We start from the raw sequence: 72,089 nt of genomic DNA, 5'->3' as shown, positions 1-72,089 counted from the left end.
ATACTATCCATATTTCACCAACCACATTTAAGACAGAGTTACCAAATTCATTGAATGCATCAGATTTTCAAAAAACATTGGGAATATAGATTGCAATGAAGACATTACAACATCCTTCACATTAAAAACATTACAATATCCAATACATTCAACCCTTAACATACATCCAAAACACAAACCCTAAAAGTATCAAAAGACCCGTAATGATCTTGTTCTTCAGCCGATTCCTTTCCCGCATCTTGGCTAACTCAGCATCAACTTGGTTTCTGTGTCTTAAAAGCCCAGGAATAATTGCCACTGCACGACTGCACATTGGTGGGTCCACCCACCCTATGAATCTTCCACAGTTGGGATTCTACAGAGAAAGAAGAAAGAATCATACTTTTGAAGCCCTAGACTATTAAAACCGGTAATAGTATACATTACCATGGTTGGACAAGAGTAGAATCGGCGACCAGGGTTGAGATCAGTCCATGATGTAGCTATGATTGCATCTTGGCCACAATTGCAGAGAACCATGAGGATGATAGAATCGAGGCTGCTGAGGAAGATGAATAATGGAGAAGACGATGGAATCGATGCTGTTGGTGGTTAGGTTTGTGGGAAAAAGGGTGTTATTTAATAGGCAGAGAAAACAAACAAGTAAACTGACCAAAATACCCCTCACGTGATATGCACATGGGGTCACTTAACAGAGAAAAGTAACTTAAGTTAGACCCAGGGACTATCTGGGAACAAAAATTGAAAACTTGGGGACTATTCAGGTAGTTTTAGAAAGTTAGGGACTATATGTGAAAAAAGGTGAAACCACAGGGACTATCCGGGCATTTTTTTCCTTATACAATAATTGCGGCCGCTATCACCCTAATTCCCAAATCGTTCAATCGAAAACCTAAGTCAACTTCCATCAATTTATCATGCATATGTAATTTTTGCTAACCCATTACCATAGGGATTTTAATGCTTGAATAGAGACAAACAGAAAACGTGCAAAAGATTTACGGGTTGCAAAGTAATTGACAAAGAACGAACGGTGGCCGGAGAGTCCTAGATTCCGAAGATTGCAGGTTGATTCTAGTGAAGGCAAAGAGAAAATTGAGGTTGGTTATTGAGTGGTAAGGGTTCACAATGTTGCTTCTAACTGTGACTGACAAACTTTAATTGGAATGTTTCGGTTTTTAGAGTAAGTGTTCGTTTTTTTTTTAAATTGGATTAATTCGATGATATATGGGTTGAATGATACGCGGACAATTTATGGAATGATTGAACAAATGATAATCGAGATCAAACGGGGTCAAAACGAGTGAAGATCTCAATGATTTTGGAGTTACCGAAAAATTCAGAGATTGTCGGATTTGGACGATTGGAGAAAACAGAGAAGGTCTGGGCGGGTTTTTTTTGTTTTAAACAATTAACAAAACTTGAAAATTTAGTTCCTGAGTTTATGTATGAATTCTAAAAAATATCAAACTTTTCATACTTACAAAACAACATTTGAGAATTAGAATAATGGCCTCTGTGATCAAATATAATTAATTACAAAAATAGACCCTCTAGTTATTAAAGGGCTTTTTAATCATTTTAATGAGAATTAACAAAAAAAAATTAACATGGTTTTGTAAGACCAATACTATATAAACATATATGTTTAATGAAGAAAATTTCATTATATTAAATATAATGTAAATACATGTTCCTTTGTAATTTCGAGCTTCATAAAACTTCGTAAGTGTTAGGATATTTCAACATGTTATCGTTGTTTAGTTTCGTAAACGGTTAAACAAAATGCGGAAGCTTGATCTTTGATTGTGTTCGATCGGTTCTTCGATAAGCTTGATCTCCATCCGTGACTTCAAAATCATTACCTAGATTTCATGAATCATCAAATACGTTAGTTATAAGCAGTTTATAACATAATAAATTGAACCCGAAGGCCCAAAATAACAAAATCAACATTTGCCAAATAGCTCGCCGTAAGCTATGGTTGAGTGGCCATAGTTTACGGCCAAAGTAATCACACGAAATAGTCAATGCCTGTCATAGCCTACGGCTGGCATACCAATAGGGTGAGATGAATGTCTGGGCTGTGACAATTCATCTAGGTTATGTAACTGAGATGACCAGGTAACTCGTCTGGGTTATGCCTCAAAAATTAACTGATAACCCAGATGATCAGGTAACTCGTCTAGGTTATACCTAAAAATAACTGATAACCCAGATGACCAGGTAACTCGTCTGGGTTATGCCTCAAAAATTAACTAATAACCCAGACATAAATTTAACAAGTGTGGGTTACAGAACTTGACCATTTTTGCCCTTTTTAGTAAAAGCTTGGTAACTTCTCCGATATTTATCCGTTTAGCTTGAAACTTGTTTCTAATTACATTTGCTTACATTATTAACCCAAAATCCTCAACCCAAATTCATAACTTTTATGAATTATGCAACCGTTACCTGGTTTATGTGCATTTTCATTTTGACCCATTACGGATTTAAACACTTAAGCTTAAATTATCCACATCTCTTCATATCTCCTATTCCCACTTTATAACCTTCATTCATCTATCATCACAACTTCAATTGTGATAGGTTATGATAGGAGAATCATTATACTACTATTCTACCATCGAATTTGACACTTTTACGAAAATGGCCCACTATGTAACATTAAGTCAAAATAGTTTAAGCCTTCCACTTTATAATACCGGAAAGATTAACTAAGTTATAAAACTCATATTTAAGCTACCCTTAAGGGTCGTTTGCACGGTTTATCATCCGGGGGCATTTTGGTCTATTTTAGTCCTTTTAGCCACGAAGGACATTAAAAAGCTTGTTTTGACCAAGTGGGCACTTTTAATCCATATTCTAGTTGAAATTCATTATGTTCCTAAGAACATAATATCTCCAATTTAAATTACTAGATATACCTCACTTTAGGTAATAAAAAACGTGACCAGATTACCATTTTACCCATTATTGCTTACACCATAAGGTAACTTTCCAAAACTCATTGTTTATTCGTCAACACGTGATCAAATTACCGTTCTACCCTTTTTACCATCAATTATGGTTTCTTACCATTTTTACTTGTTTCGACCCGTATTGGTTCGCGTCAGAACGTCATATTTCAAAGACTCATTTCAAATACTAGATCACTTTGTTATTAACCAATACATAAGTAGATGTTCTACTTAAAAGATGTAAGCTTTACTTACCTTGCATCCGATTATGTTTTTCCCACGTATTTGATCTGTTTGACCTGCTTCTTCCCAAGCTTCCACCTAGCTTTTCAAGCGCCAAACTACCATTTATCATTCGCAAGATGGTTAGATTAGTCATAATTTATCACAACTATCCCACCTTACGGACTTTACATCAAAATTACCATATAATCCTATTATAGGTAAGTTTGACTTTTAAAAGTCAACTGCCTAATAACATATGCAAATGCACAATTAAGTTCAACAAACTCAATTAGGCATTTCATCAAATACTTGGAAGGCATCATTTTTAGGCCACCATTTTAACTAAATTCTCAACAAAGTTCACTCATTTCTTTCACTTTAACAAGTTTATGTAATAATTAACATCAAGTTAACTTAGCTTTCAATTATCAGTACTAGTGCATCCATTTATCATGCTAGACCTGAGGGTTTTCATCTCTATGTAAAAACCCACTTCATCATATTACTAGACATTCATACGAACATCTAATATAATCAAGTTCTCCGTACAAACTAATAGACATGATGATTTCAAGCACCTATCAACATCAACAATACATAAATTTCATCATTTCATATAAACCCATTTCATGTCATGTATGAACACTTAACAAATCCTCTAAATTTTTCATGTATTTCACTCATACAAGCAAACATGGTGGTTATAAACATTACTACACTATTAGTTTCATCATATCATCTAAACCCATCTTAAGATTACTACATTCAAGTTCTTTTTCATGGAACCTCTTTCAACGTGTAAAATTGTAACATACCTTGTGATAATCAAGCATAGATGATCAATAATCAAGGTCCATGCACAAGGTTTAGCCTCAATTCATCCTCCAATTTGCTAGAATTGGTGTTTGAAGGTTTTAGGGCTCTTCTCCCCATTCTCTTCTCTAAACCATGACGCATACACACACTCTTGTGTGTGTTTTTTGTATTTTCATTTTTTAATACCTTATCTTTGTACTTAACCCCGTTTAATCCATAAGGTTCGGTTTTATTATCTTTAAGACACCATCCCCTCTTTTATCAACATAATATGTGTAGTCAACTAGGTTAAACATCCCTAGTTAGATTACCAAATTTAGGGGAGATTTACAATCCGCCTTACTTTATATCTCGATAACCCGGGCCATTTTATAAACTTGTACTTACTAAAAATATTTTTTCACTTTTTATTTAACACTAGATTTATTTAATTAAATCCTAATTTTTATCGGGTATATATATTTTTACCACATCGGTATTTTACCCGCTCTCCAATATTAATGTAGTTTAATTACCAAACCTGTTTTTAGGGTGTTACAGGTTTGGCCTTAGTACTCAACATTGTGACAAATTAAAACGATAATACCTGATTTTGCAACAAAAACTTTTAGTTCCCGACATTGAAATTTAGTAGAAACCACAAAAATCAATGATGTAATTTTTCTCTTGGAAATGTAATAGTAACTTTCAAGATCTCATATTCATCTTGTTTCATAAAGAAATAATTATAGGGGTCATCACGAAAAAATAACTTACAACGGTAGCTGGAATACGAAAGATCAAAATTAACTCATGTAGTTAATAGGCGATTTCATATGTAATGTGATATTTCACTTCAGTCAATTTCTTTGCAAGTTATTTGATACGATCTGGATGAACTGTTCCACGTTGCACGTTGATTTTTCAGTTTTCCCATGCGTTCATCTAGAATGATAAGTAGTTTATCAATTACTCCATGTTCTTCCCACGTAGCAGTAGTATTTCCATGTTCTAGTTATTTACGGTTTTTAACTTTGTTATTTTAAATGTAGGATAATTTTTTTTTAAAGTTGGTGAAAACATTTTTGAAATAATTAAAGAAGGAAAAGTTGGTATGAAATATGGGGAAATGACAAGTGTACACGCTATGCTATTTATCTTCGCCAATTTTTAACCGATTTTTCACACATGAATCCATTATAAATAAGAGGTAAGATCTTACCTATTGATCCACCGCTACTCGATCTTTCTTTCTAAGTTAATCATGTCTTCTTCACTAATTGCCTCCACATTAATAACTTTCTTTCCTTCTCCCACGCACCCAATGAGCCATCAAGACTCGAACCAACCAACCCTGTGGGTTGAGAGTCTCATGCAACGCTGTATCATATGATCACAAACACAAGCAAACCTCACTTCCTTGCTAGAGGCAACAACTGAACCCATAACAACTCTTAATATCACATGAAAATGCAAGAAACAAGTGACTTCAGCTTTTAGATCAGATGGCCCTTTTGCAATGTCGAGAGAATGATGTCTACCTAACCTTGGGAAAATGGTTCAAGACTTCAAGTTTCCAACCGAAAACATAGTGCAGATGAGATGGCCAGCAGATAAAGAGATACAAGAGCAAGTGGATAAATACATAAGAGCCATGCAAGAAGTGAGAAAACTTGATGATGATCACCCGCACAACTTTAAGTGCCAAGCTAAAATCCATTGTGCTTATTGCCACGGAGGTTAACTCAATCCGTGAAACCGGGTGAAGAAAGCGAAATTCAGATCCACATGTCGTGGCTTTTTTCCCTTCCTATCGTTTGTACCTTTATTTCTACGAAAGAATACTAGAAAAGTTGATTAATGACCCGACTTTTGCCTTACCGTTTTGGAAATAGGACGAACCCGTAGGAATGAGGATTCCAGAAATCTTTATCCCTAAAGATATTAATGGCAAGCCAAACCCCATACAGTGTGACGTGCACCGGGAAGCCAGTCATCTCTCAGCAGTAGTGAATCTGAACTATCATGGCGAAGAAGAAGGATTTTCGTAAGAGAAACAGATAGCCTGCAATCTTTATACAGTGTACCGAGAGTTGGTTAAGACCGAAAACGAACCACTAAGCTTCTTTGGGGGCAAATACGTAGCTGGAAGTGACCCTGTTCCGAGCGGAGACAAGAAGTCAATTGGATGCGGATCTGTGGAACGTGGTAGTCACACTGTGGTACATAGATAGGTAGGCAACAATACCTAAACAAATGATGAAGACATGGGTATTTTCTACTCTGCGGGCTATAACCCTTTGTTTTATTGTCACCATGCAAATGTTGACCGTGTGTGGAAAGTATAGAACGATTTAAGGCTAGAAAATGTGGAACCATATTAGCCAGAGTGGTTAAATGCATCATATGTGTTCTATGATGAGAATGAGAACCTTGTACATGTTTACAATAGAGACTCAGGCAACTTGAAGAACCTTAGATACAATTACATCGAAGACTTCAAGGAAGTGTCCCCATGGAAGCGCTAGGGTCGACCTGCCAAACGTATCCCAAGCAACCAAGTTAGGATAACCAAGCCATTAAGACGGTGGAGGAAACAACATTCCTGTTGAGTCTAGAAATGATCCGGAAGGTTCGTGTGAAAAGGCCAGCTGTGCAAACAACTAAAGAAGAAAAGGAGAATATGCCCAACGAAATTTTGTGGATAGATGGAATTAAGTTCGACTACCAAGTTTGTGAAGTTCGATGTGTTTGTTAATGACAACCTAAAAGAAGGTGTTGTAGCCATGCCTTGTAGTCCTGAATACGCGGGTGGCTTTGCACATATTCCACAAGGCGATGTGAACAAAATGTCCATGTCAAGTGCAACTACGTTTGGGCTTAAGGAGTTGTTGCAAGACACAGATATGACCGACAAAGAGTATGCAACAGTGACATTCGTGCCAAGGAAAGGTTGTGAAGATCTCACCATCGGCCAAATCACTATTATCAACCCAGAACCCTAAACCCTAGTAGCATTTGTGAGGTTTTGTGTGGTTTTTTTTATCTATTTAGTCATGTGCTTGAATGTGTGGTCCTTGTTTTACCAAGTCAGTTGGATGGTTCCTACTTACCAGCTTAAGTTTTGTATTTGAATAAGTCATGTTTGTTTACGTTTATATATATATATATATATATATATATATATATATATATATATATATATATATATATAGGGGAAGGTTCATTGGGGAACACTAAAAAAGTGGGGAACTGGCTCAATGAACTCCGATTGGACTCATTCCAGCGGCGTTGGAACCGGCTCGTCGAACTCTAACTAAGATCTCTTAACCCTAAACCCTAAATCATAACTCCTAAACTCTAAACCCTAAAGCTAAAAAACATGGCTAAACCATAAAATCTAAACTATAAACCCTAAAAGCTAAACCCTAAAGGCTAAACCTAAAGCTAAACCCTATAGCTAAACCCTAAAGCTAAACGCTAAACCCCAAAGCTAAACCCTAAAGGTAAACCCTAAGGCTAAACCCTAGGGTTTAGGGGTTATGATTTAGGGTTTAGGGTTAAGAGATCCTAGTTAGGGTTCGACGAGGCGGTTCCAACGCCGCTGGAATGAGTCCAATCGAAGTTGTTTGAGCCGGTTCCCCACTGTTCCCCACTTTTTTAGTGTTCCCCAATGAACCACACACTATATATATATATATATATGTGTGTGTGTGTGTGTGTGTGTGTAGTTGCTTATCTGATGAATACATGCAAACTTTCCAACTTACAAACACTTTTCAACTATTGTTGCTTGGAATCAGTATAGTGGTATCAGAGTGTGGTTACGATCAAGAGAGAGACATTGTAATTATGACATACATCATGGCTGCCAATGCAACTTTCGATTCAAGTTCCTTATTATTAACAGTTCCTCTTACAGTCTTCAAAGTAGAAGGATACGAATTCTAGTATGTACGAATTGGGACCTTGTTGATGTCCCAAGATCTATGGGATACCACAAACACGGGATATAATTCAATGGATCAAGATCGGCAAAGATTACAAGAGAATAAGAAGAGGGATGATATAGCGTTAGCATCAATCCAACAAGCAGTGCATGATAATGTTTTTTTCAAAAGATTTTGTTAGAGTATTAGCAAGACAGACATGGCCTGCTGCAAACAGAGTTACAAGGTGATTCGAAGGTCAAAATGGCTAAACCGTAGACACTCATGCAAGAGTTTTAGACATTACAAATGAATGAAAATGAATCTGTCTTAGAGTTTCTATCCAAAGTCATTATTATCAAACAGAAAGATTATACAACGAGGTGTTTAGTGACCAAATCGTAGTTAAAAGGGTACTACATAACTAGATGGGATCATGTGGCAACAGATATTGAGGAGTCAAAAGACCTCACTACTTTATCATCTGGTCAACACATGGGGTCATTTCATGTACATGAGGGTCAGTGAATTGAAGCTTGGAGACAATGACCAATGGACAAGCTTTTCAAGCAAATGATAATGAACTTATAATGTGACAATCCGAGATCTCAAGGTTCTTTCTCTACACATCACTTGTTTCACAATCCTGCTTTCACAATTCGTTTTACGTTGTAACATGTGCACGTTTGATAAGTGATTAAATTATTGTTATTTTTGGTTGTTTAATGATTAGACATAGTACGTTCATGTTTCATAACTTCCTAACTAAGGTCCTTCGCCAACCCTATTGCTTGACGAAGTTAGTTCTTCGTCATCAACATTTCTTGACGAAGTATGGTCCTTCGTCATTAACATTTCTTGATGAAGTAAGTTCTTCGTCATCAATCACTATTGACGAAGTATGGTTCTTCGTCGAGAGTATTCTTCGCCAAGATGGGCTTTCGGACGAAATGAAACCTAGTTGGGGCCCGACCCTATTCCATTATATATACACACCTTTGTGCGTGAAAACCCGAGGATTTCACCAAACCCTATATTTCACTCCTCCCTCTGTCGGCGGCAACAATCCTTTTAGGTTCAAGGCCTTAGGTTGATCCTTCCAACACTTTTGGGCACACATCGACTTGCGGTTAGTAACATTAACATGATTTGAATAAACTTTCTTGTAATTCTTGTGCACGTGTACTTGATTTGGTTTTATTGTTATGAATGAGTACAAAGTATGGTTTAATGACTAGAAATAAGTAGTTTGATATTTGTATGAATTCTAAAGTGATGTGTGTAATCTATGAATTATCCAAACTATGAATTGGCGATGTCGGCTTGCACGTATACTAGGTTTTGACAACGTCTACATGATAAATCTGTTATGTTATGTGAACATAAGTCTTGTGTGACAACTAGAACAATGATTCCGTGTTGGTGTGAAATAGGATTGAAGGTTTCATGTGTTAAATAACTATGGGAGTTTGGATAGTAACTCGTGTTGGCATATGTTTATAAACTGGATGAATGAGTAGTAAATTAGGGTTCATGATCATAAATAAAAAAGTGTTGTTTGATCTGAATTGGAAACTGTCAACCTGTTAGATACTGTTACTACTTGATTTAAGGGATTTATAACTGTCTGTTAAGTGCAGCGATGAAGTACTCCCCACGAGGAACCCGGGTCGACGAAGATTAGACCTTCGCCAAGGTGATCCTTCGTCGCAACACTCCCAGACGAAGAATGATCCCTCGCTGGAGGATTCATCGTGGAGATGCTACATGTGTATAAACAAACAGAGCAGTTTATGATGTACATGCTGATGGATGTTTGTGCTTATAAGATCTAATTGTTGCATAGAATGAGAAATCTGATTGGAATGGTGTGAGTTGAAACTCCTATGTTATATGTTGATTATGTGCCATTCACATGGGATGTGGACTTGTGTGAGAATAAAGTACTTGCTACATGTTATACACTGATCTTTGTGATGAATACAATCTGTGTGAAATACGTGACTTGGTTGATTATGAAACTGATATTATTGGTAACCACTGTAGGATTTGGTTGACCAAATTGGAACGGGTAATGTAACGTAACATACCGAGCAGTCTAAGGTGAGTTCACTTCTCTTGAGCAAGCGTCCCGGTGGGTGGGACAGTCAAATGGGTATTCCTGAGAGGAATAATTCTTTTGGGTAAAAACTGGAATGTTGGATAATACACTCATTTCCTATCACCTTAAATCTCATCTCCTACCGAATTGTTACCTGAGAGGTAACGGGGTATTAGTTGATAGCGCTATTAGGCTTGGCAAGCTCATACCGTACCTGAGAGGACGGGCGTGAACTAATGACCTTAATCATGACCAATGCTTAGATAGGGGCATTGGGGACGGGAAAAACAATTTGTAGCCATCTTGTACGGTACTCGAGTTATTATCAACATTACTTTCAGAATTGTTATTAAACTGGAATAAACACTTGGTAACCAAACGTTTTCATAAAACTGAGAACCCACCAGCGTTGCCTGATACACTTGTTTGCATGCTCGCAGGTTATAGGTGTGTGGAACGTGGAACTTGCTGTCTGGGAAGCTGGAGTGGTCATGGATCGAGACACATGGAAACACGAGACGAGTCTAATAACTATAATACGTTTGGTTTACGAAATACATAACTAATGATTTATGCTTCCGCTGAAAACGTGGAGTTATACTTTATGTAATGTAACACTTTATCTTAATGAATGAAAGTTTTTTTTATTTAAAATCTTGTATGCGTTCAGTGTGATTGGTGGCTAGAACCTGGTACGTCACACGCCTCGGGGGGTTTACCGCTTGGGGTAGTTTTGGGGGTGTGACATATAATAAGTGCTCATGGAAGGGGACGAGGCTCAGTTTGAGGTCGTGGCAGAGGTTGCGTAGAAAGGATGGTTGGAGAGGTAAAAATCCCATCCAACATCTTAACTACAATTGGTTTGGTCATCTCAAAGCCAACTGTTGGTATCATGCTCAACCTCAAGCTGCCATGAGCAACACAGTTGTCGAAAGTGATAATCGTCGATTGTTTATGGCGATCTCTGGTGAAAATATTCAAACCAAAATACTTAGAACCCCAATCAAGTTTGGTTTCTTAACAATGAGTGCAACAACCATATGACAATATCCAAATCCCTATTTAAGAATTGGAGGAAAGCTAGAAAGTTCAAGTTAAAATGGGTACTAGTAAGTAAATTGGATTAATTGCATATTTACCCTTAAAAAACTCTCAATTGCATATTTACCCAAGCCTAAACAAATATTGTATATTTCCCCTTGATTAAGTAATAGAATGGCAAATTTACCCATTATGATTTGTTACATTAAAATTAAATTAGATAAAGACTGTTTTACCCTTAGTTTTACTAAACCATGAAAAATTTAAACAGATATCAAAATCATCTGGATTTCTCCTCACTTTCACCGAATATACTTGTAGGAAACATTCGCGTAATTTAAATAAAATAAACAAATTTCATTTACTGATTACAATACAAAAATGAAGAAAGCAAAATTACAATACGATTACAACTGAAATAAAAACAAAATACAAGAATGGGGTTGAAGAAGAATGGCTGAGGCACGTGTCTACACGCTTCCCTTAAAACAAATTCCGAGTCTCCCAAGAGTACTCGTTTTGTTTCCCAGGGTACAACAGCCGGAGCAGCGTACTGCCGGAGAAAGCCTACAACCCGAAGGTTACCTTGAAAGCTGCAAGTAAAGGATCAGAAATTCTAGAGAGAAAGTTGTGATTGCTGTTATCTTGCTAGTGTATCTCTGCAATGAGTATGGAGCTGTATTTATACAGCTCCTAGGTTGAAACAGTCAAAAACGAATTAAAGAGAGGTTTAAATTGCATTAAACGTCTTCAATGCAATTTAATACGTCATTTAATTCTCCGTCAAAGCCTATGAACTCGTCAGTTACGAAGCTGGACTGAAACAGCACTGTCATTCAATGCTGAAAGCTTCTACGAGCGCGTGCGCGCGCGCCCAGGTCTGCACGCCATGCGCGATGCGTCCTCTTGGCTCACTGCCATGCGTGCATGCGCCACACTGGCTCAAATCCATGCGCGCGTGCGCCACGTCACCTGTGAACCCATACGAGTGCGCCACACAATCGCGCCGTATTGGCTCACTCTGGTGCGCCACGCACGACACATCAGGACCCAAGCACCATGCGCAACCGCGCGCCTCCGTGCCATGTGTACTCGTGCGCGCATGCGCATGACTGCCACGTCATGCGCCGCATCACCTACCACTTGGTCCTTCAACCCTTGTGTTCCACCACGCGCACGCGCTCAAAAATACAAAGGCGGCTCTCAAGCGGCGATGCGAAGTGCAAAGTGCGCCATCAAAGCGCCATATTGCGCCTCATCGCCCACGCCACGCGCGCGAGCGTGTGCGAGTTAGGGTGCTCCGCACCCTTCGCGAGGACACTAGTGTGTGCTTCCGTGAAACAATAAGGATGGAGAGTTCCACCTTAAATACCCATTTAAGTTCCATCTCTCCTCCGATGTGGGACAAGGTGTTACTTTCCCTTTTGTTTCAGCATTCAATGTTTCAAACACCCAACTTTGAGCATCGATATCTCATTCATCTTAGCTCCGTTTTGGATGTGGTTTAGTTTGTTGCGAAGCTCTTGCAACATAGAACACAAACCCACAAATAATTATATAAAACCCGCTCATTTTATTATATTTATTTCTAGTCCAAAATAGAAAAAAAAAATCATCTTCCTATATTTGTGAAAAATACTATTTTCACCTATTTTTCCAACAATCCCCCATATGAAAAATGCTATTTTCATCAAATTTCCAACAATACTTTCCAATTTGCAAGTTATTAGTCCCATAACCCTCTATATTTGTTACTAACTGCATATGCATTATGATTACAAAATTATCTATTTAATCAATCGTTTTGTTTTGTATAGTTACTACCTGCATATGCATCACAATTTACCAGTGGATTGTTTTGTATTCAAAATCTGATTCACATTGTTATTCAAAACTAAACAAACAATCTACAATCAAATGTAAAAGATTGAACAAAACAACAAATAATTAACTGTAACATGGAACAACTAGTTGACGGCGAAGAGAGACACTGGAACTGAAACGTCGCCGACTAAGAAAGACACCGGGGTAGAAACAGAAACGTCGATGACACCGCCACTGGCTGGGAGAAACACCGGCGTCGAACTGAAACAGCGTCGGAGCCGCCACCGTGGGAGAGACAACGGCACGGAACTGAAACTTCGCCGGCTGGAAGAGAGACACCGGCATGGACACTGAAACATCGCACCGTCATGTAGTGTCCCGACCCCGTAGTGAATGTTGTCTAGTATAGAACAAACACAGTGATTGGGATTGAATTGTATTGAGATTGAATTGTTCAAGAAATTAGGGTTACAAGAGTGGTGTTTATATAGGACACCACTTTGCACACAAGCCCCTATACAATCTATTTTTCTCCTTTCCGACACTCCCCCTCAAGTTGAGTAGTGCGGTCACCAATACCCAACTTGCTCAAACAGCTACTAAACGCGTTTCCATTGACTGCCTTTGTGAGAATATCTGCGAGTTGATCTTTTGATGCTATATACGGGAGCTCTATGATGCCTTCCTCTAACTTCTCCTTGATGAAGTGTCGATCTACCTCCACATGTTTTGTTCGATCATGTTGGACTGGATTTTCTGAGATCTGTATAGCAGCTTTATTGTCGCACATGATTTTGGTTGCTGTAGTTGGAAGAAAGCCAATCTCAGTTAGGAGCTTGCGAACCCACAGAACCTCTGCTAAGCCACGAGCAACCCCTCGGAATTCAGCTTCTGCACTAGACAGGGCGACTACCTTTTGTTTTTTACTTCTCCAGGTAACTAGATTTCCTCCAACCATGGTGAAGTATCCCGAGGTTGACCTTCTCGTTCCTTTATCTCCTGCCCAGTCGGCGTCTGTATAAGCTTGGATTTCTAAGTGCCCATTTGATTTAAACAAAATACCATAACCTGCCGTTCCCTTGAGATACCTGATGATTCTTAATACTGCTTCCATATGACTCGCTTGGGGTTGGTGCATAAAGTGACTCACCACTCCTACTGCATAAGCTATATCTGGACGAGTGTGGGAGAGGTATATCGGTTTTCCCACCATTCGTTGATATCTCTCCTTATCTGCTAGATCTGCTCCATCTTCCATGTGTAAGCCATGATTGACCATCATTGGGGTGTCCGCCGGTCTGCACTCAATCATTCCGGTTTCAGCTAGCAGATCAAGGACATATTTCCTTTGACAGATAAAAATCCCTTGTTTAGATCTCAGAACTTCAATTCCAAGAAAGTACTTCAATCTTCCCAGGTCTTTCATCTCGAATTCCGAAAACAATTTATCTCTTAACATTGACATTTCCTCTTCATCGTTTCCCGTGAGAATCATGTCATCAACATAGATAATTAAGCAGGTCACGAGACTGCCCCTACGTTTCAAAAATAGGGTATGATCTGAGTTTCTTTGTTTGAAGCCATATTTTTTCATTGCAAGGGTAAACCTCCCAAACCAAGCTCTAGGAGACTGTTTAAGCCCATATAAAGATTTCTTCAACCGACATGTTTCTCCAGCCTTGAAATTCTCATTGAATCCTGGTGGAGCGTCCATATAGACCTCCTCGTTTAGTTCCCCGTGAAGAAAGGCATTTTTACGTCAAATTGATGAAGAGGCCAACCTTTATTGGCAGCTATAGAAAACAGGACTCTGATTGTATCAATTTTGGCTACTGGGGAGAAGGTTTCAGAGTAATCGATTCCATAAGTCTGAGTGTAACCTTTTGCAACCAGCCGAGCTTTGTATCGTTCAATTGTTCCATCAGGTCTGTGTTTGACTGAAAACACCCACCGACATCCCACTGGTTTCTTTCCTGGTGGGAGGGTGCATTTCTCCCACGTGTTATTCTTCTTGAGTGCTTCCATTTCGGTCTCCATTGCCTTTTTCCATTCTTCAGAACTCAAAGCTTCCTGTGTTGTAGATGGCATTTGTTCAGAGCACACGGCAGCGGTAAATGCTTTAGCTTCCTTAGACAAATTTCCAGTGGCAATGTTCACCACAGGATACCTAGACCTTGGAGTCACCTTTTCTGGAGAGTATCTCTTAGGAGGAACTCCTCTATTTTCTCTTGGGGGGATAGCATATCTCCCGGTTGTCTCTGCTGCACCTAGTTCAACATGTTCAGTAACTGGTTCAACCTCTTCAACAACTGGTTCAACATGTTCAACATTCGGTTCAACATGTTCTGTAGGTTCGGTTGTTGTGGGTTCTGTATGTTCCCCTGCTGTCTCAAAGTCACAAGACATAGTAAACTCAGAGTTCTCATTATTTCTTACCTCAGGTATCATGTTGGATGGACTATCTTCAGTGGTACTGTGCTCCTCCGATTGTACGGCTGTGTTTGAAGGACTCGAAGCACTGTGATGGGTGTTTTCTGTTGTTACTTCTTCAAATGAGGGAAATTGGGTTAACCAACTCAGAGTGTCTATACTGTCATTCTCCCCCTGACCACTGAGTTGGGTAGTATAAAAGTATTTTGTTTCAAGAAAGTCAACATTCATTGTGGTGAACATTTGACGAGTTGTTGGATTATAGCATCGGTACCCTATTTGATCAATCCCATAGCCGACAAATACACATTTCTCGGCACATGGGCTAAGCTTGTTTCGGTTGGTTTTGGGTATGTGGACGAATGCTGTACACCCAAAGATTCGAGGTTCAAGTGTAAGAGGGTGGGGAATACTAGCGGACTTAGACAGACAATCTAAGGGAGTCTTAAACTTAAGAGCTTTGGTTGGAAGCCGATTTAGGAGATACACGGAGGTTGCAACAGCCTCCGGCCAGAAAGATTTGGGGACCTGAGATTCAATTAGAAGGGCTGGAGTCATTTCAAGAATAATACGATTTTTCCGTTCGGAAACACCGTTTTGTTCGGGGGTATGAGCACAAGATGTTTGATGAATTAATCCTTTGGTTTTAAAGAATTGTTTCATAGATGTATTGACAAATTCCCCCCATTGTCGAATCGAAGGATTTGAATTTGAGTTTGGAATTGAGTTTGGATCATAGCATGAAACGTGACAAATTTCTCGGAAACTTCAGCTTTGTTTTTTAAAAAATATACCCATGTCATGCGAGTGCAATCATCCACGAATAGTATAAAGTACCGAAGACCCTGTCCCCCCATCACAGGAGCAGGACCCCACACATCAGAGTGGATTAGTGAAAACGGTGAAGCAACTTTCGTATTACTAGGTTTAAATGGTTGTCGATGGCTTTTAGCACGAAAACAGGTTTCACAGTCTATTTTCCCATTTGAAGGAAAGAGTTGTTGGAACAAAAGGTGCGAATAGCCAACGGATGGGTGTCCCAAACGTCTATGCCATAGCCAGGCTTCCCGGTTTTCGGTTCCATGTGCCAACATCACAGTACCCTGTTGAGCCACTTCATCCACATAGTATAACCCTTGCCGCTCAGTACCACGTCCAATAATCATACCCGTCCTGATATCCTGTAGAAGACAGAAAGTAGGATGCATTAGTACTGTGCAATTTAGCTCTTTGGTAATATGGCTAATTGAGAGCAGTTTGTGCGATAATGATGGAACATAAAGACAATTTGATAATTTCATAGTTGGTGAAATTTCAATTGTTCCTCCTCCTCTCACTTGCATCATTCCATTGTTCGCATTATGGATTTGAGTTTTTTGAGGATTGGACATTGATCGTATGTCTGATGGTTCAAACGTCATGGTGTCGGTGGCACCAGAATCGAAAATCCAAGCACCGTTCTTGCTATGATTTATTTCCATTTTTATTTTTTCCCTTTTATTTTTTTGGGACAATAAACAACCGAGTGTATTTAATAATCAATCAATTATGCCGAACACCCGCACCAGAAATGAAGCCCGGAATAACTCCGCTAGGTGGTAAAGTTATCTCACGCAGCGAATTTATCAAAATTCACCAGTGACTTGAACTCGCGTTCAAGATTTAAAATCGCCGGATACACTGAAACCGCCCAAACATGGTATCTTACCGGCGTATTTATCAAATACACCAGCAACTTGAACTCGCGTTCAAGATTTTAGTTTGTCAAAAAAGACAAATCCGCTAGTCAAACTTCAACTTGTAGTGGTTTTATAATATGTTTCTCAAACTTCAAGAATGAGTTTGTCAAAAAACAAATCCGCTAGTCAAACTTCAACTTGTAGTGGTTTTATAATATGTTTCTCAAACTTCAAGAAACCCTCACACATACGTCTGTCTCTTAAAGCAAACCCTCACAAACCTAGTTCCCCCCCCCCCCCCCCCCCCCCAAAAAAAAACATCAGATCCGGTCGATTCACAGCGGATCTATTTTTTGAACGGCGTTCACAGCGGATTTATGATGTACTCGAACTATTTCTAGGGTTTATAAACACCAGGTTTTCATCCGACGTTACTTTCTCTGGCGGCTAGTTTCAGTTTGCGAAAAGGAAAAAAAACGGAAGGGTTTGTGATGGTGACGAAGAGAAGACAGTCGGTAGCAGAGGTTGTTGGCGGCGGAGACGAGCGGCCGGTTTGTTGACAAGATGAACGCGGCGATTGTTGATGTCGGCGTCTGCTACTGTTGTTTTTGATGTGGACAGGTTCGTTTTTTCGGCTTTTGATTTTGATTTGGTTTTCAGGTTTTGTTCTGGTTTGAGGTTGGATTGGCTAAGGTTGATTGTAGATGATGAGCAACGTTTTCTAGAATCAGAAACACTGCTCTGACACCATGTTGTCTAGTATAGAACAAACACAGTGATTGGGATTGAATTGTATTGAGATTGAATTGTTCAAGAAATTAGGGTTACAAGAGTGGTGTTTATATAGGACACCATTTTACACACAAGCCCCTATACAATCTATTTTTCTCCATTCCGACAGTGAAACGTAGGCAAAGAGATCTTGAGAGGGAAGAAACCAATCAGTCATGTTTACCTAATTTCCCTGATAAAAGATTTCTTTTTTTTATTTTGATAATGGCAAATTAGTAAATGTAGTAAAAAAGGGGAAATATGCAATATTTGTTTAGGTTTGGGTAAATATGCAATGAAAAGTGTTTTCAAGAGGACATATGCAATTAACCCAAGTAAATTTAAGTTAAAGGGAAACAAAGAATTAAGATAGCAGGGGATGAACACTGAACACTTGAAGTTAGTTTGCTTTAGCAATCGGGTATAACCTACTCATTGTTGCTTAACTGATGCAAGCTGAGTAAAAGCTTATATGTGATGATGACTCGTGTGCTATAATTAACAATAGTTCAGGTAATGTGGTCAATTAAAGAACCTAGGGAATGAATCCCGACTGAGGCTGTCGCTACTGATGTCTACATTCTCAATGTTCCACCCACTATATCGCCCCAAAAAACCCCGTATGAAGTTTGGTATGATCACAAGCCATCTGTAAGTCATTTACAAATTTTTGGGTGTGTTGCTTATATTCTCAAACCAAAACAGCTTCCTAAGAAGTTATTTCGTTTTATTAACGAATGATTATTCATCTAAGTAGCACTGGAACGGGTACGGGTACGGGGACGATACGGGAACGAGGAACTACAAAACTCAAAATTCCAAGATACGGGTACGGCAATAAAAAATATAAAAAAAAAATACATTAAACAAATTCCAAAAATACTACATCTTCCAAAGGTAATTAAATATCAATAATCAAATCATTTTCAAATTCCGGTTCATCTAGTGAGAGATCAGCAATCGATAGAGAATTAGAGATGATGAGACTTGAGAGTTTAGAGATTAGAGAAGCCGAATATGATAGGTCTATTTATTTAATGGCCGGTTGTGGAATTTGAAAGGGTAAAAACCCTAATAATAAATGGAAACGGGCTGGATACTTCTACAAGATACGTCCCCGACATTGGAAAAGTTTAGGAAACGTCCCCAACGAGTACCCATGGTGTTTCCGTCCTCGACAAGTACCCGAGACGGGTACGGCCACATAAATGGAGTCCCCGTGCTACATAGTTATTCATGTATGAGTGGGTGTATTTCTTGCACAACAAAAGTGAAAGCTTTGAGAAATTTAAAGCTTTTAAAGCAAGAGTGGAACTTGAATAAGGAAAACGTGTAATGGATCTTCGTACAAATAGAGGTGAAGAATTTCTTTCTAAGAAACTTTCTATTTTCTATGAAACGCTTGGACTCCATCTTGAGCTAACGGGACCTTATACTATGGAGCAAAATCAAGTGGCAGGGAGGATAAATAGCATTGTCCAAGAGATGGCAAAGTGTATATTACAGTTAAAGAACTTGAGCAATGAATCCCAGGTCGAGGTTGCCGCTACTGATGTCAACATGCTCAATGTTACACCCACTATAACGGTCCAAGAGAAAATCACGTAGGAAGTATGGTATGATCACAAGCCATCTGTAAGTCATTTACATAATTTTTTGGGTGTGTTGCTTATACTCTTAAACCAAAACAGCTTAGGATAAAGTTGGATGCAAACTCAGTTTAGTACATCGTTGTTGGGTACAGCCCCAATTTTAAAGCTTATCATCAATTTTACCCAGCAAAACAGTCTATTATTACTAGCTGAGACGTAGTTAAAAAAATGTTTGAGTAGTTGGTTAAGCTCAGAGAGTGTCCCTTCTTATTTGGGTTGTATTGAGTTAAATTAGGTGACACATTCCTATTGAATAATGATATTAGTCCATGTGAGTTGCTAGGAAAACGCCCCCTCCACCTAGTTCCATCATGGCAGCCCATTTTCTTTTTGTTTGTTTTAGCTTTAGTTCTATAGACCATCTTTTATAATTTGTTGGCATGCTGATTGAATACACCCTACATTAAATGGCCAAATACTAAGTTGATGATCATTATTAGTTTATATACTCCATTTATTATTTCATCAATTTCACATAAGTATATGTGATCTAGTAAATGACATTTATTATTGTTAATAAATGATTTTTTTAAGGCAAAATTCTATCAAGCAAAGAATATACAATAGAGGGAAATTACATACAAGATATTAGAAATTAAATGACAACCAATGAGACCATTCTATAATATCTAACTTCGACCTATTTTTCACCCATGAGAGCATTCACATCCATTCCACCATATTTTCACCCTAAATTACACTAAAAACACTACATTTTATCTCTCCTTTTCAATTAAATAATATTTTTTATACCTTTATCATTACCTTTTCTCTCTCCTTCACTCACAACCACTTTCAAAATATATTAAAAAAATTATAGGGGGTGAACAGTGTCCCCCCAAATATACAGATGAACAGTAACATTTTCTCTCTCCTCCACTCACAACCACTTTTTTACTTTTCATATTTTAAAAATACCACACACACAATTTGATTATTTGGATGTGAATGCTCTAAGAACCCATACATCTTGATCTCGTCCACTAGATTGGGAATGGCAACCTATTTAGAGGAGAAGACCACTTCATACCTCAACTTCTAAATAGCCCAACAGGATATCAGAACTAGAGCTTGAATAACATTCTTCATTATAGCCGACCAGGTACTCTTTCATGTGTGTTAAGCAGATCCGAAAAGTAGAATCCAAATATAGGAGGAATGGAGCACCAATTTGTGATATCTTGCCACACAATAGCCGCAACATAGCACCCAGTAAACAGGTGATCGGTAGATTCCTCGGTCAAGGCACATAGTGGGCAGACACTGGTAGACATCATAATTACCCTTTTGGCTAAGGAGACCTTTGTGGGGATTCTATCTAGAGGCGCTTTCCATCTGAATATGTTGACCTTCTGTGGCACCCAGTTATTCCATTCAAATATGTATCCTTGAGTTGTAGACACCTTTGAAGCTAATATCTTGCATAATGAATGCACCGAGAATACCCCATCCTGATTTCCTAGCCATGTCCATGAATCCTTGCGGTCTTGTTTTCCAACTTGGGAAACGAGAGAGAGCAAGGATTGGAACTCGCTCACTTCCCCCGTCAATAACAACGAGTGATACCAGTTCCACTGTCCCGATGGTGTCGTCCCGACCCAACGTCATCTGTCTCCGACTTTGCATCCTTTGATTTCTCCAACCTGAAAATCACTAGAAATTTATTTTTTTAGGATGCAATCCCCAATCCAGTTATCGAGCCAGAACCGGATCAACCCCATCCTCGAGTGTACCCTTAATTAATTCATTTACTTGAATCAGATGATTTCTAGGGAAAATGATGTAGGGTTGCAACCACACGACTCCATAACCTTTTATTCTCCGCCTTAAATCTTGAAACCCATTTGATTAAGAGACTTGTTAAAATCTTTTAATGTACCCAACCCAAGAAAGACCCCTTGCTTTTATTTGATTAATAAATGAATTTTTTTTATTTAAACTAAATTAGGTTCACAAAAATAAGGTATAAATAATTTTTTTTTTTTTTTGAAAAGAGAACTTCATTAAAAAACACCTTCGACCCAAATGGGCAAAAGGCCAAACAACACACACCCCCGACCCAAACGGACAAAGGGCAAGAAAAAAACAATTACAACATATACATAGGATATTTACACCAATCACCCCAGCTAATATAGTTACAAGGCGTTCTATTTTTAAACCAAACATAACTTCTCGATTTAATCTCCCTCACAATCTCCTGCAGGCTACGACTGATTTGGTTGAAGAACACCTCGTTCCTTCCTTTCCAAATGCTCCAACATGAAATAATCACCGACCCTTAGATAATATTCTTTGCCTTCTTTCCAACTTGAGAATAATTGTGTGTAGGATCGGCGATCTGACCCGAACGAGTCATTCAGAGGAGTTTTACTTCGTTTCAGGTGCGGAATAACAAGAAACGAAGGTAGAAACAGCTGATTCTTCACTAAAACTGCAAATTGTATTGATTAACACTCGATTACACGCAGTTCTTCACACCGGCAGTACTTCGGTATGGAATAAAAGGTTGTGTTGTTGATTTAGCTTATTGATCACCTATTTATAGTGATGGTGGTTTCGCTCCAAGGGACATATGTCGATATGAGCGAAACCTCATGTGTACACATAAGCGAAATCTCCATCTATGACCATATGAGCGAAATCAGCCATACACTTCCTATTTTCTCGTAAATCGTGCCCTAATCTATACAATCCAATGTAAGACTCGATCCAAGACGAAGTCGACAGATGTAGTGCACCAACAGACTCCCCCTCAGATGTTGACGAGTCGACTATCGAGTCACGACAATGTTGTGTCTTCACCTCTTCAGTCTTGATCAGTCTCTAGGCTTTTCTCTCTCTCTATCTTCATCAACAGACTCTGCTTCTCGATTTGCTGGTATTCCTTTGTTCTTCAGCAACATCTGCTTCAGGATCATTGTCTGGCTTTCACAAGTTCAATATTGATGCCTGGCTTTGACTTTGTCCACAGAATCCGAAACCTGGCACTCGCTCAGCTTAGGTCTCAGGATTGAATTAACCTGGCTCAACTTAACCTGCACATTCTTAACCCAGAAATAATTTTTCTATATATAACAATTTGAATGCACCAACACTCTTGAAATAATCAGACGATTCTCTCTCATAAGCATATGCATTAACAACAACTCTCCCTCAGATCATATACATATGATGAACCACTTGTTGATTTAAAAACACATTTAGATATTCAAAGCACACTCCCCCTCACAACAATGTCATCATGTTTAGCACTCGGAATTTTGAAAATCAGCTTTCCAACATCAGTTGTCGAAAATCTTTTTGACTTTTTCAAAAGTTTATGCTAAAACACACACAAAATCTTTTTGGATTTTCTGAAAGAAAGAAAGTAACTAACATTACTTGAAGAAAACAAGAAAATGCAGAAATGAAATATTTACAAACAGTATTTTTGTGAGTTCGTGTAAGAGGATCATATCAGTTTATGAGACATGTCACTAACACCGTTAAGCTTATTTCATTTTATGCTCTAAACAATTCACCTAGATTGTCAGTATATTGGTCCACTTAAATTTTCACACAAAGTTCAATTGATCCGAGATACGATATTAATGTTTTAGATACTAACTTATTCGTGTGTCCCACAACTTGAATATACTCCCGTATCCAGATCCCAATATTCAATCTTACAGGTGAGTATACCACAGATGATATCTGTCAGGGGTTAGATGCGAGGGCCGTGAGAGCTCAGGTCGATACTTCCGTATACGCAGAGAGATGACGGCTTCAACTTTTGGTGTGTCCCCTTTAGAGGATCTTTTTGATTTCAACAGCAGCGACTATCAATTTTATTGTTTCATCAGCATGCTGAGGGCGAAGCTATGTTTCAAGCTTTTGTGGAAAGCATTATCCAGGGACTAGGTCAGTACTTCCATACAGCAGAAGTCCCGGGATAATACCCCAGATATCACTGAGCATAAAGACCTAGTATCTCAGAATAAGGGACCTTTCAAACAAGATTTCAGGGGTTACCTATATATCCAAGAAGTTGTTAACCCACAGAACAAGCAAGTTTGAAATTTTATGTTTATATCTCGTCACAATTTACTAAGTGTGTGAAAAAACTTACATATCCACAGTGAGATTGTTTATCACACTTCATCTTTACAAATCTTTAGCATGTTGTGACAGTCTACTGATGTACTATCATTTCCTCTTTTTCACAACAAAACTCATTTTTGGCTTTATCATGTTTTTGTCTTTTTCAAATTTTCTAATGTTTTTGGATTTTCTGAAATATCTACTCCCCCTAAAAGGCAAACACATTAACGAAAAATTGAAAACAACTAAACTCTTGACCCACTTGAAAACATAAAACTATACAGAAACTTGACAACCGACATTGGATCACATCAAATCTCCATCCACTCAGGCATAAACAATCTGAACTCCCCCTTTCAACAAACCATTTTCTCATTTAGATTTCAAAACACTTAAGTTTGTTTTAATCAAAATGATTTTTCCGGAAAATGAGTTTGTTTTTACCACTTGTAGGTTAGCACCAGATTCGGGGTTATGGTTCATCATATTGTTTATCAATCACAGATGTACTAAATCAAGTACAACTTAATGTCCCTGATTTACCATTTGCAGTTAAGCAACCTCTGTACCACTTGTAAAGAATAACCATTTGTAAATATAACCAACAAATACCATTTGTAGGAATGAGACATCTACATAAACCTCTTTACCACCTGTAAGATTAGTCACAAAGATGCCAATTCCTGCTTCTCAATTACCAACCTGGAAGCTCCGGCGTAGTCCTTTACTTGTAACATCCAAATGCTTATCAAAAACTTTCATACAAAGTCATTAAAAACATGAATGATGCCGATTCCTGATCCACAATTACAAACTTGGGATCTCCGGCATAGTCCTAAGACTTCAAGGGAAACAAACTTCCATCCAAGTCTTTTCAGACTTGATGGCTTTCAATTCTTGCATAGTAGGGTTGGAAGTTGCCTTTTTAGTTGCGTAAAAATCTTTAACCCCCTTTGCTTTCCCATTCAGCATTTTTCCCAAAAATTTTCTTTACATTCCCTTTGAATGTTTTCTAGACATCAATCTTAGTTTTCTCGTTGTAAAACTGATTCGAGATTTCAACATTTCCAACTTTCTTTTTAACTTCTTCAAATTTCAGTGATAACTCTTCATCATTCACTGAAATTTTCACCTCACCTTGTGGCTCCTCTGGCTTTGTGGAACCAGATTCATCGCTGACATTCTCTTCAACCTTCTTAACAACCCATACTTAGTTGTCATTCTCTTTCTTTTTATAAAAATTTCTTTTCGAACACTCACCAATCTCATAAGTTGAATTTGGTTTAACATCAACAACTTTTTCTTTAAGTTTCTCAGAAACTCCCTGTTTTTTCTTATCATTCTTTGGACAGTTCCATGCAATGTGACCAGCTTCATTGCATTTGTAACAAGTTCGAGTTTCCTTTGAATGAGACACTTCAGATCCATTCCTTTTCTTCTCAGCAAGAAACTCTTGATTTGTCTATCTCCAGAATGGTTTCTTCCGTTCCTCTTCTGAGCTTCCACCTGAAACAAATTCTGTTTTTGTTTTAGAATTTTTAATATTTTTATGATTTTCTGGTGGGATAAATCCTAAACCTTTCTTTTTGTAACTACGATTTTGGTTAGGTTTCTTTTGAAAACCAGAACCAGAATTGTAACCCTTTTTCTTTTTTAAACGTTGTTGAACTCTTGAAGTGTATTTTTTAGGTTTTCCAATAAGATTTAAATCTTTTATTTCAGAAATATTAATTTCTGTCATTTTGAAAACCTTTTTGATCACGTCAAAACGAACACTTCTTATTGGAAACTGTTTGTCAGAATATAATTTGTCCGAATCATTTAAAGTGTATGCGATTTCAAATGTTTCATCATCCAAATATGCTTTTGATAAAAAAAAATTCTTTACTATAAGACCTTTTAACCGACGACTTTGGACTGTTGACTGACGAATTTGACCCTCCAGACTCAGACTTTGACTCGAATTCCTCCTCAGTATTCAACACCTGATCGACCACCTTTTTTATTAACTCAGACTCATGATCAGTATCGGACGAGGTAAACGTGACATCAATGTTATCTGGTAAAACGTCAGTTGTGTCGGTTTTTAGCTTTATATTGACTGCTTTTTCAAGTTGCTCCTTGTTTGGTTTTCTAGGAGAGTACCCTTCCCAAATTGGAGGCGGACACTTGTTAATAGTCGGTTTCTTACCACAATCTTTCTTCTTCTTTGGCTTCTCATCTTGAAAAGCTTCCATACCTGCAACAGTTGGGTAAATTCGATCAATGAGATAATCAGAACTAGAATAACTTTGCAATAAACGTCTAATTCTCTCATTCTCGATCCTTTCTGTCTCTAACTCTTGCTTTCACTTAGTAGGGGTGTTCATCGGTTCGGTTTATGGTTTATTCGGTTCGGTTTATTTGGTTTTCAAAAATTTGTACCCCAAACCAAAAACCAAACCAAACCAAATAACGAATATGCAAACCGATCCAAACCAAACCAAATTCAATTCGGTTTGGTTTCGGTTAGAAACCAAATAAACCAAATCTAACCAAATTGTAAAAGTACTATTTTTCCTAATTTATATTTATGTTTGTATTCCAACTTCCGAACATCACAACTAATTTACACCTAACAATATATGAATACAAGAAAGTTTCATTGTGAGATAAAACAAACACACATCCATAAAATAGTAGTAGACACAACCACAAAGTTAAAGTTTCAAAAGATAGATCAAAGAAACTATTGAAAGATTAAAGAGTGGTTTTAGTTGGTCTTTTAGATTTACATATGGTATTTTGAACTACATAAAAAAATAACTATTTTGGGCTAATAAATTGTATATGATTTATAAAATATTATTAATTGTATTTAATAATTAAGTTAAATGGTTTATTCGGTTATCCAAATAAACCGAATAAACCAAATAAAATAAAATGTGGATCCATAAACCGAACCAAAAACCATATTTACAATTCGGTTTCGGTTAGAAACCAAACCAAAAACCGAATTCGTTATTCGGGACGGTTTATTTGATTACGGTTACGGTTCGGTTTACGGTTTTTATTTGGTTACGGTTTTCTTCTGAACACCCCTACCACTTAGCACTCTCTTTGATGTAAAAGTTTATAGCTTTCTGCTTTGACATCATCACAGCATTCATCATTGTTAGTGCTTGTTCTCTTTCTGAATTCGTCTTTTGGAGACCAGTTACTGTTTTGTTCAAGACATCATAAGATTCTTTCACATAGTTGAGATTGAACAGCAACTGCTCCTTCTTCTTCTCGTACTCAGCAATTATATCATCTTTTGCTGCACATTCCTTGCATGCTTCCAAACACTTCGTGCAAGGCTTGACGACTTCAACAATCTTTTCAATTTCGATTGTTTTCACCACTTCAATCACTTTTTCTACTTCTTTCACTTGCTTAGTTTCAATCACTTTCTCATCTTCAGCAACTTTTTCAACATTCACATTCTGAACAACATCTTCAGTTTTCATTTGTTGTTGTTCTTTAGCACTCGTTTTTCCTTCAGTTTCTCCATGCGATCTGCAAAATAGAAATGAAAACTTTCAGGAGAAAGATGAGTTTTAGCAATATTGATATGTTTTTCTTCTTCATCATCACTACTGCTATCAACTGGTGACTGATCAAACTGTATAGATTTTTTAGAATCAGCATCTGATAAGCCAGAATCAGACGGTGTTTGATCAAAAACGACTTCCTTTTCTGAACTAACATCGTTTTGTATACTCTCATCTGAACTTTGTGAGTTTTCATCAGCACTTAATGAACTTTCATCAGAAACAACAGACTCTTCATCCACACTTTTCACAGTCACACCAATAGACTTCATCCACGTGGCAAACATGTCTAGTTCTTTGACAATCTTAGCAATGAAAGCTTTGTATTCTCCTTTTTCGTCAACGAACATATCCCAGCTGAAGCCTTCAGGTAGTCTTTCATCATCTTGATCGACTATACATGCTTTGCTTTCAGGTGATATGTAGTTGTTCCAGTTGAATCTACCAAACACGCTCTCTTTGAATCCTCAATCTTTCTACCATGAGCCGTCTGTGAGTCTTGTGATTGACCAACCTGCAGATAAATGGCTTTCCTGTAGTAGTCGTCTTCTCCGAACGGATTCTGAGCGCCACTAGCTTCCCTGTTCTTGCATTCCCGTTTGAAATGGCCTTTCTCCCTGCATCGAAAACAAGTAACTTTAGATTTATCAAAACCTAAAGTAGATACATGAGCATCAAGAAAGTCATTTCTCCCGGTAATCATTTTGAACTTTTCAGAACGTCTAAGAACACTAGCAAGACAACATTTGATATCCATCAGTTCCATCTCTTCGGCGTCTATCTGATCGTAATCCTCCTTTGTAAGCATAGGATTTCCAATCCGACCAGCCACTAGACCCTCATAAGATAATACAGAACCAAGTAGAGCCATGTGGTCTTTAGCAGTGTCTTCTGAAAAACTTTGACCTTCTGGAAGATTTAGAGCGATGTTGCATTGAATCACATAACCATTTCCTGTCTTTGTGCTCTGAGACTGAAAGCTTGTATTTGACTCTTTAGGATTGACACTAGGAAATGATGAGAATCCACTGCTGCTTTTGTTAGAACTTTGATCAGCTTTTTCTGATGAATCCCCAGCACTAAACGCAGTCTGGATTTTAGGACTTCTCTCAGTTTCTGGAACTGGAATACTGCCTTTGTAGTACATTTTTACGTCCTGTTGACCACTCGGACTGTTCATCCTAGCGATCTTCTGTTGTTCCAGATCTTGACTCTCAATCTTTTCAATGAACTGTGAGATAGTTAGCCCATCATAAACACCCGTATTCTTCAGAATCATCAAATACGTTCCCCACTCTTTCTGCGGTAACGCATAAGCTAGCTTGTCTACCCATTCTTCACGATCTTTAGTAATACTCAACATCGACATTGATCGCACTAGGTGGCAGTAACGTTCAATCAGCTTCTTCGTATCCTCTCCAGGTAAGCTTACTGAACAGATCAAACTCTTTCTTTAGCAATGCCTTTTTGCTCTTTATCATATTTTCACTACCCTCAAATTTTATACGAAGAGCATCCCAAATCGACTTTGATGTCTTGTCATGCTGTAGCAGGATAAAGATATCTTCTTTGATTGCTTGTTGAAGCAGACTGATCATCATCTTTTCGGCTTTATACATATTTCTTTCTTGCTCACTGAATTCTGATAACTCTTTAAGAACTTGCAAATCTGTTCGAGGCAACACGTATTTCTTCAAGATACATTCCCACGACCTAAGATGGTTAGCCTGAACCCAGTTCTCGAATCTGTCTTTCCACCCGTAGTATTCTTCGATACTCATCAATTCCGGGGGCTTTTGGGTGGTTCCCGTCTCGTTTTCTATACTCATGGCTTGAACAATAGCAGATGGACCAGACGATGTTGCAAAAGCATTATAGAACTCGGTATCCATGATGACTTAGCACGTTTTTCAAATTCAGTGACAAATAAGCGAAATCAGGAGTTTAGGGTTGCCTTATGAGCGAAATTAATGTTTTGGATGACCTTGATGTTCACAAGAGCGAAATCCCCAATGTTCACAAGAGCGAAATCCCTGATGTTCACAAAAGCGAAATCCCTGATATTCACAAGAGCGAAATCCTTGATGTTCAAATGAGCGAAATCTCTAGAAATAATGTCTTTGGAGCGAAATCAAATGATTACTCACGAGCGAAACCTCAAAACACTGTGACACAAGAGCGAAATTACAGGATGTCCATAAGAGCGAAACCTAATCGGATGTTAATTTGATCCATTTTTAGTCTGAATTTCAGTGTCAAACTTTCCAGGGTTTGTCTATCTCCAATTGTCTATGATCTGTGAAATTTTGAGCGAATTTTGACCGGTAAAACTTTCTGAAATGATGAAAGAAGGTGTAGAAGTAAGAAATCTCGATGAATTCCAACTAATCTCTGCAGAACTCCTCCTCCTGAGCTCTGATACCACTTGTAGGATCGCGATCTGACCCGAACGAGTCGTTCAGAGGAGTTTTACTTCGTTTCAGGTGCGGAATAACAAGAAACGAAGGTAGAAACAGCTGATTCTTCACTAAAACTGCTAATTGTATTGATTAACACTCGATTACACGCAGTTCTTCACACCGGCAGCACTTCAGTATGGAATACAAGGCTGTGTTGTTGATTTAGCTCATTAATCACCTATTTATAGTGATGGTGGTTTCGCTCCAAGGGACATATGTCCATATGAGCGAAACCTCATGTGTACACATAAGCGAAATCTCCATCTATGACCATATGAGCGAAATCAGCCATACACTTCCTATTTTCTTGTAAATCGTGCCCTAATCTATACAATCCAATGTAAGACTCGATCCAAGACGAAGTCGACAGATGTAGTGCACCAACATTGTGAATATCCAGAATGTCTTTGAATTCCAAAATATAAATCGAGGAGATTTTACACCAAACACTTATATTCGCCCAAACCCGAATCGCCACTAGGCACGTCGTAAAAAAAATGCTCCACCGTTTCCTCAAACTCGTTGCAAAAAGGGCACATGACGGATATAATTCTTAAGTTAACTCTCGTAGCAAGTCTATCCAAATTACCCCTCCAAGCCACAACGTTGCATTTAATAGGCACCCATTTACACCAATCGAAATTAGGAAGCTGACTATTTCCCCTTTCGGCGATCAAGGCCTTCTTAACAGCCTTCACCGAAAAACCATCTTTGCTATCTTCAATCCAGACCCACATATCCTTAGAATTGTTGAGTGACACCGTATTAAGGGTCTCGCTGCATTCCTGCCACTCCTTTAGCTCTACGACCGACTAAGGCTGTCTAGACCAATTCCAAGCAAAACTGCCATTTTCCCTGTTCGTCTCCATTCTATCTGCTACCCTGCAAGTTTTAAGCAATTCCAAACCAAACATATGTGGCTATCTTTCCAAAAAAGGAGTATCTCCTTCCCATGTGTCGATCCAAAACCTAATATCTTCCCCGTTCCCTACCTTACCCAATACCAAATGGTTTAAACCATCCCTTTGATTTTAGTCTTATAGATCGAATTCACTATATTTTTCCAACACCCCCCCCCCCCCAGATTACCTCTAAGATGAAGAAAACATCTCTGATTTATTTTTCCATGACAAGCATCGATCACTTTCCTCCATAAGCTTTGGTTTTCAACCCGGTACCTCCATCCCCATTTAATCAGAAGGGCCTCATTAACTTCTTTGAGACGACTGATACCCAACCCCCCACTTGATTTAGGCCATGTTACCCACTCCCAAGCCACCCAGTTCATTTTGTTATGATCGTTAGAACCCGAAAACATAAATTTTCTCATTTTTGCTTCCAACAGTTTAATGACCCCAGCTTGGGCTTTATAAAGTGAAAAGTAATAGATAGGGAGACTTTCCAGCACATAATTAATTAGGGTAAGTCTCCCCCTATCGAAATAGATTTAGCTTTCCATCACAAAAATAAGGTATAAATATTAGGGATGGAAAAAAGGCCCAAGCCAGACGGGTATACCTGAAACCCGAAACATACGGACCGGGTACGGGGTTAAAAATAGAAAAAAAATCGGGTACGGGTATGGGATTTAGTGATACCCGCCCGATACCCGGCCCATTTACCCGAATAATACCCGGAATTATAGATTTCCATATATATAAACTTAGTAAATGTACTTATTACCTTCTCTATAGTCATATGTGGCTATTTATTTGGCAAGTGTTTAGTTAACATATAACTTATTTTTAAACATATATATTGGATATGGAAGTTATCACCCTTTAGGCTATAGGGTGTGGGGATCATTATTGGGACATGATTTGCCACCTAGAAACATGAATGGAAGGCTACACCACCCCCTTGATTGATCCACCATGGTTTGCATGGATTAAACCATGACAACCATGGTCCTCCTTTCCATTTTTCAACAAATCATTTCCTTTTTTCTTTAGTCAAAGATAAATTAAAATAAATAAGGGGCTAGTGGTTTAGGTCATGACCACACCCGTAGGGAAGTGGTTTTGGATGATGGATTAGAGATGGGTTACATGGCACTAACATGGAGGGTCATGGTGGTCATGAGGGTCATGACCACACCCTATAGCCTTATTATGTGGATGTTTTATGCAAATAGGTGGTCCTGATACAATTATTTAATTAAGTAATCGTTTTAATTTAGTTTAATATATGTGGTCTAATTATGATATGTAAGTTATTAGTCATATTTTCATTTATTATAGTCATTAAAATAGTAAATTATATGAACATCAAAGTGAAAATTGCATATTTGTCCTAACATGTATTTTTAAGAAATTAACGGGTATACCCGATACCCGTGGGTATGCCCGATACCCGACGGGTAGTTACCCGAAAAATACCCGACGGGTAACGGGCCGGGTATGGGCCAAAGAATTACAACTGGGTACGGATCTGGGATTACCAATACCCGGCCCAAGCCCAGCCTATTGTCATTCCTAATAAATATGGCATAAAATCGGTATGAGGTTTAAATGTTTGATCCGCCGCTCAACGACATCTCTTGTTATTTCATGTGCAGCTTCATTGTACGGTTTTAACTCTTTTATTTCCCGCACCTAGAAAATATAAAAACTGATTAAAGTAATGTATTTTATAGTCATTTCATTGTATACTTTGAATTATTAACATAGAAATAAGATATGTATAGAATTCCCTTTAGAATTTAAGAAGTAAAAGTATCTTCTTTTAGATTCCTTGTAGGTGTTGTGACGTTAAGTTAAACTTGATTGAACTGTGTAAAGTTATTTCTTGTTTTAGCTTCTTGTTAGCCAGTTGCTTGAAATATTACATTCGACAATTAAACGTTGAAAATTTTCATTTTTTAAATGACGTGTAACGTATGACCAGTGGCGGATCTTGAACTTATAAATAGATGGGCCAAAAGTTTTAAAGAAAAAAACATATAAGAAGGGTCGGATCCAATACATAAAAAATTTTTAAAATTTTCGGTAAAATTTACATTGTTAGGTGAAAAAAACATAGGAGTCACGGCCCATCTGGGTGTTTGGCAACTTCTGAATGGTTAAGTGCTGAACCAATAATAGGTCTAAATCATTAAATACTGAACCAGTAAGAGGTCTGAACGATTAAGAGCTAGTATAATGTTTAACCGTTCAGAGGCAAATGTTGGACTAATTCAAATTAGATGTCTTAACCATTCAGACTCAGTATAATAGTTAATTATTCAGAGAATGTCTGAACTATTCAAACATTTGTTGGCGAAACAAACAATCTGAACCATTAAGTGTTGAACCAGTAAGAGGTCTGAACTATTAAAAATCTCATTAAAAGCTAAACCAACAGCCACTAAGTAGCTTTAATACATGAACGATCTATATAAGAAAGATTCAAATACGTAGGATGGTATTATATCATATTTTGGAATAAACTTAAAAGTTACAACAAATAAAGGTGAAGATTCCTTGAATATCAAGTTTCAAACCACTTTAACCGTTATTAAGGTTTCTGCAAACGAAAGACAAGGAACAAGTCGGTGTGCCACACATCAAGGGTCATACACATGCACATATATATGCAAGCATATAATCAAGATCATTTCAAGCTTATAAGTCTAATAACAAATCTGTTCATATAATCGATCAAACATAGCATAATCCAAGATGGCGGTATGTATGTTTTCTTTAATTTCCACCTTCATAATAATGGTTGTAACATCGATCGACTTGAAATTAAAAATTCTTGGTTCCATGCATATATAGATCATAGAAATGCGAGTTCATGTAGATTGCCCCGGATGCGAGAACAAGATCCGAAAAGCTCTTCAAAGGCTCAAAGGTACATACACATATACATGTAGAGGCTGATTATTGTACAAATTGCCTTAACGTACGCGATGCAGTATCAACATGCGATTTTTTTTAACATACGATTTTGACTTTTTTTTAACATGCGAATTTAATTTTTTTTTACATGGGAACTTTTGTTATAGCATGCGATATTTGGTTTTTAGTTATACAAGATTACATGTGTTTAATAATAAAGTTATAGGTGTTATATATAGAATGATGAAAAAAAAAACATTTCTTTTTACAAATTGTTGTGAAAAAAGGGCAAATAATTAGAAGAAATTACATATTTTGTGATAGTAGAAGCTTCAATTTAGAAGACAAATTAATGTGTGAATAGCGAGAAGAAGATACGTAATTCATTTTTTCAATTTTAAAAATTTTAAATATATAAGAAAATTGATGACATGTAATGTTTATTCATCTATTTTAAAACTAAAGAAAAACTAATTCAACGAATTTTGTTTATTTATACAACCTACGTATAAAAAAACATAAGAAAATATTTATTCAACGAACTTTTATGTAATATTACATACACATTTGTGTATAACTTTTAACGATTTATGTAATATAACATACACATTTGTATAAAAATTTTAAAAATATATGAAGCATTTGTAAAACTTTTAACGATTTAAGTTTGTTCATGGTTTTTTCGCACTAAAATCCCCCCACTGAAATGAACCTCCCACTTCTCTTACTAGTAGGGGCATAGCTTAGTTGATACATCCCCCCCCCCCCCCCCCACACACACACACACACACCCACACCCACACACAAATTATTTTGCCTAAATATTTATATAATATATAGATTGGGTCCCCGAAACTTTTGGTCAAGCTCCACCACTGCTTTCTAGACTCGTATTTATAATGAGAAAATATATGCCAGGGGTGGAGAACGTAGATATAGACATGGGCTTACAAAAAGTGACAGTCACAGGAATTGCCGACGAGAAGAAAGTGTTAAAAACGGTTAGAAAAACCGGACGGCGAGCCGAGATATGGAACATACCTTACAACCCTGATATCCGTACACATAACTACAACGTTAATCAACATGCTCAACAGCAACAACACCAAAATGGTGCTTCGGGCCCAGCCCCCTCCGTGACATTCTACACCCGACAACCTTCTTCTACGTCATCGTATAACTACTACAAACACGGTTATGATGACCACTATGTTTATAATCCGGTCCAGTCCTCGGGTTTGATCGGACACCAGACGGGTGCTGCGTTTAGTGATGAAAATACCCATGCTGCTTGTAAAATTATGTAGATATATACTCATGTATAATATATATTGATTTGGATGTTATTACTCAGTCCATATATGTACCATGCTATTTGTTATTTTTTGTAATTCATTAATGTGTTTGCTTATTGTCATAAAAGATTAATTATATATCATTATAGCTTGCTATCCGTAGCAAGCTATTGGTGAGATTATTTGTTATATTTTTGTAATTCATTAATAGTGTTTACTTATTGTCATATAAGATTATTTTTCATTTTAATAGCAAGCTATTTGTGAGATTTATCGGGTACGATTGTTGTTGTATCAATAAAGCAACTTGTAATTTATAAGGGTAAGACTATGGGTTCATCAGCTTGGTTTTTTATTTATTCGGATTATTCGATTCGGTTTATTTGATAATGATTTTTAATTGGTCATTACCAATAACGAAACCGAACTAACTAAAAAAACTTGTTTTCGCTTCCGACTAAAACCATATTAACCAAATAATTTTTTGACCAATTTTGGTTTCTGTTTATGTTTCAAGCAACAAGTCAGCTACAAATTTAAACAATACATTCTTTTAACATATGCCAAGACCTAAAACCAAGAGTTTAAATAAAAACATACAAAACACGAAAATAGTCTAAAACTTACAAACTTCAAGCGAAAAACCAAAAAAATAGTTCGTCATAACTAATTAATTGAATTGGGCTTGGACTCTTGGAGTGTTAAGTGGACTATGGACCAAATTAATTTAATGGGCTAAATCATAAGTATATAAAACTAAAAAAAAACTACATAAAATTAGGAGTAAACTTCCGTTTTGCTCCATGTGGTTTGTCGTTTTAATGGTTTTGTCTCAATCCTTTAAAAATAGTTATTTTACTCCCTGATGTTTCCATTTTATTGTCAATTTGCATATAAAACTCAAAAAACAAAACTACGCAAAACTCAAAAAAAAACTAGGTGAACGTTTACACGGTTAAACTGAATCAAGTAAATTGCATAACCGAAAACCAAATCGGTTATTTGGTTACGGTTAGAAACTGAATAAGAATTCCTATCCGAAAAATGAAAAAGCTCCACATCGCTAACATTCAGCTCTACGTCGCTAAGATTCGGCTCTAGCCGCTGCCTAACCATGCATTTTAATCAAACAGCTAAACCAATACAAAGCATCTGGTCTCAACATGACCTAAAAGGACCAAAAATAAACAGAAACAAAAAATCAATTTTGATGAACAAAAGCATGTGCTTTTATGGCCAAACAACAAATCTGAATCCCCCCATAAACAATAATAATAATCATACAAGACTTTAAAATCTTCAAAGGGGTTGATTCTCTGTCTGTCTGTATGCATGCATTCATGACTCAAACCTCTACCCACAAATCTACACTTCCATCTTTTTCTCTTTTACATCCACTGTATACCAACACACAAATAATACACCTTCTTAAACACACACACACACTAAATCCACGCCACCTCTTGCGTACTGCTAGTCCTAGCTCGAGCCTCCGCCAATGAAACCGCCATCGCTAGCATCATCTGCTCTTCAAAGCTCTCCGGAACAACTATATTTCCACCATTTTCAACCTCATCAAGTTGACCATACTGCCCTCTGCTTACATCATCGTTATCATCTACCCTCCGTAAACTACCACCGTACCCAAATTCTGAGTTCTCGTGATTAATTTGGAGATGGTTATCAAGCGATAATAACCCTGTTTGGCTGTGGTTGGGATGCGCGTTGTATGTTGATAGATTCCCGCTGTAGTTGTTGTAATTAGTTGAGGATTCACCTCCCGTTTGCTGGCGTTCGGCGAGAGCGGCTATGGCGCATGCGAGTCCACCGGAAGGGGATGAGGATGAAGCTGAGTATTCGGCTTGTGGGGCCATGGATGCTAAGAGGCGAACTTCGGTTGCGTCTTTTGCTAATTGGGCGGCGTCACCGTAATTAGGGTTATCATGCCTGTGCTTGTTATCCTCCTACAACCATAAACACACTTAAATAATCTTGAAATGAACAAGATGTGGTAATTTAAGAAATTTACGACTGTAAACAACGACGAATGTGTAAATTATACTCGTTTTAAGTACCTGAAACGACAACCAGATGGCTTCCATGAGCATTATGTTTTCAGGATCAAGATCAAACTCGTCATCTCTGCATTCACGTAACACATAACATAAATATAAGTAAAGTGTGATCGTATAACTATTCATTTTAAGCTAGATATACACAAATATGGTGAGATTTTAAATATGTTGGTTTTAAAAGCAAGAAGTGCACAAAAGCGACAAGGTCTAAAACCGAGGCTCCAAGCGGCAAGTGCAAAAGCGCACCGCTTTCGTACCCGAGGCGCAGATAATTATGTAACTTTTTATATATTTCCTAAAGGTTTCTAGCATCATTTACCCAATATTTAGAGACAAGTACGCTTTATATATGTTTCAATATGGAAATTACATACATGTACATCCTGAAAAGTATGTTGTACAACAACCTTCTACACAAAAATATGGGGGATACATAAGGCGCGCGCCTCATGGTCAATATTTAGCCAATAAATCGCACCGCGGCCAGGCTGGCAAATCGTGTCTTAACAGGTTTAACAGGTTTCTGACGGCGTGCACAACATAAGTTTCAAACAAGATTACGACTCGTTTAACTACTTTCTACCTCATGTTTATAAAACAGTTTTATGTTTTATGTACAAAGATGAATAAATGATAGATCCTTACATTGTAATTTTAATTATTTTAAAAATTAAAAAAGTCAAAGGGTGTATTTTTCAGTCAAACAGGTCTAATCGTGTCTTAACAGGTACCAAATTGCCAGCCCTCCGCAGGTGCACTTTTGAAAAAAAAAAATGTAACAAAGCTTGATTTGTTTTTTTCTAAAAAAGGTTTGGTAGTTTTAAACTTTTAGATTCATAATAGAACAAATTTCATAAAAAAAAAGGTAACAAAGTTCGATTTGTTTTTTGTTTGGTAATCATCGTTGTTTACACCCATATGATTATAAACGAAACCAACTTTTGAAAATTTTAATAAAAAACCTGAACAAAAGTTGTGACTTATGGTGGGTTACCCGGTCATAATGACGAAACGGGAACTTACGTGTTGTGCGGTTGACCATGTTGAGCATAGTCCTACATCTAATAACCGGTTAACTTAGAAGATTACCATAAATGAAAACTTTCTGATAGTTTGAGCGTTTATGTAGTGCTAAAAGGATATTACACTGCAATAAGCCGCTCATAATATAAGCCCATTTATAAGAGTCAAACTCGTCAAGGACGTTGGTTGACCATACAAAAGCTTATAATTTCAAAAAAAAAAAAAAGCCTTCCCTAACTAAATTGTTATCTTTTGACTTACAGAGTCAAACATAACATCCTATACTTCAAGCCTTCACAAATAACAATACGTACAATATACGCAAGTAATCGTACCAATTTTCAAAGTCCGCACAACACAATTATCATGGGAAGGGGGAACATAATAGCATGAACCGATCCTAAAAATGCAAGAACTTGGTTCAACGTAAACACGCATAAGAAAAAATATAACCCACCTGTTCTCCCTACTGCGTGCGGGATGTCTCATTGTTGCAGGATTTGAAGCGGAAACTATTTCCTCACCTTCTGAAGAAGACGCCGCTGCATACATACAACTTATTTTACCGAACCGAAAGAAGATGAAAAGGTAAACAATGACCAGCCTAACAAATTAGCAATTTTAACCAACAATTAAATATCTTCGTACCTCCTCTCGAGAAATTGTAACTTGTAAGCAGTAAACTCATGTGAGATGCTTAAAACTATGGTTTGTTTATTGCTGCATTTTTAGTTTTTTTTTTTTCTTTTTGCATATGCTTTTTTTTTTGCAGGAAGAACAAATAGTTATAAAAACCTAACAAACGTGCTTTAAAAAAAACCGAGAAGCGCAGAAAAGCAACAAGGTCTAAAACGAAGGTGCGAAGCACAAAAGCGACAAGGTCTAAAACCGAGGTGCGAAGTGCAAAAGCGCACCACTTTTCGTACCCGAGGCGCAAATAATTATATAATTTCTTATACATTTCCGATAGGTTTCCAGCATCGTTTACCCAATATTTAGACAAACAAGCTTTAAATATGTTTTAATATTAAAATTAAATTTAGAGTAAATTGCCAAAATCGTCCTGAGGTTTGGGCATGTTTGCCATTCCAAAACAACTTTTTTGTACCACATAGTCCATTTTTGGGATTTTTTGCCATTTTCATCCAAACGTCGGACTTTTTTGACAAAATCGTCCCTGAGATTTGGGATTTTTTGCCATGTTCATCCAAATGTTTGATAGAAAAAATAAAGCAAATTAGATGTTTGGATGAAAATGGCAAAAAATCCCAAAAGTGAAGGACTATATTGTACAAAAAAGTTGTTTTGGATGAAAATGACAAACACGCCCAAACCTCAGGGACGATTTTGGCAATTTACTCTTAAATTTATGTACAGCCTAAAAAGCATGTTGTACGACAACCTGCAGCACAAATATATGGGAAACACATGAGGTGCGCGCCTCAGGGTCACTTTTTTGCCAAAAAACACGTGCCTCGGGTACTCTTCGTGTAGCCTGAAGCGATGGGGCCTGCGCCTAGACGCGCCTTAAACACGGCTTTTTAAACCCAGCTAACAAATTGCAAAACCTAACGACTTACTAATTGAAACTATCATTTAATTCTAATTTTACCTCCTCTGGAGAAATATTCAACCTCCGTTGGCTCAATTACCCTGTTTGAAGAACCCGTCTCTTGCCTTTTGAGCATTCTTTCCTCTTCATCTTGAATCTCTTGTTGTCTCATTCTTATTTTCGCTTCTATCACTCTTTGTTCTTCCTGCAAAAAAAAAAAAAAAAAAAAAAAAAAACAAAGTTAAAAATGTGAGCGATAAACCAACTATAAATTAAGCACCCTGCACAAGTTTAACGCTTTACAATTTGCTCTTGCCCCTTTTCCTCTTTAGTTTTCACGCCTCTATACTCGACCGCGTAGTTCAACGTTTTACAAAACGGACATCTTCGTTATGTCAAGAAAACATTAACAAAATAACAAGATATCACAACTTCATAATCATATTATTTTCATTATCGTTATCATTATCATTATCAATATCAACATAATACACCGATAAGGATACTGCGTAGGGCGCGTAGAATTCGGTGTCTTCATCTGCAAAAAACACTCTAAATACAACAACAAAAAAAAAAAGTCAACAAACTTAACATACAAACATTGGCGAAGTATGGAAGGGGCGGGGAGGGGCGCCCGACCCCCCGAACTTTTCGCTCAGTAGTGTTATATATATGTAGTTTTCGTATAGAAATTTTTGGGTATATATGTTTTCGACCCCTGGTTCTATAGAAATTTTTTGGTATATACGTTTTCGACCCCTGTCATTCGGGTTAAGCTTCGTCACTGCATACAAGTACACAATCATACAGTTGACAACTAGTACAATACCTACCTGTACAAATCCCTTTTGTACAACATCTTGATCTATTCAAACTTGGATAATACTGAAACAACCAATTCAAAAACAAACACAAACCCATCAAAGAACATCCACAACCAATCAAAACAAAAGCTTGCAGAACAAGAAATCACAAACCAAGAAACAAATAGGGCATTCTTCAAGATCACAACTGCAATCATCATCACCAGGATAACAAGGAGCAAGCTTTGAGTCAAGAATAAGCTTTCTAAGCTTCTTATGATCTACATCTTTGTGTTGATACAGCCCCTGAGGTCTTGTATACTTTTCGTCAACAACTTGTCTTCTTCTGCCCAACTTATTCCCCATTCAAGATTCACCAAAAACCCCCAATTTGTTTTTTCTTGTTTTGAAGAAAACCCTAATTTCAAAATTCGAAATTTACAGCGGAAATTGGGAGAAGGAGAAGGAGAAGACACGTGGGTGTTGAATCAAGAAGTGGGGGTTTGATAACATGTTGAAGAAATGGTATGGAGATCGAGAGATTTGTAGAGGAGAAGAGGGGACACGATCAGAAGTTTCTGTGAATATATAGGCGTGTGAGAGTGGGTATTGTTGTTGTTGTGTATGTATGTATGTATATATCTTGTTATATATATTTGTTACAATAATAATCATTGAGGGGGATAATTATGATTTATTATTATTTGGTAAAGATAAAGAAGAAAGAAGAAGATTATTATTATACATTGGTAGAGTTTATACTAATTTGGTCTTTTAATATGATGCTGATATAGTAGTTTGTCCACCTGTCATTTGTGTATTTGTGTTTAAGAAAATGTTAAAAGAAGATGAATATAATACGTAAACAGAAATAGATTACATGAGTTAGGTTAACGTATAAGAGCCCTTATCCTAAATTACGTATGCGATCATCTTAGCCGTCAGATCTTCATCCCACATTGAAATCGCATGTTGGTTTTTTGTAACAATTTCGCATGTTAGTTTTTTGTAACAATTTCGCATGTTGGTTTTTTAACATGCGATTTCATCAAAATTACCATATGCGAAATTGTTACAAAAAATCAACATGCGATTTTATCAAAATTATCATTATACATTGGTAGAGTTTACTAATTACTAATTTGGTATTTTTATATGATGGTGATGTAGTAGTTTTCTTTGCTAGAGTTAAATTGGATTATATTAAACTGTCCACTTGTCATTTGGTGTAGTTGTGTTTAAGAAAATGTTAAAAGAAGATGAAGAGACCTGTATGTGAATACATAAACAAAAACAGATTAGATGTTATTGTTGGGTCCAAAAAAAGTTAATATCTTTATGTGGAAGATGGAGATGAATCGTATAGTGACTATAGTGGTGCTAAGGAATAGAAATGTGAATATGGGTTTGGTGGTGTGCGGTCTATCTGGCAATCAAGACAAGTCCAACGAGCATCTCTTCGTTTCTTGTCAATTCGCCTCTTCCGTGTGGAATCACATTAGTAATTGGTGTGGCGTCCCTCCGATTTTTGCTTTTTCGGTTCAGGATCTTCTTACTTTTCACCACAACACGAGACTTGAGAAGTGGAAAAACAAAGCATTACAAGGTGTTATGATAACAACTTGTTGGGTTATTTGGAAGAGTAGAAATAAAAATATTTTCGAAAAATCGGCTATGGTCACTAAAGTGGTGGAAGATATCAAAGCCCTCGGATACCTATGGATGAAGAATAGATCCCCTTTTAGAATAATGAATTGGAGAAATTGGTGTAATTTTGATTTTTGATGTTGTATGTCTCTCGCTAGCTTCTTGCTAGTCGCCTTCTAATGCAAGTAACCGTTCAAAAAAAAACATATTATAAGCAGTTTAGACAGCGTCAGCTATTTCATTTTGGTTGGTAGTATTTGGATGCAAGTTATAAGACCCAGAATTCTGGATTGATTTGAATTCGAATAATTGACACTGAATCGAAGTTGGTCGTGAATTGAGTTCGCAAATTGGTTACTGAAACCATTGTCGGATTATTGATTTTCAGGACAAACAAACTCAAAACCGTAAAACAAGACAAGTTATACATACATATTTATTCACACAAGCATATAGTAATATTTTATGGACTTTGAAAAAAATAGAGAAGATACAATTCTTTATTTTTTGCTATTTGTTTGTTTACACCTTTGAACTTTAATTTGTATTTTATTAAATAAATAGTGGAAAGTTGCATTTCACTTTGGACTTTTGACCAAGTTAATCATATTAGTTGAAAACATTATAACGGATTCTAAATATAGCCTAATTGTGAGTTTGAACGAGATCAAATAGGGTTTTTTTGTTACAATTTCCTTGTTAAAGGTTTGATCTGGTTTATGATCTTGATTTGGGAAGTGTATTTGGGTTATATTTTTCACCTTTAACGTACACGTCGCAAGGTATGAGGATTTTGATGTCGGGTGTTGCTTCAATGTGTATCGTGATTTATAGATTGTACAAGTGGATATTATATATATATATATATATATATATATATATATATATATATATATCGAATGACGATGAATAGTAATTTCAATTTTAAAATAATATATAGCTTTTTAATATTTTATTATATTAATATACTAGAATTAGCACCCGCCGCAATGCGGCGGTGATTCATTAGTTATATATCATGTTAGATGAAAGGCAAATGTATCTCACATGACCACGAGCCTGTGTGTAAAACCGAGCAAAAATAACTAAGTCGATCTCTGACTCGCACGTTGCGACAGACCTGTCAAACGGGGAAAAATAGATGCGATGCAACGGACATGTCAAACAGGAAAAAAATAGATCAAAAAACGTTGAACCTCACACGCACGTTGTGGCATGTTAACTCGGAAATTTAGAACGACACGTTAAACGGAGAACTTATGAAAGATGAAAAGTATATAAGAGATTAAAATTGATAGTAAAAAAATGTTGAGATTAAATTGTAAAAGATGAAAAGCTTTGGATTAAAAGTAAAAAAAATTAAAGGGGTTAAATTTCAAAAGATGAAAACTTTTGAATTAGAAGTGAAAAATCAAATTAATTAAAGGGGTTAAAATACCAAAGATTGAAACTTTAGACTTAAATTGCCAAAGATTGAAACTTTAGCGTTAAAAAAGAAATTAATTTCAGATTATGAAAACAAAAGAGATAAATAGATTTAGTTAAATTGATGTTTATTATTATTATTATTATTATTATTATTATTATTATTATTATTATTATTATTATTATTATTATTATTATTTAATAAAAAGATAAATAAAAAATAAGGGTGAGAAATTACTAGAGAATGGCACGTGTCCAAAAAGGATTTTTGTTTATTAGTATAGAAAGATTTTTTAATATTTATTTTTAACTTTTAATATATTTTAATTTTTTTCTATTTACTTTTAACTTTTAGCGTATTTTTATTTTTCCTTTTCTAAAACCATATTTTCTTTATAATTTATTTTGTTTTCCATGATATTTTCTTCTTTTTTAAAATTTACCTTTACTTTATCAATTAATTTGATATTTCTTGAACAAATTATGTTCGTTATTTTTTTTTTAAAAAAAAACTTAAGTACGTAGTCGAGCTTACTTTTTACCCTCGGTTAATATAAGTTTTATTAAAAACGAATTTATATTCAAAAATAAAGTATTTATTTTCTATCGTAAAATGATACGATGATAAACTGAACCGATTCTAACGGTTTGGCTTTCTAAACAACATTCTGTATTTTCAAATAATGTTTGTCTTACATTATCGTTTGCTCCGTTTCACCGCAACGCGCGACTGAATAAAACCTAGTTGACTATTAATTTACAAAGTTGTGCTTTTCAAATTGGTCTCGTTCACTTATGTGTATATTTCATTTGTGATTTTCTCTATACCAAAGTGAAAAACACACTTAGCGACTCTAAACACTTAAAAAATTAACTACCACATCATACTATAATCGTTCAACATGCACCTGGTGCAAGTTCCGAGCATGAAATATCTTTTTTTAAAAGAAATCTTCATTAACGTCGGCCTGCCTGACAAAAAACGCAGAACCGCACCAAACACTACTTACAACATATATAGGGGGAACTTACACCATTCTTTCCAATCTAATTCAGAAAAACTAGATCTACTTTTAAGCCAAAAAAAAAGCTAAGAGACTTCACCTCCCCTAAAATTTCAGCCCAATTACCTCTACCATTAGAAAAAAAATCTTAAAGTTCCTTGATCTCTATAAGCACCAACATGTCACGGACACTAACCCATGGACAATCTCCTTAGATTTCAGATTCCCCCCATGCTTTTGTGAAATTCCAACAGATCCGCGAAAGAGAAGGCATATATCGGTAGGATTTTGGCCCACTGAGTTATACCGTTCCAGACCCGCATCGACGTAAAACAGGCCGTGAAGAGGTGGTCCACAGTTTCGATCACTTCCCCACATAGAGCACATTCTACATGGCCAACCGAAACATTTCTTCTGGCCATAGCTTGCTTAGTCGGAATCCGATCGAGCGTCGTTCTCCAAATAAGAATGTTACATTTTGAAGGTAACAATTTGCATCCATTCACCGAGTACACGTTCTCCATGGAAGGTTGCACCGAAGCCAAGTCTTTAAAGGACCGAATAGAGAATTTACCTGAAGCGTCCGGAATCCAATGCCATCTGTCTTTATCCATGGATCGAACAATATCAGACATCACAGTCGTGCACTCGTCCAACTCTTCCGTCTCGAGCGAAGAAGCTAGATCCCTGATCCATTCCCATGACACTTAGCCGCCCACCCCCTCAACATCCGATAACCGGTCACTCGACCAATAGTTTTTACTTTTATCTAACGCAAATAAACTCGGCCATCTTGTCATAAGAGGAGTATCGCCAATCCACAGGTCGAGCCAGAAACGGATTCTGCGACCATCTCCCAAAACCCCTTTAATATAGTTTAAGATTCTTTTACTTTTTAACAAAACTTTAGACTCCAAAATCGAAATGTTTTTCCAAACACCCGTCAACCCCTGTTTAGACGGAAGGAGAGACCACTTCCTTCTATTGCCATGACAAGCCGAAATCACCCTTCTCCAAAGACTCTCTTCCTCCACTCTAAATCTCCACACCCACTTCGCAAGAAGAGCTTCATTCACCGTTTTGAGTCTACTTATGTCGAGCGTGTCGCAACCCCCGACCCCTGCCCCGGGAGGCAGGCGGCCGCGGCCTACTCAGAGATGGTGGTATCGGTGTTTAGCATTAATTTGGCAGCGGAATTTCATCAGGACCGTAGTTAGGAAATATTTTATCAGAGTAAAACACCACATTTTTATAATAATAAATACGTTGGGATAAACCCAAGTTTTCATTACAAACATGTGTTTAGGGATAAACCCTAATTTATTGGAATAAAACTTCTTCTTTATTTAGGTAACTTTTATAGCCACTTTTCCAAGCATTCAGTGCTGTCCAGCTGGCTTCTATTTGACTTTCACATTTTGTTACCTGAAATGCGTTTAAAAACATTTTATCAGCAAGAAATACTGGCGAGTGAATCCCAGTTTAATCAAAACAGATTTTATCATTTTACACCATTGAGGGCAACCCAGCAATTACATTTATTTACATCTATTTTAATTACCACCCACGGTACTGTCAATCCTGACTTGTGGTCATGTTACTACTCACAGTGTAGTAACAAATTTTGTATACAAAACTCCAACATACCGACGATAATTGTAGATTTACAAATACTCAATCACTGTTAATTATAAGATAAAAACAATTAAGGTTTTGTAAAAACAGTTTACAAAAAGAAGGATTACTCACATTGCTATTTTAAGTATTTTCCTGTGGCTTCCTGATTATAATCTAGTTAAATAAACAATGCACACGCGTTAGTTAATAACCCAAATTTACATTAGTTATACCCTCCCCGAGACAGCACTCCAACGACTGAGTCAGGCAGAGCCTCGACATGCGTTACGGAGCACTAGATCAATCGGGCAACATATCTAATACGTAACCGGGGGTTATAATACTTACATCGAGGCATAGCTTATCTATTTTAGTGGGTATAATACCCAATATAGTAATTGCTATTCAGAAATTGAGAGAGAAAGATCGAAAATGAACGAATTGGATTGAAGGCCGATCCCCTCTATTTATAGGGTCTGGTCGACCCTTTCTCGCGCCCCGCGAAAGAGACACAAGGGGCTTCCGTGCCCCGCGAGCTAGGTGTAGTAGGGTTTTGGTTTGATCAGTCATGGGGGTAGGTTCGACACGAGGCTGCCACCTGGCAGCTCAGGGTGCGGCTTGGTGGCCAGGCTGTCGCGCCTCGCGATGGATTAAGTGTAGTCTGTCGTGCCCCGCGACAGACTTAAAATATTGTTTTTATTTTATGTTTATTAAAATAAAGGTATTTCGAGTCCACTTTTCGTATACGGGGTGTATTTTAGGACGTATGGGACATGTTTAAGGGTTTCGGGAGAGTTGTTATATCCTCCCTACCTTGTTTTAGAAGTTCTTGAGGTCTACTTGAATAGGTGCGGATATTTCCTCTGCATCTCTGATTCAAGCTCCCAAGTGTATTCTGGTCCTCTCTTGGAATCCCATTTTACTTTGACTAGAACCAATCTCTTGTGCTTGAGGTTCTTGATCTTTCTGACTTCAATCTGTAGAGGCTTCTCTACAAACTTAAGGTTCTCATTTACCTCTGTGTCCTTAAGAGGTACTACTAATGATTCATCAACTAAGCACTTCTTGAGATTACATACATGAAACACATCATGTATTCCTGCCATTTCCTCTGGCAGTTGTAACTGATAAGCTATGGGTGCTATTCTTCTAATAATCTTAAAAGGTCCGACATACCTGGAACTTAGCTTTCCCCTCTTGACGAATCTGACTACTCCTTTCAATGGAGAAACTTTTAATAATACCTTATTTTCTACCTGAAATTCCAATGGTTTTTGCCTGTTATCAGCATAGCTCTTTTGACGATCGCATGCTGCTTTTAATCTTTCCTTGACTTGAATAATCTTGTCTGTTGTTTCTTGTACCATCTCTGGTCCAGATGGTTGCTTCTCTCCATTTTCTGCCCAACAGATTGGAGTTCGGCACTTTCGTCTATAGAATGCTTCGAATGGTGCAGCATTGATACTGGTATGATAGCTATTATTGTAAGAAAATTCTATTAATGGTAGATGATCGTCCCAATTTCCTCCGAAATCAATTACACAAGCTCCAAGCATATCTTCCATTATCTGAATTATCCTTTCACTTTGTCCATCCGTTTGAGGACGATAAGTTGTGCTTAGATTTAACTTGGTTCCCATTGCTTTTTGGAAACTAGTCCAAAAATGAGAAGTAAAACGGTTATCTCTATCAGAAACAATTGATAAAGGAATTCCATGTAATGAAACTATTTCATTTACATACAACTTGGCTAACTGTTCCATACTGAAAGTTTCCTTCAATGGTAAGAAATGAGCAGACTTAGTTAATCTATCTACAATCACCCAGATTATATCATTACCTTTTCATGTCTTGGGTAATTTGGTAACAAAATCCATTGTTATCAATTCCCATTTCCATATTGGCATTTCTAATTGTTGTAATAAACCTGAGGGTTTCTGATGTTCAGCTTTAACCTGTGAACAGGTTAGACACTTGGAAACGTAGGCTTCTACATCCTTTTTCATTACTATCCACTAGAAATTCTTTGTTAAGTCTTGATACATGTTATCACTTCCAGGATGTATCGTATACTTAGACTTATGGGCTTCTTCTAAAATTCGGTGGCGTAGGTTTCCTCGTTTAGGTACCCAAATTCTTTCCTTATGGAATCTCCAAATTCCATCTGTTCCTTGTGCTAATTCCTTAATCATTCCTTTCAATTTTTCAGTATCGTCCTTGATTACTGATTCTTGTATTTCCTTAATTTGTTCATTTAAATCTATTTGCAGATTTAATTTAAGAGAACGTACACTTTTTAGCTTTTCATGATACTTTCGACTTAAAGCATCAGCTACTACATTAGCCTTCCTTCATGATACTGAATATTACAGTCATAATCACTAAGAATTTCCATCCAGCGTCTATGTCTCATATTTAGCTCCTTTTGCCCAAAAACATATCTTAAACTCTTATGATCGGTGAAACTGGCAAACTTACTACCGTAAAGGTAATGTCTCCAAATTTTAAGGGGAAAATTATGGCTCCTAACTCTAGATCATGGGCTGTATAATTCTCTTCATGACTCTTAAGTTGTCTAGAGGCATAGGCTATAACTATTTGTCGTTGCATCAACACACATCCATAACCTAACTTAGACGCGTCACAATAGACTACAAAGTCTTCAGTTCCTTCTGGTAACGCTAATATGGGTGTGTTGGTTAATCTTGGCTTAAGAATTCTAAAGGCTTCTTCCTGTTTTGGTCCCCATTCAAACTTAACTGATTTACAGGTCAGTTTTGTTAAAGGAATGACTATTCTAGAAAAATCTCAGATAAACCGTCTATAATAACCTGCTAGTCCTAGGAAACTTCTAATCTCCGTTGGTGATTCAGGGACTTTCCATTTAGTAATTGCCTCGATCTTTGTGGGATCCACATTAATTCCTTCATGATTGACTATATGTCCAAGGAATTGCACTTCTTCTAACCAAAACTCACATTTCGAAAATTTAGCATAAAGCTTTTCTTTTTTCAATAATGTAAGGAGTGCATGCAAATGCGTTGCATGTTCCTCTTTACTCTTGGAGTAAATGAGAATATCATCTATAAAGACAATTATGAATTTATCCAGATATGGTTTACATATTCTGTTCATCATGTCCATAAATGCGGCTGGGGCATTGGTTAAACCAAATGGCATGTCAGTAATTCATAATGGCCATACCTGGTTCTAAAAGCGGTCTTAGGAATGTCCTCTTCCTGTACCTTGAATTGATGATATCCTGAGCGTAAATCGATCTTGGAAAAGAATCGAGCTCCTTGCAGTTGATCAAATAAATCATCGATTCTCGGTAATGGGTACCGATTTTTAATCGTGACTTTGTTGAGTTCTCGGTAATCAATGCACATACGCATTGACCCGTCCTTTTTCTTGACAAACAAGATTGGTGCTCCCCACGGTGATGAACTGGGTTGTACGAATCCTTTCTTCAGAAGCTCATCCAACTATTTCTTCAGTTCTTGCATTTCTGCTGGTGCCAAACGGTAAGGTGCCTTGGCAATCGGTGCTGTTCCTGGTAACAGGTGAATTCTGAATTCGACTTGTGGTCATGTTACTACTCACAGTGTAGTAACAAATTTTGTATACAAAACTCCAACATACCGACGATAATTGTAGATTTACAAATACTCAATCACTGTCAATTATAAGATAAAAACAATTGAGGTTTTGTAAAATCAGTTTACAAAAAGAAGGATTACTCACATTGCTATTTTAAGTATTTTCCTATGGCTTCCTGATTATAATCTAGTTAAATAAACAATGCACACGCATTAGTTAATAACCCAAATTTACATTAGTTATACCCTCCCCGAGACAGCACTCCAACGACTGAGTCAGGTAGAGCCTCGACATGCGTTACGGAGCACTAGATCAATCGGGCAACATATCTAATACGTAACCGGGGGTTATAATACTTACATCGAGGCATAGCTTATCTATTTTAGTGGGTATAATACCCAATATAGTAATTGCTATTCAGAAATTGAGAGAGAAAGATCGAAAATGAACGAATTGGATTGAAGGCCGATCCCCTCTATTTATAGGGTCTGGTCGACCCTTTCTCGTGCCCCGCGAAAGAGACACAAGGGGCTTCCGTGCCCCGCGAGCTAGGTGTAGTAGGGTTTTGGTTTGATCGGTCATGGGGGTAGGTTCGACACGAGGCTGCCACATGGCAGCTCAGGGTGCGGCCTGGTGGCCAGGCTGTCGCGCCTCGCGATGGATTAAGTGTAGTCTGTCGTGCCCCGCGACAGACTTAAAATATTGTTTTTATTTTATGTTTATTAAAATAAAGGTATTTCGAGTCCACTTTTCGTATACGGGGTGTATTTTAGGACGTATGGGACATGTTTAAGGGTTTCGGGAGAGTTGTTATATCCTCCCTACCTTGTTTTAGAAGTTCTTGAGGTCTACTTGAATAGGTGCGGATATTTCCTCTGCATCTCTGATTCAAGCTCCCAAGTGTATTCTGGTCCTCTCTTGGAATCCCATTTTACTTTGACTAGAACCAATCTCTTGTGCTTGAGGTTCTTGATCTTTCTGACTTCAATCTGTAGAGGCTTCTCTACAAACTTAAGGTTCTCATTTACCTCTGTGTCCTTAAGAGCTACTACTAATGATTCATCAACTAAGCACTTCTTGAGATTACATACATGAAACACATCATGTATTCCTGCCATTTCCTCTGGCAGTTGTAACTGATAAGCTATGGGTGCTATTCTTCTAATAATCTTAAAAGGTCCGACATACCTGGAACTTAGCTTTCCCCTCTTGACGAATCTAACTACTCCTTTCAATGGAGAAACTTTTAATAATACCTTATTTTCTACCTGAAATTCCAATGGTTTTTGCCTGTTATCAGCATAGCTCTTTTGACGATCGCATGCTGCTTTTAATCTTTCCTTGACTTGAATAATCTTGTCTGTTGTTTCTTGTACCATCTCTGGTCCAGATGGTTGCTTCTCTCCATTTTCTGCCCAACAGACTGGAGTTCGGCACTTTCGTCTATAGAATGCTTCGAATGGTGCAGCATTGATACTGGTATGATAGCTGTTATTGTAAGAAAATTCTATTAATGGTAGATGATCGTCCCAATTTCCTCCGAAATCAATTACACAAGCTCCAAGCATATCTTCCATTATCTGAATTGTCCTTTCACTTTGTCCATCCGTTTGAGGACGATAAGTTGTGCTTAGATTTAACTTGGTTCCCATTGCTTTTTGGAAACTAGTCCAAAAATGAGAAGTAAAACGGTTATCTCTATCAGAAACAATTGATAAAGGAATTCCATGTAATGAAACTATTTCATTTACATACAACTTGGCTAACTGTTCCATACTGAAAGTTTCCTTCATTGGTAAGAAATGAGTAGACTTAGTTAATCTATCTACAATCACCCAGATTATATCATTACCTTTTCGTCTTGGGTAATTTGGTAACAAAATCCATTGTTATCAATTCCCATTTCCATATTGGCATTTCTAATTGTTGTAATAAACCTGAGGGTTTCTGATGTTCAGCTTTAACCTGTGAACAGGTTAGACACTTGGAAACGTAGGCTTCTACATCCTTTTTCATTACTATCCACTAGAAATTCTTTGTTAAGTCTTGATACATCTTATCACTTCCAGGATGTATCGTATACTTAGACTTATGGGCTTCTTCTAAAACTCGGTGGCGTAGGTTTCCTCGTTTAGGTACCCAAATTCTTTCCTTATGGAATCTCCAAATTCCATCTGTTCCTTGTGCTAATTCCTTAATCATTCCTTTCAATTTTTCAGTATCGTCCTTGATTACTGATTCTTGTATTTCCTTAATTTGTTCATTTAAATCTATTTGCAGATTTAATTTAAGAGAACGTATACTTTTTACCTTTTCATGATACTTTCGACTTAAAGCATCAGCTACTACATTAGCCTTCCTTCATGATACTGAATATTACAGTCATAATCACTAAGAATTTCCATCCAGCGTCTATGTCTCATATTTAGCTCCTTTTGCCCAAAAAACATATCTTAAACTCTTATGATCGGTGAAACTGGCAAACTTACTACCGTAAAGGTAATGTCTCCAAATTTTAAGGGGAAAATTATGGCTCCTAACTCTAGATCATGGGCTGTATAATTCTCTTCATGACTATTAAGTTGTCTAGAGGCATAGGCTATAACTATTTGTCGTTGCATCAACACACATCCATAACCTAACTTAGACGCGTCACAATAGACTACAAAGTCTTCAGTTCCTTCTGGTAACGCTAATATGGGTGTGTTGGTTAATCTTGGCTTAAGAATTCTAAAGGCTTCTTCCTGTTTTGGTCCCCATTCAAACTTAACTGATTTACATGTCAGTTTTGTTAAAGGAATGACTATTCTAGAAAAATCTCAGATAAACCGTCTATAATAACCTGCTAGTCCTAGGAAACTTCTAATCTCCGTTGGTGATTCAGGGACTTTCCATTTAGTAATTGCCTCGATCTTTGTGGGATCCACATTAATTCCTTCATGATTGACTATATGTCCAAGGAATTGCACTTCTTCTAACCAAAACTCACATTTCGAAAATTTAGCATAAAGCTTTTCTTTTTTCAATAATGTAAGGAGTGCATGCAAATGTGTTGCATGTTCCTCTTTACTCTTGGAGTAAATGAGAATATCGTCTATAAAGACAATTATGAATTTATCCAGATATGGTTTACATATTCTGTTCATCATGTCCATAAATGCGGCTGGGGCATTGGTTAAACCAAATGGCATGTCGGTAATTCATAATGGCCATACCTGGTTCTAAAAGCGGTCTTAGGAATGTCCTCTTCCTGTACCTTGAATTGATGATATCCTGAGCGTAAATCGATCTTGGAAAAGAATCGAGCTCCTTGCAATTGATCAAATAAATCATCGATTCTCGGTAATGGGTACCGATTTTTAATCGTGACTTTGTTGAGTTCTCGGTAATCAATGCACATACGCATTGACCCGTCCTTTTTCTTGACAAACAAGATTGGTGCTCCCCACGGTGATGAACTGGGTTGTACGAATCCTTTCTTCAGAAGCTCATCCAACTATTTCTTCAGTTCTTGCATTTCTGCGGGTGCCAAACGGTAAGGTGCCTTGGCAATCGGTGCTGTTCCTCGTAACAGGTGAATTCTGAATTCGACTTCCCTGTCTGGTGGTAGTCCAGGTAGCTCTTCTGGAAAAACATCGGAGAATTGAGATACTACGGGAATATCTTTCAATTCCTTTCCTTTAGTGTTAATGATTATGGAAATCATATACACTAGTGATCCCTTTCTTGCATAACTTGTTGTTTTCATCACAGAGATGAATTTCGTGGATTGAGATGTCTTATCTCCTTTAATTATGATATTTTCACCTTTTTGTGAATTTACTTGTATTGACTTTTGATCACATAAAATACTGGCTTTATTGGCTATCAACCAATCCATTCCTAATACAATATCAAATCCGGCCAGATTCATTGGGTAAAGATTTGCAATGAAATTTTGGTTTAAAATTTCTATTCTTGCTCCCTGCAAGATTTCAGTGATCTTAATGGATTCTCCATTGGTTGTTTCTACTAGGCATTCTTGTTGGAGTTTAGTTAATGGTTGATTAAGAAGTTTGCAAAATGAAGTACTAATAAAACTTTGGTTCGCACCAGAGTCAAATAATACTTTAGCAAAAACATCATTAACTAAGAACGTATCGGCAATCACGTCCGGAATCATCTTGGCTTCTTCTACAGTCAGAACTAATGCTCTAGCATTCTTAGTAGTCTTGTTGTTCGTGGCTGGAGCTAGTTTCGGACAGTTCGACTTGATATGCCCCTTTTCTCCATAATTGAAGCATACTCCATTATTGGGTTTCTTCCTGCAGTCTTCTTCCTTGTGTCCTAGTATCTTACAGAAATTGCAGTATGTAGAACATCTCCATGAATGCTTCTTCTTGCAGGCCTTACAGTAAGTTGTAGAGGTAGAACCTATATTTTCCCACGGTTGGAATTACCGTAGCGAAATTCTTGGGTAAGCCTTTGAGCTAGATTCTTTCTCTGGTTTTCTTCTTGTGTACGTACCAATTCATCAATCAAGGTATTTTCTTGTTCTACAGCTTCTTCCATAGTTTGTCGTCTAGCTTCCTTGACTACGTGTCTACTCTCACTGATTAATCTCCAGATGCAACCGGAGATTAACACTGGTTCTGGTGATGCTAGGGTTGGCACTATTCCAGCATATTCAAAGAATACGGTAGTGTAACCCTTATAGTATACTCCAGTCATTCTATGGTTTAAGAACTTATTAGTTATTTGTTCTTTTTCATTAGGAGGACATAATTTCCTTTCAACCATGTTCTTAAACTCATTCCATTCCATATTATAGACTCTGTCACTTCCTCTAGATTGGAGGATAGTGTTCCACCATTCTAGAGCTGCATTCTTAAAAGGATTGGAAGCAAACATGATTTTGTCTTCCTCTACACACTTGCTTATTTTTAAGACTGCCTCAGTCTTTTCTATCCAACGTAGAGCTGCAATGGCTCCTTCATTGCCTGAGAAGTCTATTGGTTTACAAGACCAGAATTCTTTGTAAGAACAATCATAAGACATGGTTCTTCTTCTTTTTGGAATAGGCAATTGAAGTAATGGTCCATTGTTTACGCTGTGACTGGGTTCAGTAGGTGGTCGTTTACTTCCACTATTAGTTTTATTATTTTCTACTTCCTTAACCGTTTTGATAATATATGGCATAGCGTCTATAATCCCTTGTGTCACTATGTGTTGGATGGCACTGTTATCTAATTGGTTCCCGTTACTATCATTATTCGGGTTTTCTTGATTCACTTCGTTGTCCATCTGGATTATAAACATTTACCAAATATTAATATCTCAGAACAATATTTAATGCGAACAATCACACAACAAACACATTGATCAAAATCGTCGTGCATTGCGACATTTACTCTATTTCATATATATATATATATATATATATATATATATATATATATATATATATATTACATGCTACAACTGGAAATTAAAATACAATACTAGCTATGCAACAGTAGGTAGTGTACTATCTATATTTTTTTTCAAACTACTCGCATATACATATATATATATATATATATATATAGTAGGGTTCCTACGGAAAGTGTGTTTTTCCTAGAAAGTCTAGGAAGCGATCTTGTCCATCCGATTGGTGTGTTTAAGGGTTGAGATTAAATCAATGGCAATCTTGTAATAATTAACTATATTTAATAGATTGTTTTAAATGAGTAGGGGCAATTTCGTCCTTATGTGTTTTTTAAACCAATCAAAAATAACAGTCAGAGATATCATATCTCCTTAGGCTAAAGGGTGTGGGGAACATGATTTGGGTCATTAATGCCACATAAGATCATTATTGAATTCATATACCATCCCCTTCTATCATTCACCATGGTTGGCATGGATTAAACCATGGCAACCATGAGCCTCCTTTCCTTTTTTAATGTTTCCTTTTCCTTTTCACAAAAATAAATTAAAATAAGAAAATAGTGGTTTGGGTCATGACCACACCCTTAGGGTAGTGATTTTGAATGATGGATTAGAAGTGAGTGACATGGCGCTGATGTGGAGGGTCATGATAACCATTAGGGTCATGACCACACCCTATAGCCTTAATACACGCCAATTTCCCTCTCTCTCTCTTTCTCTCTCTAAACCAAATGCGGAAACCCCCAAAATCATACCAAAAATACCTAAAATCATGGATGAAGATAAGAGATTTTCCTTGTTCCATATACGTAAAATCAAGCTTTCATTGTACTGCGTGTTTTACAAAGCGATTACGGGTGATTCTTGTTTGTAATTGACGGTATTTTGTTGGTTGCAGGGAAGAGATTCAAAAAGCAGGAAACTTTGGAAAGGATAGATAGCAACGGAACATTTACCGGAAGCCGATCGAAAGCTGGGGCGAAATCTGCTGATGTAAAACACATTTGTATGAATCTGCTTGCTGTTAAAACACAGCTGTATGAATCTGAATTGCTGTTAAAACACAGCTGTATGAATCTGAATGATAAAACACATTTGTATGAATCTGCTTGCTGTTAAAACACAGCTGTATGAATCTGAATGATAAAACACATTTGTATGAATCTGCTTACTGTTAAAACACAGTTGTATGAATCTGAATGCTAAAACACAACTGTATGAATCTGCTTGCTGTTAAAACACATTTGTATGAATCTGCTTGCTGTTAAAACACACCTGTATGAATCTGAATGCTAAAACACAACTGTATGAATCTGCTTGCTGTTAAAACACAACTGTATGAATCTGAATGCTAAAACACAACTGTATGCATCTGCTTGCTGTTAAAACACAACTGTTTGAATCTGAATGCTAAAACACAGCTGTATGAATCTGAATGCTAAAACACAACTGTATGAATCTGCTTGCTGTTAAAACACAACTGTATGAATCTGAATAATAAAACACAGCTGTATGAATCTGCTTGCTGTTAAAACACATCACCAAGAACAAACTGTTAAAACACAGTACCAAAAACATGCTGATAGATTCCAGCAAGAAAACGAAGGAATGATTGATATTACGTGAGATCATAAATCGAAAACAAAAAATTCCGAAATTTATGTATAGTTAGTTATTGAAGATAATTTCCTAAAATAAAAATAGATTGTGAAAGTACATAAATGCCCTTTTAGATAAAATCCTTCAATGCCACATGTCGCGTTCTTATTGCTTCCTAGACTTTCTAGGAAAAACACACTTTCCACCCAACTCCTACTATATATATATATATATGGGAAGGTTCAAATGAAAACCACTAGTTATTGTGAAAACTCGAAAACTAATTAAAAAAAGCCAAAAAAACATACAAATTTTTTTTTTATTTAATTTTTTGTTTTTGCAAACCAAATTTCGCAGGTTTTTTTATATAAAAAAATTTCAAAAAAAAAATTTGTGTAGTGCACATGTGTAATACTACACATGTGTATGTGTACTACACATGTGTATTATTACACATGTGCACTACACAATTTTTTTTTTTGAAAAAAAGTTTTTTTTATATATAAAAACCAGTGATTTTTATAAAAAATTGAAAAGAAAAATTTGTGTGATTTTTAGGCTTTTTTTAGTTAGTTTTCGAGTTTTCACAATAAAAGTGGTTTTCATTTGAACCATCCCCTATATATATATATATATGTATATATATATATATATACTATTACTATTACTGAGGGTTCATCTAGAATTGCATGTTTCGCTTGTCGTACTTCCAGACGAGCCTTTCTCCTACTTGCCTTATTCTTTCACTTTCATCTAATAACTCCTCACCAAAGGTACGGAGTTCTTGCACGTTTTCGGTACTCATGGGTGGTGCTGGTGCTGGTATCGGGTCACGGTACGGATTCTCCATATGGGTATGGGTTTTCTAGTATTTTCCGAACATACTGATCGGCATCCCAGTATGGATCTAGAGGGTCAAGGTTTTGGTATGGTGCTAATGGGTTTTGGAATGGGTTCCTCCGGTGGGTAGAGTTCTCGATAATCCCTGTGGTCATCATTCCATGGGTCATAAGCTAGAGGGTTTAGTGCTGGGACTCAAGGGATTTCGTTTGGGTCGAAGGCAGGTATTGCAATCTGGTCTACCGGGTTAGGTTCAATTTCCATGGGTTGAGTTGGGAATAAGGGTAGTGGCTGCGGTGCAATGATTTGTTCTAAGTTTGGGTCTGCGGCAGTGATGGCTAATATGTGAAAATTGGCCAATCTTCTATTGATTATATCCTTGGTCTGGGCATTCATTGTCACACCCTGACTTTTGCGGAAGCGTGATTATGTGTGACTTGCTTAATATCATTGCATTCAACCATAACAAACAAACTATATAATAAAACCCAAGATGTTCATCCATAGATAGTTTCAACACATTACAAACAACATTGTTTTCTAATCCCAAACACGGAATTCATGTTCAAATACAACACCAACAAAGTTTAAGTTCCATAAGGACTTCACAAAAGACACTAATAAACTAGGTTTTGAACTATGTATCTTATCCAGGATAAGATACACAATCCAAACCCTTGACACAGGATGACATCTTTTATTAGTGACACGACATGAAAACTTCAGCGCCCTCCAGATCCACATTTAGTTTCCTGAAATACATGCAGTTTGAAAACATCAACAAAAGTTGAGCGAGTTCATGGTTTTTGTATGTGTACACGAATAAACCTTTGTAATCATTGTAAGTATGTATTTGTAAATCCCGGTATGAAAGTAATAAGGAAACATATCAATTAATGGTTTGCAAGGCCATTAATATGTGCGCAACGGCGTAGGAAGGCCCAAACCTAGCATATTTTGTACCGGGCTTCCGGCTGGAAGACATAGTCACCTCATGGGCCAAATCCCAGTCCTCATGGGTGTGGGCTCGCTACACCCAAATAGATCTATCACTCATGTCCCTCAGTCCTTATACGAGGATTAATGGTCTTAAGTGTGCGCCTACCCATTCACATGATCTAACAGTTCATTCCTTAGCTAACCATACCATTTGTAAACGTTTGTAAGCATTTTGTAACATGTACTTCACCCCCGAAGTTATAAAACAGAAAACGGTTAAAAGAAAAGGGGGACATGAACTCACAGTCTTGCGTTCTTCAAACCCGGTAAAACTCAAAGTTCCTTTTACAGTGCACGACTACCTACAAGCGTACTACAATTTATTAGACAGGTGGGTCGTGCCTTGACATTAGTCTTAATTAGTGTCTTTGAGTTACGTTTCTTTGTGTTCTCAATATTATTCCAAGTCATATAATTATTTGTTAAAATAATAAATATTTTAACTTAAATTATATTTATTAAATTTTGGAATATTAGTTAAAATAATATATTTTAACTTGACACATTTTCGTATTTTTACATGTACAAATTCCCAAGGATGGGTGTATTCATGCTCATATCTTAAACCTGTATATTTTTGCCAAGTATCGGTGGCGTACTCGGTCTGTATTTTGTACGTACGAGAATACGTATTTTTTTGTAATTATTAAGTATCTTATATTTAATTTTTGTATTAACTTTCCGGAATAATATTTCTAATAAAAATGCATCAATATATATTCTCAAAATATATATTTTAAGAAATATTACATAGAAAAATTATTTAAAATTTTCCTTTGGCAAAAATAATTATATTTTCATATAAACCTCAAAAATAATATATTTTCAAGTTTAACTTAGAAAATATATATAAATCTATTTTTCACCCAAGAATAATGTATTTTATGTTTATTTAAGAAAATATACATTTTCTCCCTCTTCTAATATTTTCAAGAAAACATTTATATTTTTATTTACCCAAAAATAATATATTTTCTCCTTGTCAAAAATATGATATAATTTTGTAATAATTGTAAAAATCATATTTTTGTTCTCTTGGTGTCCAAAATACCATTTTCCAAAATATACTTATGAATTAAATTCCGGAATATTTTGTGTAGGTTTTATTCCTTGTTCGGTTTCTCCAATATTTTGGATATAAATTGCATATTCATTTCTTGGAATTTTGGTTATATTTTGTATTGTATTTCTTGGTATTTTGGTGAGTTATATTATTTCAAGTCCTAAAATAATATTACTAATACACATAATATACAAATAATCACACACATGGTGACATCTAAATATATATTTTCCTAAATACATATTTAGTCACTTTTATTATCAAAAACCAACCTCCAATATTTATAATTTTTGTAACAAAAATTATGGCAAATTTTATATGAAAATTCATGGTTTGAAGTATACTTGTAAATATTTGTTTAAAAGTATTTTTCTAAGTGTTTAATTTTTAGAAAAAATTTGTCATAGTTTCCCCTTAAAAATGGAGGTTTCCATGCTTTCAAAGCATATCATTTTCTTTTGTAAATCATCACAATCAACAACAAATCAAATAGCACTTACTGATTTGCCAAAATCAAGCCATAATCACTACTTCATGAACTTGAAAATTTATAAAAATTTGTAGTAACTTACTAGTATGTTTAGTAGGCTTAGTTACCCTTTAAAGTGTGGTTGTTTATTTAAAAACATCATTTTTGAAGAATTTAAATCGTCACAACTTGTAAATCATTTTTCTAAAAATATTTCTTCTTGAATTTTTCTTGTTAAATACATGATCCTACACTTGATTAACCACTAAAATGTGATTAATTTCTTTAAAAACCAAGTTTAAGTAAATCTTGTATTTTAACTTAGTTTCTTGAAAAATTATTCTTTGAAATCATCCATTTATATGATCTACATCACACCTTGTTCATTATTTTTCAAGAAAACAATTTACACTTCAAGTTCATGCCTTAACATAAAGATGATTACTTTGATCTACCGCATAATCATCCTCTCATTTTGCTAGATTATGTCTTTAATCACCATCTAACAAGATCATATGATGTTTAACATCATAAACACAAATAATCATCAATCAAGAAGCATAACAACACTTAACAATATGTATTCTTATGATTTTTAAGCTTATGTTCATGATTTAAGTTCTTGATCATTAGTGTTCTTCATGTTAAGTTACTTGTATCATTCTTTAACCAACTAAATAAGATGAGAAATGGAGTGTAGATGATCTTACTACTAGCTCAAGGCTAGGGATGATCACAAGATGAAGAAGAGGTGGTTAATAGCACTTATGAGAGGTTCTTCAACTTCTAAGAGTTCCTAGCTTCTTTGTATAGCTTCTTACACCTTTGTATGCTTGAAGAATGGATGAACATTGAAAAATGAAGATGGTTGTGTGGGTGTGTGTTCTCGGCCGAGAGTAGAGGGGAGAGGAGAAGAAGAGTGCAAGTGTTGGTTTGTTTTGAGAATGAATGTGAATGTTCTAATGGTTAATCTTATAACACTTTAACACTTGTTAGACTAAGGGTTCTTATGTTTAGTAAAGTTAGAGACATGATCTTATAAAATATTCAAATGAAATCAAAGGTGGGGCCACCTTGTTGGCCGTAAATAGGTAGGGGGTCTAGATTAGGGTGTAATGCTTAGTTAGTTTTGTTAGTTGAAATCCAAGTGTTTTGTTAGGGTGTTAGTTATTAGTATGTTATATAGTGTGTTATGATGTTCCGGGACCATAACTAGCTCAAAAATGTTAAAACAATGCTTCTAGTGAAAATTTGGTATTTCGGGTAGTGTCTGGTTGTTCGGTTGGTAACCGGTTCGTTAAGGTGCTAAACTATGCAATTTAGTGTGCCTTATGTTACCTTTTGCGACAGTTTTGATTCCCGACACTTAGGAAAGCATTCTGGACCATTTAACCATATTTCTGCATGGTATTTAAGTGTTTAAAAGCTGAATTTTGCTGAATTCAGCAATATATGTGAGTTTTAGGCACTTTCTGGCACTTAAACTAACACTAGGAAGACAGTTTTATGATGCTTACTTACCTACACACTATACTAGTGTAACTCCTGGTTTCTGGCACATTCTGTGTCTCAATTCAATTTCTGTCTATGTACTAAACTCCGTCAGCATTTTTCTGATTTATCTGATAACTGTGCTAACTTTGTTTCGTGCATCATTTGAATCAATAAAGGTTACATGCAATAATGATATGACATTTTGCAATATAGGATGCACATATATGTATATGGCAATAATCAGAAAGCAGTTCATGTCATTATTTGTAAATCAGCACAGTCATTAAGTTACTAATTACTGTCTAATTATTGTACGGATACCTGGAATTTTGACAGTTGTCACATTCTCCCCCTGTTAAGATTTACTATTAGCTGCAGAGGAGTTAGGGAACAAATGTGGGTACTTTGCTTTCATACGGTCTTCATGCTCCTAAGTAAACTCTGGGTCGTGACGTTCATTCCATCGAACCTTGACAAGCTTAACACTACTCCTCCGAGTCTTGTTAACCTTCCAATCTCTTAACCTCAACGGGTTCTTCTGTAAAGTGGAGTGTATCATCAATGTGTACTTCATCCGCAGGGATGACCACTGTCTCTTGAGTTGGACTTTTCTTCAGATTAGATACATGAAATGCATCATGAACACCATAAAGCTCCGCTGGTAGCTCCAACTTGTACGCTACTGAGCCAACCCTTTCTAGAATCCTGAATGGCCCGATATAACGTGGGTTTAACTTACCACGCTTCCCAAAGCGTGCCACACCTTTCCAAGGTGAGACTTTTAACAAAACCATTTCACCCACTTCAAATACCAAGGGTTTTCGTCTCTGGTCCGCATAACTCTTCTGTCGATCACGAGCCGCCTTGATGCGCTCTCGGATCTGCATGATCTTATCAGTTATTTCTTGGACCAGTTTCGGGACCAACCATCTGTCTGTCAGTTGCATCTGCCCAGCATAACGACAATCAACACTTACGTCCGTAGAGGGCCTCAAACAGTGCAGCTTGGATGCTTGTATGGTAGCTGTTGTTATAGGAAAACTCAACCAAAGGCAGATGAGTATCCCAACTGCCACCTAAATCCATTACACAAGCACGTAGCATATCTTCAAGCGTCTGAATCGTTCTCTCGCTTTGACCGTCCGTCTGTGGATGAAAAGCGGTACTCAGATTCATCTGAGAACCAAAAGCTTCTTGAAGGGATTGCCAAATCCTTGACACAAGCCGTCCATCTTTGTCCGATATTATCGAGATAGGCACTCCATAGATCTCCCTTAGGTAAAGCTCAGCTAGCTTACCGGTGTTATCCTTTTCTCTGATCGGCAAGAAGTGCGCAGACTTTGTCAATCGGTCGACGATTACCCAAATCGTATCATGTCCCCTGGGAGTCCTGGGCAGCATGGTTATGAAGTCCATAGAAATCTGCTCCCACTTCCACATGGGTATTTCTGGTTGTTGCAAAAGACCTGAAGGCTTCTGATACTCGGCCTTCACCTTGGCACAAGTTAAGCACTTCCCAACATAATTAAGAACATCACCTTTGAGTCTTGGCCACCAATAATAGTCCTTCAAATCTTGGTACATCTTGTCCGATCCTGGATGGATCGAGTACCTTTATTTATGGGCTTCATAAAAAATAACCTCTCTAAGACCACCAAAAAGTGGAACCTAAATACGTCTCATGAAATACAAGGTTCCTTCCTCGTTGGGTACCAACTTTTTCTCCATTCCTCGGATATATTCATCCTTAATGTTCTCTTTCTTAAGAGCTTCTTTCTGTGCAGCACGAATTCGTAACGAGAGATCTGTCTGAATAATCATCTTTAAAGCCCTAACCCTTATGGGCTTGATCCTTTCCTTTCGACTCAAGGCGTCTGCCACCAAATTCGCCTTTCCTGGATGATACTTAATCTCGCATTCATAATCATTTAACAACTCAACCCATCGTCGTTGTCTCATATTAAGCTCTTTCTGATCAAATATGTGCTAAAGGCTCTCGTGATCCGTAAAAATAGTACATCGAGTACCATACAGATAATGCCTCCAAATCTACAAAGCAAATACCACTGAGTCTAACTCCAAATCGTGCGTGGTATAGTTCTTCTCATGGACCTTTAATTGGCGCGAAGCATAAGCGATAACCTTTTGGCGTTGCATCAGCACATAACCCAATCCCTGACGCGAGGCGTCACAATAAACCACGAAGTCGTCGGTGCCTTCGGGTAGGGATAATATAGGTGCATCGCAAAGCTTATTCTTAAAAAGCTGAAAAGCTTCTTCTTATTTGTCTCCCCATTCATACTTCTTGTGATTTTGAGTGAGGGAGGTCAGCGGTTGAGCGATCTTGGAGAAATCCTCAATGAACCTGCGATAGTAGCCTGCTAAACCCAGAAACTGTCGGATCTCGGTTGGCGTCTTCGGAGTTTCCCAATTCTTGATTGCCTCGATCTTGGTGGGATCCACATGAATTCCATTCTCATTTACCACATGACCGAGAACTGTACTTCTTGTATCCAACACTCGCACTTCGAGAACTTAGCATAGAGCTTTTTTCCTTCCTTAGCAGCTCTAAGATGGCTCTGAGGTGTTGCTCATGGTCTTCCCTTGTCCGCGAATAGATCAAAATGTCATCGATAAATACAATCACGAATTTATCGAGATATGGCTTGCAAACCCCATTCATCAAATCTATAAATATTGCTGGTGCATTAGTCAACCCAAACAGCTCTAAGATGGCTCTGAGGTGTTGCTCATGGTCTTCTCTTCCGCAACGGACGAGGGCACCCTATTTTAACAAACTTGTTTTCTTAGTTATTTGAAATCGTATTGACTGTTTACTTAAACACTAATTGTTTTTAGTGTCTATGATACACTTTCTTTAAGGCGGAAAGCGGGCGGAAGGACGACGAAGCATGCAAAGAACCGAACACTCCTAAACTGCCATTTAAGCGGGAGCATCCTTTCGGAAAAGTTTAAGCATGATCATGCGTGACAAAGTTTTGTGTATAAAACCATATTGTCTTTGACTGTAATTTGATTGTATAATAACCCCTTATGTCGGTTTGTTTGGTTTATCAATTAACCCAGACGTGTAAGCTCTAAGTTTTCAAATACACACACACACACACACACACAGATATATATATATATATATATGGTTAGAGTTTACTATAAAGTCCATTTTTCCTTCAAAGTGTAAAAAGTCATAAAACATCATAATATCAACCATAAAACACACTAAAAACCCACAAGTAACAATGTGAAGATTGCTAAAACGTCATATTTGTGGATTTTGTGTTGTGTTTTGGATGATAAGGCTTTGATTATCGAATGACTAACATTAGTGTGTTTTATATTGATTATCATGTTGTGTTTTATATTCATAGTTCTACGATGGTGTGTTTGAAGTTTTTATGGACTGTTAGAGTTTGGATATTGTGCGTTAGTGATCTTCGCTCTGTTATTTGTGAGTTTTGAGTGCGTTTTATGGCTGAAATTGTGGTTTTTATGGTTTTGTACACTTTGTAAGAAAGATAGACTTTGTAGCCAAACCCCACCGACCTAATCTGTCAGATATGTAAGGTATTAGGTATAAACGGGATAGAGTGTTACATATCTAGTGAAAAAGATACTACAAAAAACACGCCAAAACAAAAAAAATAGAGTGGATGAATAAAATAGGTTTGCACTAAGATACATTGCAAATTTTGAGCACACATGACAACTCAAAACATCATAATTCGTGGAATATTTAGTCATCAATTTAAATGAATAATTGGTTTTTTTAACACAGTTTGTTTACTATACGTGTTTGTAATTCTAGTAGCTTGACGGGTGGTCCATTGGACAACCCTTAATCATGTTAAAAGACGAATTAATCCTTCACTTAATTGCGTAATTATCTTGAATTAGATGACTACGGTTGCTTATGTTTCAGGTGCGGTTCGGGAGCTTAAAGTGGATAAAACGCAGCTTTGGACGGTTTGGAGTTGAACGGGTCGCGCGTGGAACGAAAGATGAAACAAAGTGCAAAATTCAGGTTTCCACCGTAATTTACGGTTCCATCGTAATTTACGGTGAACCTGAATTCCACCTGGATTCCACCGTAAAGCAGACTGTCTTCACCGTAACAACATTATGTCCACCGTAACTTACGGTGGCACCGTAAGTTACGGTGGAAGCTGCGGAAAATTGTAACTGCCAATATTAAAATCAGTTTTATTGTGTCTTTTGGATTCTTCTCATCATTGATCAGTTGGAGAACAGACTAGGGGCGATTTTGAGTGATTTTGCTTGGCTTGGAACAATTTCTAACATTCGGTTTGTGATTTCAATTTGTATAAACATTGAACTCTTTGTTATGATGATTCACCAAGCTATGTGTGGCTAAAACTCTCGGTGATCATCTTAGGAGAAGGTTTATCTTGAACTTTTGTGTGTTTATTTCTGAATTTCTAGAATGATAACTTGCGTTGCTTGAATATCATGGTGTATGCATAATTGTTTGTAGCTTGTTAATTGATAGTGCAATTTCTAGTCTCGATCGTACGTTCTTGGTGCCGTTGGCAATCGAGATATCACGGGAAGGGTTAGGGTTGGTTATTGATTAATTGATCATCGGGAAACAACCTCGCATTAGAAATCCGAGTACTTTGTTCCCTTTTATCACTTCGATTATGTATGTACGAGTTATGTCTATGTAACTCTTTCTAGTTGAAATTTCACACAATTGTTAAAGGAAACTGAATCCTAAGATGGTCATTGTTCTCCTAATCTGTTAAACAACCAACTTTTATCTGCAATTAGTTATTAATTTAGTTTTCTAAAACAACAATCCAAATCATTGAACTTTATTTTCTGCAAATTAGGTTAACTATAGTTAATTCGCAAAGCTATAAAATCAACACACTTTCCACATACTCCCTGAGTTCGATACCCTTTTACCACTATCTATAGTTGTTATTGGGATTAAATTTGCGTGTACCACGACAAGCACGTCAAATTTTGGCGCCGTTGCCGGGGAGTAGTGCGCAACGTGTGTCTGTTTGTTAGTTTTGCTTTGTTTTTTTTTCGGGTTTACACTTGTGTGTTTAGTGTGCATGCATACTAGAGGCTCTCACAAAGCGTCACCATTGTCATTTGATCCGGAAATTGAAAGAACGCTAAGGCAAAACAGGGTTTTATTACGAGAAAATAGAATCATTGGTTCACCCACTTCACCCATTACACCAAGAAACATCATGGCTGATTCACAAATCCCACTTACAACGGGTCAAACGACCTCATCATTTATACCTACTTCCACACAACCATCACCAAACACAACCATACCAAATTCCACTACAATTCCTACTCCACCTCATGACACTACACCATCTTACACCACACAACCAATTACCACTCAAAGTGAACCCAATCTTTCCTTTAGCCCATCTACTACGATTCCACCACTCACTCATTTCTTCCCAGTTTCCGGTCAATCATCTTCCCATTATTCAATCCCACCAAATACAACCATTGTCCATGCTACTTCAACATTCAGACCATCGAACCAAGCGGGTTTTCAATATTCAACCCTTCCATTCGGGCAAACTTCGAGTATGGGGGGAGATGGATATGAGGACGGATACGAAGATTTTGAGGGCTATGATGAAGACGGGTATACTTATGGGGGTTATGGTGATCAAGGAGAATTCGGATATGTGCAAAGTCAATCTCAAGGGATGGCAAGTGTCGGTGGAATGCCACAACAACAACAACTCATACCACAACACATTAGGCCGAGACCACAAGGGCCACCAATGCAACATCCTATCCCATTGCAACAAGTTCGGCCACACAATATACAACCACAATTTCAAAGACCACCTCAACGCCCACCGATGCGACAACAACAGTTTCAACAACCAATCGCACCACAAGGGCAAGTACCAAGGCCAATGGGTCCTATTCCTCCAAGAGGTAGGTTCGGTGTACCAAGGAGGCACCTTAGAGGAAATGTGAGGGGCATCGAAGCGCATTTTAGGCCGGTAATCACTCAAAACCCTTCACCGGTAGTCATTCCTCACAATGATCAAGGGAGGACATTTGAAGTGAGGACCAACTCTTTGCAAAGTTTACCAAAATATAAGGGGTTAGCAATGGAGGAGCCTTACTTTCATTTGGAGGCTTATGACTCGATTTGCAACACTCTTAGGAATCAAGGGTTCTCGGCCGACGATATTAAATCGGTATTATTCCAATTTTCTTTGGAAGATAAGGCGAAAAATGGTTCTACACATTACCTTCAGCATCCATATATACATGGGGGGAAATGCAACAAACTTTCTTGGATGAGTTTTACACCGCCCAAAAGACCAACGATGCTAGGAAGGGGTTGAGGAGCTTTCAACAACAACATGGTGAAATGTTCCATGAGGCATTTGAATGATTCAATATGATGATAAAGAATTGCCCTCACTATGGAATTGAATTGTGGGAGTTGATGAATGCCTTCCACGAGGGGTTGAGTGCCGAAGATGCCCGTGATTTAATGTCTATCACCGGTGGGACTTTTGGTACAAATTACGAGAACGATGATTGGGAGTTCTTGGAGAGCATGGCAACTACATCAAAGAGGAAAGCTCAAGCATCAAGGAGAGCACGACCGGCCATTGCCCGACCTCAAGTGCACGCAATCGATGATGGTAATGTTCAAACTACTAACCAAATTTATGATGTTTGTGCTTTGTGTAATGAAATAGGTCATGCGGCTGAAAATTGCCAAGGGATGGTGGAAGGGCAATATGAGGAAGTCCATGCGGTTCAAAGTCAAGGAGGGGGTGGTAGAAACTACAATAACATGAACTCTAATACCTACCACCCCGGGTTGAGGAACCACCCAAATTTTCGGTATGGGAACCCTTCAAATCAAGCTAACCCGAATTTTCAAGGTAGCCAAGGTAACTTTGGTTCACGCCAACCTTACAATAACCAAGGTGGATATCGAGGCGGGAACAACCAAGGCTATCAAAAGCAATATCAAACGGGTCAAGAACAAGGGGGGGTCTTCGGGTGGAAACGAGATGATGGAGATGCTAAAGAGCATGCAAATGGAGATGCAAAAACGGAACCAAATCGATGAAGTTCGAATGCAAAAGGATGAGGTTCGTGACAAAAGCATCCAATCACTAACAACCCAAATGGGTCAATTAGCAACCGACGTGGCGGAATTGAAGAAAAGCAAGGGTCAACTTCCTAGCGACACTAAGGTAAATCCTTCGCATGGTACGTCACGAAGTAATGTTAATGTTCATCATGTTAGTGTTCTAAGAAGTGGAAAAGAGTTTAAAGCCAATTTGTCACCCGAATTGGTTGAGGGGGTAGTTGAGGATATTACGGGTATGGAAAGTGATGATGATGTTTCATCGGTAAAACCAAAAGAATCAAATGTTAACAAACTGGGTTTGGGTGAAAATGAAAAGAGTGAAAAAGTTGAGGGTGAACCGAGTCAAATCCCTTTTCTGTCGGCTTTACTTGACCCGGGAAAAAAAACTTTATTGCATCGAGAGGTCCCCAAAAAGAAGAAATGTGGGACATGTTTAAACAAGTTAAAATTAATCTCCCACTTATTGATGCAATAAAGCAAGTACCCGCCTATGCAAAATTTTTAAAAGAGTTATGTACACAAAAAGGCAAAACAAGAAGAAAATGCCTAAGCGGGTCGATTTAACCGGGCAAGTAAGTGCAGTTTTAAATGGGGAGCTTCCTCCTAAGCTTCAAGATCCGGGCACGCCATTGATTAACATAAAAGTTGGTAATTTTCAAATGGCTAAGGCGTTACTAGATCTTGGAGCCGGGGTGAGCATTTTACCGGGGGGCTTATATGACCAATATGATTTTGGTCCGTTAGCAAGGGTGGAGACAACGGTTGTTTTGGCCGATTTGTCTCATAAGCTACCTCGGGGTATGGTTCAAAATGTAATCGTAAAAATTGATGAGTTTTATTACCCGGTCGACTTTCTAGTCTTGGACTACTCGTCCGCGGACCCAAAACAACAACAAAACGTAATTTTGGGTCGGCCATTTTTGAGCACCGCACATGCCGTGATCGATTGTAGATTTGGTACGGTCGACATGACTTTTGGGAATCGAAAAATGCGTTTGAATATTTTTACTAACAATTCTAATGCTAATGGTGTTGATGAGTGTTTCATGGCAGATATAGTTGACGGATGCAACCCGCATGAGTATGAGGAGGATGGTTTGGATGTTTGCCTGTGTGATTTTTCTGAACAGGTACATGCTTATGCACTCCGGGTTGAAGAGGAAAAACAAGATGCGATGGATTTGAAAGAAGGTAGACCACCATGGACTCATCAGTTTGAAGGTTTACCGGCGGAAATAAATTCGGGTACTAAACCATCGTTAGAGGAACCTCCAAAGTTGGAACTTAAAGATTTGCCGAGCCACTTGAAGTATGCATTTTTAGGGGATAATGACACTTTACCGGTCATTATTGCCTCTAATTTGGAGTTGGCACAAGAGCAAGCTTTGTTGGAAATTTTGAAAGAGAACAAGGGAGCCATCGGATGGACGATTGCCGATCTCAAAGGAATTAGTCCATCCATTGTCATGCATAAGATCATTACTACCGAAGATGCAAAGCCGGCACGAGAAGCTCAAAGGCGATTGAATCCGAACCTAAGGGAGGTAGTTAAAAAAGAGGTAATTAAATGGTTGGATGCGGGAATCATCTATCCGATTTCGGATAGTGCTTGGGTGAGTCCCACCCAACTTGTGCCTAAGAAGGCCGACATTCAAGTAGTCAAAGATGAAAGTGGTGAACAAATTGCCACCCGACCGGTTACTGGGTGGCGTGTATGTATTGACTACCGAAAATTGAATGCCGCCACTTCTAAGGATCATTTCCCGCTACCTTTCATTGACCAAATTATTGAAAAATTATCGGGTCAAAAATATTACTGTTTTTTGGATGGGTATTCGGGTTACAATCAAATCGCAATACACCCGGATGACCAACACAAGACCACCTTCACTTGTCCATATGGCACCTTTGCCTTTTGGCGGATGCCCTTTGGCTTGTGCAATGCTCCGGCAACTTTCCAACGATGTATGATGAGTATTTTCTCGGACATGGTTGGAGAGTCGCTCGAAGTATTTATGGATGACTTCTCCATTTTTGGCACTAGTTTTGATGCTTGTCTCAACGAATTACAAAAAGTGTTAAAAAGATGCGTTGAGAAAAACTTAGTGTTAAGTTGGGAGAAAAGTCATTTCATGGTGCAAGAGGGCATTGTGTTGGGTCATGTAATTTCTGAAAGGGGGATGGAGGTGGATAAGGCAAAAATACGGGTAATATCATCTTTGCCACCTTCGAAAATGTTAAGGGTGTAAGGTCATTCTTGGGACACGCGGGTTTTTATAGACGTTTCATTAAAGGATTTAGTGTTATCACTAAGCCTTTGTGCAACTTGTTATTAAAAGATATCCCATTTGATTTTACTAACGAGTGTATGCAAGCGTTCACTGTTTTGAAGGAACATTTGGTCAAAGCTCCTATCTTGCAACCACCGGATTGGTCAAAGCCGTTCGAAATAATGTGTGATGCAAGCGACACTACTATTGGTGCAGTTTTGGGTCAACGGATTGATAGAAAGCCGATGGTGATTTACTACGCAAGCAAAACTTTATCCGAAGCGCAACTTAATTACACCACAACCGAGAAGGAATTACTAGCGGTGGTGGATGCTTTGGATAAGTTTCGCTCATATATTTGGGGGAGTAAAGTGGTGGTTTATTCGGATCATAGTGCGGTCCGATATTTGATGGAGAAAAAGGACGCGAAGCCTCGTTTGATTCGGTGGGTATTATTGTTACAAGAGTTTGATTTAGAAATCCGAGACAAAAAGGGAAGTGAGAATGTAGTGGCGGATCACTTGTCTCGGATTCCGGTGGAAGGGATCGATGATGTTAGTGAAATCAATGAAAGTTTTCCCGATGAGCAACTCCTAGCCGTCTCCACCTTTGTTGCACCGTGGTATGCTCACTATGTTAACTACTTAGCCACGGGTGCCATCCCATGTCATTGGACGAAGAAGCGCCGACAACAATTTATGGTTCAAGTGAAGCAATATATTTGGGATGAACCGGATCTTTTCAAGATTGGACCGGATCAAGTTATACGAAGGTGTGTGCCCGAGACAGAAGTGTTGGAAATTTTGACCCATGCTCATTCGTCTGCATGTGGGGGTCATTTTAGTTGGCACAAAACAGGCTATCGGGTTCTTTCATATGGGTTTTATTGGCCCACAATTTTCAAGGATGCATGTGAGTTCGCTAGAAATTGCATAAATTGTCAGAAAATGGGAAGTATATTGAAGAGGGATGAGATGCCATTACAACCAATCTTGGTTGTAGAGATATTTGACGTATGGGGTATAGATTTTATGGGTCCTTTCCCGAATTCGAATGGCTTCCTATACATTTTGGTAGCGGTGGATTATGTCTCGAAGTGGATTGAAGCTATTCCAACACGAACAAACGACCATTCGGTTGTATGTAAATTTGTTCAATCCAACATTTTCTCTCGTTTTGGCATCCCGCGGGTTATTATAAGTGATGGTGGTTCGCATTTCAAGAACTTCAACTTTGGGAAATTATTGAAAAGGTAATGCGTGAATCACCGGATTGCCACACCTTACCATCCGCAAACGAGTGGACAAGTCGAAGTGTCCAACCGTCAAATCAAAGAAATTCTCATGAAGACGGTAAGAACGGATAGGAAGGATTGGTCGAGTAAGTTAGACGATGCATTGTGGGCATACCGAACGG

The 72,089-nt window shown here is 37.4% G+C and overlaps 2 protein-coding genes and 1 non-coding gene across 7 annotated transcripts; 1 reads left to right on the top strand and 2 right to left on the bottom strand.

The window, feature by feature from the left end:
- The first annotated feature begins 17,096 nt into the window (after positions 1-17,096).
- Positions 17,097-34,826, top strand: LOC110889784 (heavy metal-associated isoprenylated plant protein 28). Of its 5 annotated transcripts, none has more exons than XM_035979623.1 (4): positions 17,097-17,605; positions 18,269-18,406; positions 33,280-33,355; positions 34,261-34,826. In XM_035979623.1, exons 3-4 carry the CDS (start codon positions 33,289-33,291, stop codon positions 34,647-34,649), a joined length of 456 nt encoding a protein of 151 aa, XP_035835516.1. In that variant the 5' UTR covers positions 17,097-17,605; positions 18,269-18,406; positions 33,280-33,288; the 3' UTR covers positions 34,650-34,826. The 5 variants fall into 5 exon arrangements, with proteins under 5 accessions (XP_035835516.1, XP_035835515.1, XP_035835518.1 ...); XM_035979622.1 differs by having other exon boundaries at positions 17,098-17,605; positions 18,264-18,406; XM_022137349.2 differs by lacking the exon at positions 18,269-18,406 and having other exon boundaries at positions 17,106-17,605.
- A 995-nt stretch (positions 34,827-35,821) lies between these two features.
- Positions 35,822-40,711, bottom strand: LOC110889785 (E3 ubiquitin-protein ligase DA2). The gene is made up of 8 exons (XM_022137350.2): positions 40,265-40,711; positions 40,121-40,172; positions 39,794-39,839; positions 39,591-39,672; positions 39,348-39,492; positions 38,193-38,277; positions 36,713-36,779; positions 35,822-36,601 (listed from the first exon to the last, which is right to left on the bottom strand). Exons 1-8 carry the CDS (start codon positions 40,454-40,456, stop codon positions 36,083-36,085), a joined length of 1,188 nt encoding a protein of 395 aa, XP_021993042.1. The 5' UTR covers positions 40,457-40,711; the 3' UTR covers positions 35,822-36,082.
- Positions 40,712-67,618: 26,907 nt separating this feature from the next.
- On the bottom strand, positions 67,619-67,724 carry LOC118484554. Its single transcript, XR_004873663.1, has one exon. It is a non-coding gene; the product is annotated as a small nucleolar RNA R71 (small nucleolar RNA).
- Positions 67,725-72,089: the final 4,365 nt, after the last annotated feature.

This window comes from Helianthus annuus, chromosome 11, assembly GCF_002127325.2.
Source record: "Helianthus annuus cultivar XRQ/B chromosome 11, HanXRQr2.0-SUNRISE, whole genome shotgun sequence".
Lineage (NCBI taxonomy): Eukaryota > Viridiplantae > Streptophyta > Magnoliopsida > Asterales > Asteraceae > Helianthus > Helianthus annuus.
This window is presented reverse-complemented; position numbering and strand designations above follow the sequence as displayed.

Bases quoted from the DNA above. Each gene is read 5' to 3' on its own strand.
- LOC110889784 (XM_022137348.2), top strand. The intron at 33,356-34,260 runs GTACATACACAT...AATATATGCCAG, and splicing joins AGCTCTTCAAAGGCTCAAAG to GGGTGGAGAACGTAGATATA.
- LOC110889785 (XM_022137350.2), bottom strand. From the start codon at position 40,456: ATGGGGAATAAGTTGGGCAGAAGAAGACAAGTTGTTGACGAAAAGTAT. The intron at 39,840-40,120 runs GTAGGTATTGTA...TGTTGTATTTAG, and splicing joins TACAAAAGGGATTTGTACAG to AGTGTTTTTTGCAGATGAAG. The intron at 36,780-38,192 runs GTGGGTTATATT...ACGTGAATGCAG, and splicing joins GCACGCAGTAGGGAGAACAG to AGATGACGAGTTTGATCTTG.